At 35.7% G+C, this 71,269-nt stretch overlaps 7 protein-coding genes across 12 annotated transcripts; 2 read left to right on the top strand and 5 right to left on the bottom strand.

Annotated features, from left to right (window-relative positions):
* Positions 1-12,221: 12,221 nt before the first annotated feature.
* LOC113773199 (high affinity nitrate transporter 2.4-like) lies at positions 12,222-14,170 on the top strand. The gene is made up of 3 exons (XM_027317785.1): positions 12,222-13,034; positions 13,290-13,405; positions 13,501-14,170. The coding sequence occupies exons 1-3, from the start codon at positions 12,222-12,224 to the stop codon at positions 14,168-14,170; spliced, it is 1,599 nt and encodes a 532-aa protein (XP_027173586.1).
* A 4,329-nt stretch (positions 14,171-18,499) lies between these two features.
* On the bottom strand, positions 18,500-22,606 carry LOC113749603. Of its 6 annotated transcripts, none has more exons than XM_027293407.1 (5): positions 22,514-22,606; positions 22,045-22,186; positions 19,761-19,972; positions 19,025-19,173; positions 18,500-18,933 (listed from the first exon to the last, which is right to left on the bottom strand). In XM_027293407.1, exons 2-5 carry the CDS (start codon positions 22,100-22,102, stop codon positions 18,846-18,848), a joined length of 507 nt encoding a protein of 168 aa, XP_027149208.1. In that variant the 5' UTR covers positions 22,103-22,186; positions 22,514-22,606; the 3' UTR covers positions 18,500-18,845. The 6 variants fall into 6 exon arrangements, with proteins under 6 accessions (XP_027149208.1, XP_027149217.1, XP_027149199.1 ...); XM_027293416.1 differs by lacking the exon at positions 22,514-22,606 and adding an exon at positions 22,454-22,471; XM_027293398.1 differs by lacking the exon at positions 22,514-22,606 and having other exon boundaries at positions 22,045-22,442.
* A 4,845-nt stretch (positions 22,607-27,451) lies between these two features.
* On the bottom strand, positions 27,452-32,844 carry LOC113764606 (cell division cycle protein 48 homolog). The gene is made up of 9 exons (XM_027308560.1): positions 32,717-32,844; positions 32,403-32,568; positions 31,577-31,805; positions 30,598-31,364; positions 30,277-30,498; positions 30,089-30,160; positions 29,701-29,982; positions 28,893-29,252; positions 27,452-28,009 (listed from the first exon to the last, which is right to left on the bottom strand). Exons 1-9 carry the CDS (start codon positions 32,743-32,745, stop codon positions 27,719-27,721), a joined length of 2,418 nt encoding a protein of 805 aa, XP_027164361.1. The 5' UTR covers positions 32,746-32,844; the 3' UTR covers positions 27,452-27,718.
* Positions 32,845-39,680: 6,836 nt separating this feature from the next.
* LOC113760836 (ABC transporter G family member 3) lies at positions 39,681-47,688 on the top strand. The gene is made up of 12 exons (XM_027303573.1): positions 39,681-39,789; positions 40,434-41,042; positions 41,152-41,231; positions 41,832-42,118; positions 42,326-42,497; positions 43,247-43,360; positions 43,774-43,902; positions 44,620-44,811; positions 45,506-45,592; positions 46,426-46,698; positions 46,998-47,105; positions 47,335-47,688. The coding sequence occupies exons 2-12, from the start codon at positions 40,571-40,573 to the stop codon at positions 47,590-47,592; spliced, it is 2,172 nt and encodes a 723-aa protein (XP_027159374.1). The 5' UTR covers positions 39,681-39,789; positions 40,434-40,570; the 3' UTR covers positions 47,593-47,688.
* An 815-nt stretch (positions 47,689-48,503) lies between these two features.
* LOC113760847 (UDP-glycosyltransferase 86A1-like) lies at positions 48,504-50,545 on the bottom strand. Its single transcript, XM_027303583.1, has 2 exons — positions 49,912-50,545; positions 48,504-49,808 (listed from the first exon to the last, which is right to left on the bottom strand). Exons 1-2 carry the CDS (start codon positions 50,429-50,431, stop codon positions 48,880-48,882), a joined length of 1,449 nt encoding a protein of 482 aa, XP_027159384.1. The 5' UTR covers positions 50,432-50,545; the 3' UTR covers positions 48,504-48,879.
* A 991-nt stretch (positions 50,546-51,536) lies between these two features.
* On the bottom strand, positions 51,537-53,260 carry LOC113773192 (UDP-glycosyltransferase 86A2-like). The gene is made up of 2 exons (XM_027317773.1): positions 52,738-53,260; positions 51,537-52,465 (listed from the first exon to the last, which is right to left on the bottom strand). The coding sequence occupies exons 1-2, from the start codon at positions 53,258-53,260 to the stop codon at positions 51,537-51,539; spliced, it is 1,452 nt and encodes a 483-aa protein (XP_027173574.1).
* Positions 53,261-58,763: 5,503 nt separating this feature from the next.
* On the bottom strand, positions 58,764-61,547 carry LOC113773184 (disease resistance protein RPM1-like). Its single transcript, XM_027317761.1, has one exon. The coding sequence runs from the start codon at positions 61,545-61,547 to the stop codon at positions 58,764-58,766; it is 2,784 nt and encodes a 927-aa protein (XP_027173562.1).
* Between the last annotated feature and the right edge of the window lie 9,722 nt (positions 61,548-71,269).

The following is a 71,269-nucleotide window of genomic DNA, read 5'->3' as shown; positions in this document are numbered from 1 at the left end:
GTTCGTCTTCTCCAATTCGACAGAGGAACGTCACACGGATTAAGGTAATTCGTTTTTCCTCTCTTGTTGAACCATACGCAAAATCTAGGGTGATCCTTGAGTGGGTTTTTGGGAAATTTTTTTTATTTCCGCTGCCCTTTTGTCCCAAAAACCTAACAATATATTGTTTCAAGAAACATCTAAGTCAACCAACTACCACGCATATTCCCTAGTCAAAAAGAAATAGCAAAGAAGATAAATACCCTATTCCAAAAAAAAAAAAGAATAACAATTTGTAAACACCTATCATTGATGAATAAAGTTCACCAATAACAAATTCATTCAACAACTGTTTTCTCAAAAGAAAATCCAATTCCTCCAGGTGTATGATGGAACAGACATAGAATTCGTATAAGCAGGATAATATTCTAATGTGAAAGCATATATGTCAACAACCATGAAATAAACTTATTACCCCCCCCCCCCCCCCTTTTTTTTAACTTACCATCGTTGAACTAGCATAAACCTTAAAGTTGGCTAAGGCAGTCAAAATGGTACGCGGCAGAACTTCATTTTGATGATTCAATAGTTTGATGAGATGCTTTCGAAGGGTTAATTGATCCCGTGATCCCATCCTTTGAGGTAACTGATGAGACTATGAAATTGTTATGTGTTTTTCTTTCGCATTTGTTAATTTCAATACCAAAAAAATTTTACTGTGCTCAGTAGCTATCTATAGGCTATCTTTTCACAACATCAACTGCTTAATCAGTACAAATAGTAACGCTGCTTTCCCAAATATCAGCAAGAAGAAAGGCAGTAATTAACATATAGTACTTCTTAACATTTGCCACCATACTTCTAGCCTAGTATTCTCAGTAAGAATGGCAGATATTGAAGGTTCTCCAGGCAGCTCTATGCATGGAGTAACTGGCAAAGAACAAACTTTTGCCTTTTCTGTTGCTTCATCAGATGTCCCGACTGATACAACTGCAAAGTTTCATTTGCCAATTGATTCTGAACATAAGGCCAAAGTATTCAAGTTCTTTTCTTTTGCCAACCCCCACATGAGAACCTTTCACCTCTCTTGGATCTCTTTCTTCACTTGTTTCTTCTCAACCTTTGCAGCAGCTCTCTTGTTCCAATCATCCGGGATAACCTTGACAAAACAAGAAATCGGTAATGCCGGAGTTGCTTCAGGTTCTGGAAGCATCTTGTCCAGGCTTTGCATGGGTGCAGTTTGTGACTTGTTAGGGCCAAGATATGGACGTGCCTTTCTTATCATTCCCATTATTGTGGATCCGAATAGACTGAGGAAGAGAAAAAGAAAGGCATGCACCAAAACAGTCTCAAGTTTGCAGAGAATAGCAAATCTGAGCGTGGGAGACGTGTTGCACCCATGGTTCAAAGACTCGACCGAGTCGTCACCGTCTCGGCCATCGCCGATACAATACCGTGACGAAACGATACCGAGATACTTAACTCGCCGAGACGTCATCGTGAAGGGTTGAAACGGCCGAATCACTTCGAGTCATCCCGAATCAATTCGAATTTTTATTATTTTTACTAATTTTTTAATTATTTTTGTTTATCATATTTTTTAGAATTTTTAGAATATTAAATATTTCAAAAATTCACGTCTTACCGAAACCGCGACCGATATGCAGAGACCGATGTGGAACGGTCCAATCCGCGACCGAAACCGCGACCACGACTTTGAACCGTGGTTGCACCCTCACCAACTCCCCCGAATTCAACACCATCCAACACTTAGAACAGGATCAAATGTATCACTATCAGGAGTACTAGAATCTGTACTAGTAAAACCATAGAATTACCAGGGTTGTGTGACTGTTTCTGCATCTTCGCTTCATCTATGATCTATCTCATTGTGTTCACAATACAGTTCTTGTAACAGACAACCGAGTTAAATCCATTGCATATATGGTGGCAAAAAAAAGTTATATGTTTGACATAAAAGTTTACTGATTAGATTTTCTCAAAGACTGGGAAGAGCACTCGTCTAAACTCAAAAACAACAAGAACTCATGACTCATCATGAGTAAAAATTGTGTCCTTATCCATATACTCGCTCGAGCAAGCTAGAAATTACTACTGTTACTACTTGTTTGCAATGGCATGATGTGTCAATTGGAGATGTCTGCATGAAGGAATCTGGTTTGCTTCCGAAATTGTCAGAATCATGTGAATATTCAATCCTGGAATCTTTCAGATATTAAATCTCATGTTTACGCGGTTTGGTTTACCTCAATAAACTAAACTAATAATATGTGCTACTGAAATGGCAGTCGAATACAGGTGGAGAAAATAAAGTAGAATATTTCAAGGTTCTCAATTATATATCCGAAAGTAGGAGTTAACTTTTTGTGATTAATCAGAAATTATTAAAATAAGATGCATGACTAGTTTATTTGAAGTTATATCCAGAGTTCTTGGAGAGATGACATTATATACCTGAGTTATTGCTGCAAGTCTTGAGGGCATAACAACTGGCAAAGAAATGATTTTTCTTCATTAAAATAATCATTCAGGCAAGCCTGAGAGTTTATAGTTTATATCAAATGCAGGAGGTTTCAAGCCTACTCACCTCCTTGATACCTCGAGGCTGTTTGGGCTAATGTTACGCGGCAAGCAGCAACTTCTGAGGCTGGCATTCCAAAAGAACTATCAAGTTTCGACCCTTGGCAGTATGCATTGCACAAGAGTATAAAATAAGTATCCAAATGAATCACAGAAAATCCATTTTAAATTCATTTCTAGATGATTCTTGGTAGTTCTTGATGATAGTTGAAATTGGAATTGAATCAGCCCTGGCCCTCTGATCAGTCTACGGGGCAAAGGGCTCTGGTCAGTCTATGGTCCTCGACAAAGGGCACCATGCAGCTTCTGTTTTATTTGTAATGCTAGTAGAAAAAAGCTGATTATTCTATAACATGCAAACTGAGTGGAATTGAATTCAGAGGAAAAGAAGAAAAAAAAAGGGGGGGTTGAGAGTAGAAACGGGCGGCTACCAGAATATATACACAAGTCAATGGTAACATTTACATTATTCTTAGAGTTATGCCACAGGAAAGCCAAACTAGTATGTTAAGGAGATTAAAAGAGAAACTTACCAGTAGATTGGAGGAGTTACACCAATGTTTTGAAACTCGGACCGTTAATTGAATCGGTGAGGTGTTCGGGTCAAGGTTCAATCGATCGGACCGATTTAATCATGGTTCAATGAATTTTTTTAAAAATAATTTATATAAATGTATATGTACAAATAAGACTTTATATGATGAAAAGTTTAATATTTTCAAAGAACTTGGATTTTCACAAATAAAATTATAAATTATAAATTACAACAAATAAATTTTATCTCAGTCTCAATTGTATCTATCAAAAAATAATCTTAAATCCAACCCAAAAATACCACAATATTCTAAAATTATACAAAATTCACATCCATGGGAATTAGACATTGTGAATTTAAATTTTTAATTCACATTTTTGGAATTTAGAGATTGCAAATTTTTTTTTAAAAAAAGAAGTTTGGAGTTTAGAGGAATTTAGGAAAATAGAAAATAGAGATGCAAACTTAATAAGAGGCAAAAAATGAGAAGAACGTAAGTGAATGTGGCATTTAATAATTAGTTTTTAGGGTTAAGGAAAAACCTATTCTTTATATATATATATATATATATATATATATACATATATGTATTTCAATTTAATAGACAAAAACAAAAAAAATCACCGGTTCAATGGTTCAATCCGGTTCGCACGGTTCAAATGGTTCTTACTAGTTTTTAAGTCCAGTCAAGCCAAGGTATGTATCGGACTGGAGCTATGACCAGTTTGCAGTCCGTCCGGTTTTCAAAACAATGAGTTATACTATTGCATACATCCTTACTTGAATTGTAATTACCAAGGATACTAAGTAATACTAGAGTTAGGAGCTATGATAATGAGTAAACCTATGTTTTCAAACTCGGACCAATTGAACCGGAAAATCAGCTAGATGTCTGATCCAAGTGTTTCAAAAAACCGTTTGTTTAAAATTCGGTCAAATCTAGTCAAAAATCGGGTTGGACCAGAAACCAATGAAACTGGTGAGAACCGGAGTTTTTCATTTTCATTTTTCTGCTTACCTTTTTTTTTCCTTTTCACTCTAACATGCAAACCCATCTTCCTCCTTAGAACAAGATCCATCATATCTAATTTTAAATGCATTTATTGAACAAAATCTAATCACACTCGTATTAAAAAAGTGAAAAAGAAATAAAATAGTAAAAAAAAAGAGTTCAAGAAGAAAGAATTTTAAAAAAAAGATAAAAATTTTATATTTTGTGAGTTTGAGGAGAAAAGACTAGCACTATGAAATCTGGAACGGAAAATGGAAAAAAATAAAAGAAAGAAAGAGTAGGAAGAAAAAGAAGTTGCAAGGGAAGAAAAGATAGAAGCAGAACAAGAATGGCAACGTGAGTGCTTTAGGCTTAGAGTCAAAGAAGAAATACAAGAAATATTTTGAAACAATTTTATGTTTTAACAATTTTATGTTTTGACCTCTAAAGTATCTCAAAACTGTTGACATACTCAGAAATATTTTACAGTTTATACATAGTCCTAAATTTTAGTGCTGTATTTTCTTGTTAAATAATTTTGAAACATCAAATATGTACTAATACACCTTGCTTGATATTAACCTATGGGTAGACATTTTACATAATACTTTAATTTTAATTAAATTATATTAATGACATCATGCTAACGTCATCCGATTTTTTACACCGATCAAATTCGATTGGACCCATTGACCCCTGATCCTGAACTCTACCGAGTCTTTATTCGGTTTGAGTTTCAAAACACTGGAATAAACCACGTATTTTTCCTCTAGTTGCCCTTTCACTTTGGCAGTTGCCTAATCTTTGGGCTGCATCATCTTATTCGTGGAACAAAACCCTTTGGACGGGTACAAATACGTCCAAGCCTAATTTTTCATGTTATGGATAGTCCTAAAAGGCAATGGGCCTGAAACAAAAACCTGTAGACATCAAAAGATAAATTGTTTGTGGACTTTAAAAGTCACAAAGTACAGAAAAATTACAGTAAAAGGATAACGGATATTAACAGATAAACCCTTTTATGTAAACAGAAGCAAAAGTGTATATACATTATTATTCAGGAATTATGGGCAGTAATGTGCATCTAAATTGCCAGAAACTCTTAACTTTCAGGAGAAGTACTAGTTGTTTGTGGAGACTCTTCTCGTCTTTTGATAGCTCTGCACTTGTTCCACATATTTTCAAGATTACTAGCCCAAAAAAAAAAAGGAAACCCAAGCTAAATCAAGGTTTATTATTCCATTTTGAATAGTTTCCTTCTCTGTTTCCTCTTTCCTCTTTTATCTGTTTTTTTTTTTTTACTGACTTTTCCTGCCAAAAAACTACTGAACAAAGTTACACTTTTTGGCCAATGTTTGATTGGGGGATCAAATCCGATTGTTAACATTAAATGTTAGGAATTTCTAACTTCTCAAATTAGGGGTGTTTGGTGCACTGTCTCATCCAGAGGTGGTTTAGTCCTTTTAAATTTCTAATGACTCCATTGAACTTGTTCCCTTCCCCTATAAATAAATAAGAGTAAATATAAATATAGATATAGAATGTTAACGTTTGACCAAAAAAAAAATCCGTGTAACTATCTATAAATAAAAATAAAAAATGCCAAAGATGTGGAAAGCCATTTTCAAGTTTGCATAAACCAATATTGAGAAAAGAAAAAAGAAAACGGAAAAAAAAATATTTGCATAACCCCACATCAATAGACAAGTTGGCTCTCCCGTTGAATTATTTATTATCAGATTATATAAATTCTTACAATATTTAGTATAAAATGGTATAATTTTGATATAAACATGAATTTGTCAATTCATGCAATTAAATTAGAGTAAAAAATCATGATTACACCAAAATTATAACAAAAATTATTATAATTACATGAATCGGATCAAACTAGATAAAAATCAACCACGCAGACCCCCAGTCCCGCAAGCTGCCGATCCAAATCTGATCCAAAATCCAAATATGATGGAATACGAATTCAATCCATATCCATTAGCACTCAGATTAGATTAACTATCAATTCTCTGATACAATATGACGTGTTGATCATGACGTGCGCCATAATAAAAAGTCAATATTGTACCTGCAGAATTTCGTATAACTAAAAGAGTTTGAAAATTAGTTACTTTAAATTTTGCAACGATAATTTTAGTTCTTTTTTTTTCAATAGTGTACCCACTTACCTTTGACAAATTGACAAATCTTTAATTCATTTGAAATATGTTCAAGTCATACAATCATTTAATCATCGTGGCAATAGGTGAGATATGTACACATCCTGGATTGAAAATTTCACCACCAGATATAATTATATATTTTATCCTACCTCAAATTTGTGAGAATTTGCGCTAGGCATTTTTAAAGCTTTTAGGTTGTACATTACTTGTAAATATTTAGATTAATTATTTTGAAATATAAATCTATATAAAAAATTCGTCTTACTAATATCAAGATTCCCTAATACTTTTTTTGGGCAAATTACATTTTACCCCCTATGATTTATTTTTTTGTACATAACCCCCATATAGTTTCAAAAACCATACATAACCCCCTCATAGTTTGGACTAAAGTGACGAAAATTATCATTCGTAATGGAACCTTTAAAAATATCAAAATTACCCTTATTTAAAAATTAAAATGGTTAAAGTGACCAAAATATATAAACATAATATACATGACGCACTAATCCCGTATGGTTTTATATTTTACCATATAACCCCCTTACAGTTTAATGCTTTATCATATAACCCCTTATAGTTTTTAAAATATACACATAACCCCCCCTTTGGTTAATAAATAATTTTCAACTTTATATTCCGTTACTTTGGCATTTTAATCCAAACCATGAGGGAAATATGTATAGTTTTGAAATCATGAAGGGTTATGTACAAAAAATACTAAACTACAGGGGGATAAAGTGTAATTTGCCCTTTCTTTTTTTCAAATTGTAGGGACAAAACTGTCAAAAATCGAACTCCCATTTGGAAATTGGAAATCCTATGTTATTATATGTTGCATGTTAAGAGTGTGATATGTAAAATATTTTTTCGAGGAATAAACAGATTTTATTTAAATTAGTCAACTTTGTAATTTCAGTAGGTGGTGCTTTACCTAGAGAGAGAGAGAGAGGGAGGGGCAAAAACAAAACATTTTTTTATCAATTTCTTTGCACCAAGCCAAATGTACGGTACCGTAGCCACCGTACATTTGGTTGACTTGAGATATTAAATATGATAGTGACTTGAGGATAGTCTCCTAGTATAAACTTCTTCATGTTCATGCACCATGCCAACACGCTGCCAAAATTGCCAAAATTTCAATAACATAGAGCGTAGAAATTTCTCACACCTCAATATGTTAAAAAAGTTTTTGTTTTCCTCATGCTGAAAGGTCAACGTTGCAGTACAATTGGAGGTGATTTTAAAGTTGTATTCTTGAGAAACGCATTACTAACGTAATGACATTAGTCAAGCATCAATGACGATTATAAGGGTTATGAAAGGGTCCTTGCTTATCTATCATAACAGACCTACCGTGTTTAAAAATTTCTTTATATGAATCACAAGGGCGCAGACGTATAAAAGTAAGAAAAATGAAATAATAGTCAATGAAGTCGCCAAAAGCAAAAGGTTACAGATAAATGGTAGTATTCAATCCAGTCTGATGAAGAAATAATTTTTTATAGCTGATGAAGATAGATATGACTTGGATCTTCAATTAACTATCAAAAATTTGGGAGAACGAGGGCCTCCGAATTCATCTCTTCCAAAGCTGCCATCGTCCCCCTCTGCCATTTCCAAGTGCATGAAGCCGTCGGATATAAAGACTTGAATATTACAGCAATGATAAACGTTTTAGGTGTCAGTGGCAAGAGTGCAATTGATTATAGTTAACAAGTTCAAAAATGGCTGCGTCAGTTGAGTTGAGGATAACAGGCTGCTAATGGTGAGAGGAGAAACAGGCCAAATGCTGTCAGCTGAGTTGAAAATGTCATACGATCCAGTTTTACCCGTAAAAGTTTGTCCAACTTAATTGCCATTTGTTATTTGACATCCAATGAGAATCAATTTATTTCGCAAACTTTGATCTGAAGTTTTAACTTGTTGAGAAGAATTTCACTCCAAACCGTTAAACTTACTGATGAGTTTGGACCTAGTCGCAGTTTTGTCAGTCAAGAACTTCTTCCACATGAAATGGAACTCACACCCTTGGCTAGCTACTCTTGATTGCTCATGCAAAAGTCAATTCTCCCTATGCTTTGAGTGCTGTCGCGGATTGTAGGCAACCAACCGCACATCATGGACAAAAAAATTTCACCTACACGTAATTATTAATTCTCCTACATCAAATTTGTTATAATTGTGCCAGGCATTTTTCAGAGCTTCTAGGTTGTGTGTTATTTGTAAATTTTAGCTTAATAATTTTGAGAACACACACACATATTCTTTCAGGGGAGTTCTACAGCAGAGTTCTACCGCCCCTCCCCTTTAGGGTACTATACCAATGAGATTACATTTACCGTAAGATACAGAATAAGAATCATCAACTCTTAGATTATTTTAAGAATTTAAATCATTAAAAATGATATGGTAAGATATAAGTGGATTAGAATCATGAGTACCACGCCCAAAAGGAATGGTAACATGTTCCATTCTTGCAAATTGATACTACAAAACTATCAAAATTTGAAATTATATTTCAATATATATTTTTCCCGCTAAACTCCTATGTTGTATGTTATATGTTAAGAGCGGGATATAAAAGTATTTGTTCGAAGGAATAAAGGGAATTTATTTAAATTAGTGATATTTGTACATGCAATAGGTGATGGATCTGTATTTATTACTTTTCCAATAGAATAGGAAAATAAAAAGATAAGAAACATTTTTTGTCAATTCCTTCTGTCGTTGCACAAAAGGTCCCTTTCCAAAAGTACTAGGCGTTTTGAAATGTACGGTATTGCGCTGGCCGTACTTTTCGTTGACTTGAGATATTTAAACACGATCTGTTTTAAATGGTTGTTGGTTTTAAGTAATCCAAATCATAGGCAACGTAGAGGGGGGTAACCAGATTTGACTCTTCTACAATAAATTTTCTCTTTATACCCGATAATACACATCTAGATGCATGATATTGTATCTTCGTTCATTATAAAGATAAGTATTTTTATTCATAGTAAAATATATGATTATTTTAAATTTAATTAATCATAATTCTTATTAATAAATAAAAACACATATCATACATTCAAATATGAATTGTGAGAAACGAAGAGAAAATCCGAAGCCAGGTCCGGGGGCAGCTACCCACGAGGAAATCCGGTACTCCTCTGCTGCCTCGTTCAGTCTTCTTTCTGAGCTTTCACAAAACCCTATTTAAACATGACAGTGACCTTTGTGGAGTACACTACAGTTTTCTACGCGATCAAGCCAACATGCAGCAAAAAGATTCCAAAATTTCAGCAACGCTCGAGCCCAGAAATTTCTGAGAAATTACAAACACCTTGCAATCAAAAGGAAAAAAAAAAACAAAAATTGCTTTCGTCATAGGAAAAGGTCGACATTGCCATACTATTGGAGGTTACTTTGTGAGTTTAAAGTCCTATTTGTCAAAAACATATTACCAAGGAAATGATACTAGTCAAGCTTCACTGACGATTATGAGGATCATGACATGGTTCTCAATTACTTATCATAACATACCATATTTGAAGTTTCCTTAGATTAATGATTTCAATAGTCCTATCGTATTTAGTTACTCAGCTTGTAAAAGTATCTATTATGTTCCTTAACTAATAAGTTTGATTATACATGGTTCATCCAAAGCCAAATTTAAATATGATAACTTTTGCTCCCTACGTTTGAATTTATATCTGCTTTGCTCCCTGCGTTTAAAAATAAGGCATATTACACCCTTTTAATTGGTTTGATTAAGTATATACTAGTTAGCTAACTTGGCTAACCAAAAATAACAATTGTATCTTTCTAGCAATTTACATAAACTCAAAAAAAAAAAAAAAGTTACTCTTTAGCAAATATCAAGAGTAATATTATCTTATGTTAACGGAAGTTTGCTAACTTTATTTATTGAAAGGGTAAAATACTAAAAACCTCCTATGGTTTTCACTAAAGTTAGCATACCTTTATTGTTGAAAAAAAAAAAAATCTTAAGAATCTACCTATGCTTTAAAATGGTTTATGAACTTGGACCGGACCCATATGTTAGACAGAAGTGCATGAAATTCCAACAATTACCTCTCTCAAATGTTTATATTACCATTGCTCTTTTTCTTTTTCTTTTTTTTTTTTGCGTAGGTTTATATTGCCATTGGCTTTTGTTCTACATTTTCAAGTTTTCCCTTTTTCCTTTCCTTCTTCTTGTATTACCTCAGCCCAACTCTATTAGAATGTTCATTTAACCCGCAATACTCTTCACGTTCCCTCACCGCTGTCACTACTCCCTCCAAAACTCTTCCCCTGACCAGTGACCACCACCACGGCCGCTGCCATTACCACCCTTCTCCAGTAAAATCCTGATCAAGACAACACCCGATATTCCACTTTCCAGATCCTATATAAAAAAAAAAAGCCATGAATATTTTACGATATAGGAGAGCAACTCTTGAACGGAATATTACTAAGCAGTGGTAATCTCCTGGTTCATTTGGTAAGCAAGAGAAAGAAAGACGAACTGGAGATATACGAGGAATTAGAGCTCAATTTCCAAAATCCCTCTTGAAAAGATTCACGGCTCCACCAGCGGAACTACTTGTACCGCTTCCTTGTCAAAGAGTACCTTTTCCATTGTTTATTTGGTTTGGGTGTAGTTTCGTTTTCTTCCTGTTAGTGAAATTAGTCAACTATTATATTCGTAACCAACACTATGAAAAGGGGTTAACATGACTTATATCTGAATTTAGAGGGTGAAAATAGACATGAAATCAAACCTCATTGGGCAAAATGAAAATTATCATGCCTAGATTTGTCTTAGAGGGACCATTTAGAGCCCGAGTTCATAAGGAGATGTAGTAATTGACATTTTTAAAAGTTGAGAGACCAAATAGGATCATGTGTACAAGTTGAAGGACTACTGAATGTCACAGCAATGATAAACTTTTTAGTGGCCAGAATGCAATTGATTACTATAATTTACAAGTTCATAAATAGCTAACTGGCTAGTGATAGTGAAAAGAGAAATTGGCTACGTTGAAATGCCATAAAATCCAATTTTACCCGTCAAAGTTTGTCCACCTTACCATTTGTTATTTGTCCTTAAAAGTGCAATTCATATCAAATATAAAAAAAGGAAAATTTTATTTGCACTCCCATTTTTGTTATTCATACTCCCACTATCATTTTAATAATATAGTTTTCATTTATTAGATTATATGATAAAACAAATGGTAGGAGTGCAAATAATAAAAAATAGAGTGTAAATAACATTTCCTTCAAAAAAATGTTTTAGCTTATAGAAACACAAATTTCGCTCCACCCAATTAATTATCTAAATCAGACTGTGAAAATTATTGAGTTGGACGTGTATAAATTGGAGTATCACAAGCAAAGTTACAGTTTACATATGTACATCTAAATTTGTGAGATGCATATAGCTAGAAAAGAAAAAAACAAATTTTAATGAATAGTTTAAAAAACTTAACTTCGTGTATCTTTTCCAGAATCTGAGAATTTTCAGCTTGGAAGGTAATTAACACGATTGCACTTGCCACAACATTTTTCGGCGAAAGACTCCATATATCTTTAGTACTTCTTCCACATGAAAAGGGATTCACGTTGTTGAAACAGGAATCTTTCCATTATACTCGCACATATTCCACAAAAACAAAACTAATATGTAGTCCAAGATGTTAATTACACTACTATTACAGTGCAGTTATATGTACAGAGAAGTTATAGATCAGATCATGTGAGTCCTATGTCTTCCTTACGTAGGCTACCTCCAAAATGTCAACGCTTGAAACACTATAAATACCACAGTTTCTCACCTCCCATAAGCCATCAACAAGCCAAAGCAGCTAGCTAATAGCACTTGCTCCTTTACTTTCTTCTTCTTCCCATCCATATATTTCAGCCTCTCCCATACTAACTCCTCTAGTCAATGGCAGACATTGAAGCTCCTTTTGGAAGCTCCATGCATGGAGTAACTGGCAGAGAACAAAGCTTTGCCTTTTCTGTGGCTACGCCTGATACTGTCCCTGCTGAAACCTCAGCAAATTTTGCTTTGCCAGTGGATTCTGAGCACAAGGCAAAAGAAATCAAGATCTTCTCTTTTGCTCAGCCCCACATGAGATCTTTCCACCTTGCCTGGATCTCATTCTTCACCACTTTCATCTCAACTTTCGCCGCTGCTCCTCTGGTTCCCATCATCCGGGACAATCTTGACCTAACCAGAGCAGACATAGGCAATGCTGGAGTTGCTTCTGTCTCGGGAAGCATTTTCTCCAGGCTAGTAATGGGAGTAGTCTGTGATCTGATCGGGCCGCGATACGGCTGCGCTTTTGTTAACTTGTTAGTAGCTCCTGTTGTTTTCTCTGTTGCATTTGTGTCTTCAGCCGAAGGATACATAGCCGTGAGGTTCATGATTGGATTTTCATTGGCTACGTTTGTGTCTTGCCAATATTGGACTAGTATTATGTTTAATAGTAAGATTATAGGGCTTGTTAATGGTGTTGCAGCAGGATGGGGTGACATGGGAGGCGGTGTTACCCAACTTCTCATGCCTTTTCTTTTTCAACTGATTAAAATGGTGGGTGCCACCCCATTTACTGCCTGGAGGATTGCCTTTTTCATCCCTGGATGGCTTCATATTATCACAGGGATTATGGTCTTGACCCTTGGCCAAGATTTGCCTGATGGTAATCTCAGTACGCTCCAGAAGAGAGGTGATGTCCACAAAGACAAATTTGCCAAAGTGAGCACTATTTTTTTTTTCTAGTCAAAGTGACTATAATTTTAAATGTTTGTACTCTTCTCAAGTACAAATATTTTACACATATATACATTATATTTATGTAAAATTATGATCGACCTAGACTGGACCTTTACAAAACCCCATCTGATCAAACCCAAAGAATGAAACAATTAAAAAAGGATAAAGAAAATATAGGAGATTTTACTTTCTAAATAAAGTAATGAAAATTTTAATCTCTTTTCCACTTCCTTTTAGGTGTTTCGTCATGCAGTCACAAATTACAGAACGTGGATATTTTTTCTCATCTACGGCTTCTCCATGGGAGTTGAGCTATGCATAAACAATGTTATTGCAGAATACTTTTTTGACAGGTTTGCTCTATTCTTAATCCCTTGTCTTCAATATATCAGATATCCATTTGTTGCTTCATAAACTCAACCACTAAAATCTTATGCACTTTAACCAGGTTTAACCTGAAGCTACACACTGCGGGAATCATAGCAGCAAGCTTTGGCATGGCCAACTTCGCTACTCGTCCTTTCGGAGGATTTGCCTCAGACTTTGCGGCAAGAAAATTCGGCATGAGGGGTCGGCTATGGGTTCTTTGGATCGTCCAAACCCTGGGAGGAGTCTTCTGCATCTGGCTTGGTCGCGCCAATTCACTTCCGCTAGCAATTTTAGCCATGATCCTCTTCTCTATTGGAGCTCAAGCCGCATGCGGGGCAGCATATGGAATCATCCCCTTCATTTCTCGACGATCCCTCGGCCTAATCTCCGGCCTAACCGGTGCAGGTGGAAATTTTGGAGGTGGATTGACCCAACTAGTCTTTTTCTCAAGCTCGACATTTTCCACAGCCACAGGCCTAACTTGGATGGGTGTCATGGCGGTGGCGTGCACTCTTCCTGTGGCGCTTGTCCACTTTCCACAGTGGGGAAGCATGTTTTTTCCAGCTTCAAAAGATGCAAAGTATAGTGAAGAATATTACTATGAATCAGAGTGGAATGAGGATGAGAAACAAAGAGGGCTGCACCATGGGAGTCTCAAGTTTGCTGAGAATAGCAGATCAGAACGTGGGAAGAGGCAGGTGATTGCTTTAGCGGCAACACCTCCTCATTCCACACCTAACCATGCGTGACGTTTTGTTGCATGGAAATTAGTCAATGATAAAGTAAGCTAAGAAAACTAAGGATCTTCTGGATTCTATACGAATAAGTAAACAAACCTTGTAAAATTGCTGGTGTTGCTTATAGACGCTAATTAACCAGTCTGAAAGCATCGAAGTGATCGAGAGAGTGTATCTGCAGCTAGTTGTTTGCAGCATACGTCCATGATCGATCTGCCGGAGTATTTCAACTTACTCCTATGTGTTACTGCCTCGTTATGTAACTTCCAATAGTGATATGAATCGTTGACTGGTTTGTCTTATTCCTATTATGAGCTAAACTGAAGTACTACTACTATCTTTTTACTTATTTAGTAGGTATCTTGGTAAACCAATTTGAACAGAAGGAGGATGCTGAAAGAAATCCAGATACCATTTTACCCTTGGATGAGAAGAACCAATCTACCATTTTTTGTTTCCATTTTCTTTTACATTTTTTCCCTTTTTCTGGTTCTTCTAATCTAGAAAGTACTCTGCTCTGCACAATCGAGTTAATTTGAAATTAAATGGAAGAGTGTACGCATTGACGATTTAGTTTATAGAAAATATGAACGTTGCAGACACTTTGTGATTGAAATTTACAGAATCATGAATAGGGACGGACACAGAATTTTAAATTAGGGGCCCGCGAACAGTGAAGCAAAGAATAACCCAAAAAAAATTATAACAAATGAAGCACACTAAAAACAAAAATTAAATAAATGATAACTAACAAATAAATATTTTTACTAATAGAAGACATTGTTTAAAGCAAAACATGAAATTTAGACTTGTCAATTAGGAAGATTGAATGTTTGAAATGAGTTATATGATTTTTTTTTTTACTTCTATGGTTCTTTTTTAATTCAAGTTAATCTTGTACAAATAGAATTCTAGCTGTGATTGAATTTCCTTTAATTTGTCATTTGTTTTCTATTTGTATAATGTTTTCCTAATGGTAACTCGTAAACAGACGGTTTGGCTAATGACTGCCCATTAGGCACTCTAAGAGGGGGTTCAAGTGTTAGTTAATTCAGAAAAGTGTCACAATCCAAGGGTGCAATAAATATGAATGTGTGTATTTACATAGTTATTTAGGCGTGATTAATGGGCACCCATTAGAAAAAAAATCATAAGAAGAAACTAAGAGTTCATTTATTTTAGGAACTTACATAAAGAGAAGTTAGTGTTTCCTTAAGATAATATTTGAAACTTTTGCTGATATTAATATCATAGTTGCAATTATGTTAAACTACAAGAAAGTAGAAACTAGAGTAAATTTTTAATATAAGGACAGTGGAGTTAGCTTCCGAGTAAATTTTTTATACATTGTTAGTGTACAATTTTTTTTTACACTAGCAGGGTTAAATCATTGCCAAATTACATGAATTTAAATTTAATTTAAATTCATACATATGTGACATACATCCATAGCTGCTAGTATAAAAAAAACACTATAATGTCATTATATAAAAAATTAATCCTTAGTATATTATGGGATACTTTTGAAGGAGTAATAAAATAAATAACATAATTAACGATAAACATGTTGGGAGGCAAAGTGATAGAGTTCTAATTAAAAAATAATACTCTATGAAGAATTTTTGAAAAGTTTGGAGGACGGCTGCCCCTATCAATTAGAACCTATCTAGTTTGTAAAGTTTGGGAACCTACCATGAACCATTAATTCTCTCAAACCTATCATCATTTTATCTTCTTATATATTCCTAAATTTTATATGTCTCTATTTCTTATATTTATTTGGGTATTTCTATTCCTGTGCCCTTAGCACGCATGATAAAAGGTGGTTTTCTAGGTTTTAGTTATGTACAAAAAATTTTTGGATAAAGTTTGCTAAATTCAAGTGATGGATGATAATATTTAAAATTTGAAGTGAGTCCATGCTCTATATTTTGTATGCTTATCCTGTGCTCTAAAGGCACAAAATTTTTTTTAAAAAAAAAACTTATTTGGTAAAAAGACATTCATGTAAAATTTGAAATTATAGGTGATAAAAAGTACGATTGAGAGAGTGTTATATATTATCCTTTAGGCACTTGCAATTTTTTAAAAATTTTAGGCGATAAATGGTATGCATCTATATTCTATAACTATCAAAGTTCCATAGTTTATTATACTAATAGAATCCTAAGTTTATTACATAATTAATAAGTATTGTACGAAGGTAAATTCTACTAACAGTTAATGCGATGCGTTATCTGAAATGTTGTGCATACTTCTAGATGTGAACTAATATCATCTATAATATGTTATTATGGATACTTCTATCACCAAAAAAAACTGAAAAATTTTCAGCACTAGAAAGTACCCACAAAGTAAAATGACACGGATGCCAATTAAGATCTCAGAAACTGACAGTGTATCATCCATCCAATCATAATAATATATTCACTGACAATATATATAAAATTTACCCTCGAGATAAAAGACGTATCAAAAGTCCACCCTCTCGTTGGCAACAAGTGCGGCAACTTATTATATGCAAAAATTGATAAGTTGACCTAGCCATATAAATTATAAAGCGGTTGGATCGGGCCACCAGACCAAGATACTATAAAGATCCATTAATGGGGCAAATAAAAGTCAAAGGAACTTCAAGGAACGTGCATGCTTAGCTGCGTTCGTCGTCCACCGTTCATTATACTCGCACATTTCTTCCTCGGACAGTCAATAAAGAAACCGCCGTTTACCAAAAAAATAGATAAAGAAATTAAGGTACAATGTGATTCTCCTCTGTGTAAAGCCATCCTCTGACTTTTCGAATCAAATATTTGTTTGGTTGAACGTGAATTCTCTGTGATGAAAAAAGAATTTCCCAAATTCCATGGCAAGTTGTACGGTGTGGTAGGAGGAAATTTTTTTTTTGTTGAAAAAAAATATAAATTTCAGTAATATCTCATGCCTGTCATTTTTAAGGATTAGAAATTGGAACCCTTTTTCGAAAAGCAGCTACAATTACAATAGAGGGTAGAAGTCTTGAGAGGATGTCATTCCTTAATCTACACTGGATCTAGTAAGCAAATTTGATCTGAACTAACAGATGCAGGTGGATTTGGAGTCTTTCAACCATTAAAAAAAAAAACTGCAAATTGGTGATTCAAGCATCATAGTTGCATTGAAGAAAGTGAAGCTAAAGCACATCTTATCATGCCTTGGGACTAATTGAAGTATTAGACCCTGTATTTTGTTAAGAATACAACTCCATGAAAGCAGACGAGCTTTACAGTCAGCAATGAATTTATTAAAGTTGTGGGAGGAATCCTTCAGCATATATTCAGCCGAAAATGATGCTGATGCATGGTGGGAAATTAAATTCTACACCAAGTGGAGTTTAAAAGCTAAATACCATGTAAAGTTCCGCCTCAGACAAAACTCAAGAGATTCAGAAGAAGAAGAAAAGAATTGTTACAAATCTGATAGGTTGCTCCACATGTAGAGTTTCCCAAACAGGTGTACGGTCATACCCTGATAGCATTTCAGCACATTCATCCGTACTTATATTTACGTCCTCACTACGATTCCTGCCAACTAATTAACATTAAAGTTTAGCATGATTCAAGGGCCCTTGTCAGCTTGATTTGATTATTGCAATTGCAAGCCTGTTTCTTTGACTAGCATTCTTAAATCACATACATGAACTGGCTTATACCCCGTTCAAAAAACTGAAAAAGCATATTCTTGATCCTTTGGCACCCTTGGAGACATGAAGATAATGTCATTATGTCGACATAGTTTAAACCATTTCTTCATTATAAGAAGCACCAGGACAGCTGATAGTTCAGTTGCTTTGTTTTCCTTCCTCATATAGCCAATGGGCTAATCAGGCTGATGATATTTTATGCTAGTCCTAGTTCAGTAGTCATTCACATTTTAGGAAGCACCGTCAGAAGTTGAGGCATGAAAAACTTGCAGGAAATGGTACCTTCAACAGGAAAGATTAGCTAGTTATAGTTCCTAATGTAGTTGCACCGATTTATATACACACATGTACTACTAGCTTTAAGATAGATCACCTGAAGTCATTTATGAATGGCTATAGAGGGTTGCCTAGGTCTGCATTGGGCAACTTCAGTAACAAAGCTACAAAAGGGTTTGATTCTCATTCGTACTGAACAAAAAGCAAAGGTAGAAGCATATTATATCTCAATACAATTCGCATTAGGTTAAAAAACTACGACAGCCACGGCCAAGTCGATCTCAGTCTGAGATTGTATGATATTCTTATCACTAAGTTTTGACCTGAACAGGACTCAATTCTCAATCTGTCTGAGCACTGATGCCATGTCTCAAGAACCCCGGATATATACACCAAATCATTTCAAGCTTCAAAAAATGTAATGAATGCACAGCAAATCGTTTCTTGTAAACATGAAACAACTAAAGTAGCGTTGTGAAAAGGAAAAAGGTAAAAGCAACTCAAGCTCCTACAAATTTGTCTATACATAGAAATTGCACGCAATTACATACAAAAAGACTTGTCCTTTTTGTTTTTTAGGCGCGTAAAAAGACTGGCTTTTCCAGGGACTTCAAATAAAGAAAAAGACTGGCATCGATTTGCTTGAATCACTTTCTCGAGTCTTGATGGCGTTTAGCTGATCGATGCAATGAGAAACAGAGCTCAATTAGAACCACCGAAACTTCAGTTAATCTAGAAGCTAAGCTTCCCTGTGCCACCACAATTACTACAAGATCGAGAAGAAGAGCATTTTGTGCAATAGCTCCACTTTTTTGGAAGCCTGTTGAATTGAAGCACAAGACTCTTGTTACTATTTTCCAAAATACAGAAATTTGTAGAGAAAGAGAAGGGAGGAGGTACATCAATTTTACCCAGCTGTGTATCTGGTAGCTGCGTTCTTTGCCATCAATCTTGCTCTCTCAGCACTTTCCTCTGAGAGTTTCTTTAGCACAAAGCCTTCTCCTTTGCATTCTGGACAAACACCAGAACCGCCACAGTCATCACAAATTTTTGTGGATGCCTGTACCAATAACAAGGATCACACTTCAAAGAAATGCCTGCCTACAGCATGAGTAAAGGCAGGATTTAACTGCAAAGCTAATGGTCTTCTGTTTTTCCTTAACTGTTGGGTTAGGTTTTTTTTGACGGTCTCTGTAGTTCCACAGAGGAAATAGATCAAGGCAGAATATATACCCATTAAACCAAATAGGAGATATTCTAAATTTCGAATCATAGACTACTGAGATGCATAGAGGTCATCTATCCCATATGATAAATTCTTCACTTTGATATAGATGGGAATAAGTCTCACAACAAACAGTTTTTTAGCTTAAGCTTTCAACAGACATAATGGAAAAATCACATCTATAAGAACGACTTACATTTGATTTAGCAATGCACAAGAACTTGAAAAGCTCTTGATAGATATTCTACTTCTCTGGTTGCATTAGTGTTATGTGCAACATTACCTCTTAAGTCTCATAAGAACTGTGATTAGTTGTTATTCAAGTTCTTAATAGATATTCTACTTCTCAGGTTATATTAGTGCTATGCACAACATGGCCTCTTAAAAGTCTCATAAGAACTGCGATTAGTTGTCATACACACCTCAGTTGTTTCAGAAGCTTCCGTTCTTCTTTTAAGAAGAGTAGCTGCCGCACCTACAATGGTAGCAGCAACTGCAATAGAAGCAGCTGTTTCTGGTAGAGCACAGAATATTCTGCATGTTCTGCACTCTGGTTGGTTTAACTTCAACACTGAAGGAGAATAAATACTTCTCTGGAGCACTTTACAGCTATTGCGTTTGATTTGTCTCGCTGCTTATAATATCAAAAGTCAGGTCAGCAACAGCCACTGATGATTTTGAGCAGTTGACAAGATATAGTGCAAAATCTTGTAAAACAGGGATCCATAAAGTTAAAAATGAAAAGAAAAAAAATGCAGGAAATCTGTCACGAGAGGGACATCTTAGCAACTCTAACCAAACCTCAAAGACATCAATTTTCACAATATAGCAGTAGAGGTATTATCCACAGTCAAGCGGAGTTCATTGCACCAGCAAGATCAGAAGCGCAGAGATCAATCCAGTTTTTCTAGCCAACTATAAATGAGCTGTGAGCTGACAGACACATCAGAATGAGCAAGTTCATGTTGTGAATATTGCATAGAATTAACAAAGATATAGAACTTTCAAATGCATGTTTGTGACACCAACTGGCAATACATCATCAAAGCACATTTTGAATAGCATGTATCAAATTGTCTTATGTGTCCAAGTTCACATTTATGGTCTAGCAATTGAGGGTAGTTGAACATGCATCTGTTTACCTGGTCTCATCAGCAAGGACGTAGCACCAAGTATCAGACATTCTCTGAGTTAAAAAGAAGAAAACAAGGTTTGCACTAAAGATAGAATGATCGTCTTGAAGTTATCGTCATCTCTGTGTATTTCACAACACCAAAGTCAAAGATTCATACTCAGTCAGCACTCTGTCATTTTGGTGGCGTTTAAAGGAATCATAGAAAAAGCAATTTTGAGGACACTAGCAAAGCTTTATCTCTCGCATAAAGCACAGAGCTCCATCCCAGTTTTCATTTTATTCTTAAATTTGATTGTCTTCGGTTCAACCTATAGAAATTGGGATTTCGTAGATCTAGGTACCGTCTTTTTATCAGAGAATGGTGAGCATGCATAGAACTAGAAATCTTTAACCATTAGAGAGACTTGTTTAACTGTGACCATTCAGTAATCCTAGACAAGTTAGATATTATTAGCTCAAAACAGCACAAGAAAAGGTTTTCTGATTAAATCAAGACATGGCATTACATCATTGTCAGTTATTTTTTAATCCTCCCTTTCATTGCAAACCAAATTATGATAAGGAAATGGACATCCAAACTGTTTCATTATTCATTACAGACACTTCAGTCTCCAACTATCAATTGAAACTTTATGCCTCACCATTAAATATGACCATATCCTTCTACCACGCTTCAATTTTCATCTTACTAATCAAGAGTATTAAACAGGGGACAGTTTCCTCCAACAAACTACACCTCATTAAGTATCGATCTTTATTGACAGCATTTTCACATTTCTTCTTCAGCTCTGCTCCCCAGCAACTTTCAAGGATCAACAAACATATACAGTCATTAAAAGGTATATAAGAGAAAACCTACCACAATGTGCATCTAACTATATCTTGAATTCATAATATATCAGCAACCCTCTTGAAGTGTTGTTCACCACCCAACAACAACAAACTGCAAACCTCTTGCCCCATTTTAATGCTGTGAAATTAACTAGCCATCTAATCTGTTTATTTTTTAGAACTGTGCACAATAGATATCCCTTCTTGGTTAAGTCCTTCTATCCTTAAATAAGTTGCAACTACTTGACGCTGGTGATTCAACCAATTAGAAACCAGAAACCAAACCTCAAATTGCGCTCAAATTCAACACTTGCTTGAAAAAACCTAACAAAAGGCACCATATCTAACTTCCTTATCTACCCATAAATGACTTATCCTAAAAGTTTAAATCAATCCCAGTTATTACCCAATAAATAAATAAATCCCACTAATTATAAGTTCGGGTGAAGTTTTTACTGCAATCTATAATGAACTCAAGAATCCCATTTACAGCACATGCATCAAAGATTCCATTTTTAACTAGACAGTACGCTCATATTATACAACAACTCACTCAACTACCGCCGCCAGCAGCAATGGGTAACAATGGATAAGTTCAACAGATGGCAGTAGTAGGCAGAAGGTAAGTAGAAAGTCACAATTAAAAAACAAACTAGTATCTCCCAGCATATGCTACAAAATTCTCAACTTATCCAGATGGGATTTTAAAGAAAAGAAAGGACATTAAGGAGAAAATTTACTCTCTTTACTGTCGAAGGAAGCAACTGATACAACCGTACTATGCAACCTGAGCTCCATTTTGGAATGGTTCCTTTTCTCCCCGGTGTGTCAATCAAGTGCCTTATCTTGGAATGGTTTAGGAATTCTGCCTTCAGCCTTCGGCTGTTGATATCAGGATTTGGAGTATCAAGAAAGACTAGCAGTATATGATTTGCATAATGCCCTCAGTTTTACCAAAAATTTTAATTTGCCTTTTTAGCACTTTCCAAGACAAAATTACAAATCCCTGTATTATTATCAAAATCTCCAAGTGTGCTTTTGTTTTCCTTAACCACTGGTATTCCTTTTCTACAATGTTTAATTTTCTAATTTCCAAAATTCACCCCCTTTTCTATCAGATACAACACACACTTGAGAATGAAATTTTACCCTTGCTCACTTTGATATGAGAAGTAAATACTCAAGCTCTGCTTCCGAATTTATGCTTACCTGTATCTCTTTGTTGCTAGGCGCATATGGTAAATTATGCATTAAAAATTTTTGGTGGATAGCTTAAAATTCTATCCGGATAGAACTCTGGCGGACCAGTAAATTTTTTTACTAGTTTAGCCAAGACTACAACTTCCAAAACATAATGCATAAAAGTAAAACTGAGAAGGGTGGAAAGGGGAAAGGGTTAGTTAAGAGGAAGTCTGTACACTTATTGATTTGCCGCCCAAATCATTACCAAAATCCTATCTATTGTTATACCAAAACCTGTTCCTTTTCACCTTCCCAACTACTGTACACTAATATTACAAAGTTGCAAACTTGCAATACACTTGTATTGTACCAGTTAAGGTGGTTGTGGCAAACCTTATTATGATCATTCAAAAATTTCAGCTTGGCATTGTTGGGTTTTTGCCACGTGGCATAATTGTTTGATCTCCTGTCCAAGTTGTATTGAAGAGGAACACGTGTGATCTTTAAAGAAGAGAAAAAGCCTTGCATGTCAGGTCTTGTTCATGGGCTTCCACCCTTCCACAAGTTGGGGTTGTTGTGCTTGTGGGGTTGACTTAGGAAAGTCGACTATGGTTACATTTTATTTTGGTTAATGACCTTTAGGTTCTGTTTGATAAAATTAAATCTGAATTCTTCTAGAGTCTGAATTTTGAAATTTAAATATTAAAATAATTAATTTACTGAATTTTAAACACTAAAAAAAAATATATGAATGTCTGAATTTTAATGCTAAACCTATTTATACTTTTTGATAAATATTTATAACTGAATGCTTAATAAGTTAAATTTGATAATTTTGCCGTTATATCTTTTCATCCAAAAAAAAAATAGAACCTGTGATTCAATTAGCTTAAAATTTTTAGGTATGAAAATGATAATATTTATTTTTAAATCAAATTAATATAAAAGATGAAATATGTTATATGAGAAGTATGGAAAAGATGTGAAAGTCTTTAAAAAGGAAGACAAGAAAAAAAGAAAATCATTAGATAGAGAATATTAGGTTGTTTAATTAGATAAGAATTTTGAACATAATTAATAAACAAGGGTAGATTTGGTAGATAAGATCAGGTAGTTGAAGTAATTCTATTGATTCTTATCAGAATTAAGCATTCAATTAGGATTCTTGTGCTGAAAAAAATACATACAAGTTCAGCACTACTTAACAAATTCAGCAAATAGATTTTCGTTTATCAAACAGTCAAACATCTGAATGTCTGAAAAAGTTCAGATTCAGCACTTTTTTATGTTATCAAACAGACCATTACTTGAGAGATTTCATTTTTTTTTCGTCAAACGGCAATGTAACTTGGGAGATTTTTGTTGTTTAGGAAGGGAAGTGAGAGAAAGAGGAAGGTTTCTGCTATTTGGAAGATTTTTGAGGATCCAAAAGAAGAGAAACCAACTGATTTGGAAGGAGAGTTTTGTAGCTACAGTTAAATAAAGTTTCCATCGGTCTGTCCAAATATGGGGGGAAAATGAAGGAAAGCTGGCAGAAGCTTGATAAATCTTATGAAAATATCAATTCTGTCCTTAGATAGTTATTGAATAAAATTATTGTAATTGCATACATGTCTAGAATCATTTCAAATCTCTTCCCTTATTTTCTCTTCTCTTCTTTTCTGTCGTAGCTTAATATTTCTCATCTTTTCTTTTCTATCCTAAACTCCCAGACTAAGCATTATCATTAGAAACTTACGTTGGCTCTTCCAAGGTCTTCAAAAAGGTTAAAAAGATGTTAATAGACAATAATTAATGCTAGTGGCCAGGGCAGTGTTTGATCTTTATAAGAGTAAACCAATTCAGTTTCTCCTATTGAAGCTCCATAAATGCTCTTTTAAACCTTGCCCGCCAGGACGGCCCCAACACTAGCTGCACTTAAAAACGCTTTCGTGGTAGCTAATAGGTTTTAAATACAAACTTTCCGAAGAGTTAAAAATATTTCTAACCAAATATGCTCATTAAAGATGAGTAACAATACGTGGAGTTGTAGGAAAATCATTGAAGCATCAATTTTGTGTTCGTCGGTCAGACATTTAGCAATTTCTGTTTCCTCTTGGGAACGAATCATTTATTATACTGTAGATACATCTATCTAAATGATAGCAGATGAACGAACGAATTTTACAAGATGAGAAAAGAAACCCCAGAATCTTGAACAGGGTCCGATGTATTGTTTTCATAAAGTATAGTAGCTCAAATTCACACGACTCAATTTGCTAACTTATAAACGAGGAAATATCATGTACTAAGAGGTATCTGACTTGGGTGCATTGACGGGAAATCACGGGCATCCTGGCCTTCAACAGAGGGACTTTCACAGTTCAAAAAGAGCACCCACCACACCAACTGATCATCATGACCACACTTTGTGTCCTGAAGACTGAATCCCCCCGCCTGCATGAATGCTGAATAGTGATAACTCCACGTACTCTTCTTACTTCAGCTGAGCTGTGCATCTCAGCATCTGCCTTCCTCATGTCTTACTCACCAGCCTATTTAAGGACCTCTTCACTTCTTTTCTGCAGCACAAAATTTACCAATTCATTGCAAAACTTCTATCCAACCTTAGAGATGGCTGGTACTAATGCATTCTGCATTGCGATCATATTTCTGCTGTTATTGTTGCCTACTCCTAATGATGCAACAGCAAGAAACTTTCCGTATAGTGGTCCGAGCACGATGATATATGGAGAAACAAGAAGGCCGGAAGGAGGCTATGTCAATATGAAGCCGCCCCCGTTGCATCACAGAAAAGGGCTCCCCTATGGAAGGGTAGTAAAACACTGCATGCCAAAGGGACTTAGGCATTCATCAGCGCCAAGTCGGTACGCAAACAGTTACCCTTTTGGATTGCCGTGCTTCACCAGGAACCCTTTTCAGCCTTGAACGAGTTGCAATGGAGGTGGGATTCAGGAATGGTTGTTTTGAAGTCGGGGAATTTATGAACTGGGAAATATAGATTATATATGCGCAGTTTTGCTTCTGCCTACAGGGATTCAAACTATGTATTGTATATGATTCGAATCTGTATCTGAGTTTGTGGTGTGTGCATGTAAGCTATGTGCTCTGAGATATGCAAACTCAAACTAGATTATATCACTGAAGAGCTTCAATGCTTAATCAAATTATCAAACCTTTATAAACAGGACTGCTAAATTTTGCTCTAGATTTCTCATTGTTTATTTAGAGTCTGCAGAATATATCCTCTGGACAGTTATAATTTGCAAACATCAAGCATACGGCTTATTCCATTCCAGGCTTCCAGCCAGGCAAAGCAAAGATGAAGATTTATTCTTTGTGTACAAAACAAACCTACTGAACTTTTAGTTCCGGCAGGAAACGTGTGCCTTTGAATGGAAGTGGAAAAGAACACTGAGTTCAGACTTCTGTTTCAGTTTTGTTTATATCAAACAATTTGAAATGACCCTTGACCTAAAATATCTGTTAATGATCATAACTCAGATTTATGGTGATTTGATTATCTGATTAAAGGCCACATATACAGCTGCGCCAGGATGGTAGGACCACAATATTACCCCCGTATATCTGCCATGTTACGCGAAGGGGCAAGGCAAACCGTGAATGCATTAAGTAGAATCCAGATGAAGCCAGTCCTAGCATCTGAAATGCCGGCAAGATGACACCAACACAGTAAAATACATGGTGCAGTGCTAAAGAAGGAAGACAGATTAGCTCCGCTTGGCTACTCCACAACACCATTTACAAAGTTTTCATCATCACCCCGGCAATGGGAAGACTTCCTAATGAAAAATCGCTGATAAAGCAATATCCTTTATACGATGGCAGCATAGAGTCCACTTTTAAAGGGTACAAAGAACGGGGCTACTAAGGATCATGCCCTGCAACCATGCAATTCTGAGTGCAGCCGCACCCAGTGCAGATCACATAAATCAACTTTTTGAAGAAAGGTTCAAACCATCTTTGCCGTCTTTGCTTCACATAAACCAGAAAGTAGCCGATTTCCAACCAGTACGCCAATTGTTTCCAAGTAAAATCCGGGTCATAAGTGTAACACCTATATTGCACACACTAACATTCAGTTGTAAGACTCCTAATTAAGTTTTAACTTCTATTAATCTAAGCAACATCGATCACCAATAGAGAGGCCAAAAAAACAAGAACAGGATGGGGTTCTCTCTCCGTCACTCTCTCCCAAGTTGGCTAATCTTTCTCATCAAAAGCCTCATAACAATTGTTCTCAAATAATTTCTAGTTAGATATTTTTACTTTTCTTTTTGGGACCACGTATATAACAAACATGGAGGTTGACTTTGGAGATTTGAGGATTACTACATATTTATCAAGCACTCGGGTTGAATTTGGAGATCTGGTGATTTGGGAGAGCAGAGGGAGAAGAAGCTATACCATGAAAAGAAGGGAGCCATGAAGAAAGGATGAAGAAGATGGGGTAAAAATGCAGCAGTTCACCCAAATATTGTAGCCAATTTCCAATGGATTGTCGCCTTTCTCTGGGGAAAAACCATCCTAAATAGACACGTACATATTCTTTAACCTAACCTACACGACGACTCTCTCCACTTGGAATCCTGCTCCACCGAAACGGCACAAAGCTCCATCACAAAATAACAACTTCGTGGCACGGATTCACATCCTGAAAAGTCAGTCAAGAAGGCCACCAAAAAAGTATCGGTTTCCAACTCGAAAACAGATTAAAATCCCACCAGAGTAGAACCCTCTCCTACTCGCACTCGAGGGAAAAGAATGACGACGCACAGACAAATGCGTCCTCCATAAAACAAAATGGGAGAGCATAATATTTTTCACACCAGTCACGCTCCCGATTTCCATTTGGGGTGTTAGTCCCCTCAGAGCCACTACTGACTCTTATTCGATATTAGGTCAACTAAAGTACTCAAGTCTAGGAAGATAAATCCTTCAAAAAAAAAAAAAAGTCTAGGAAGATAAAGATTTTAATTCTAGAATCTCCCAAACAAAATAAGTTAAGCTTGAAGGAACAGTAATCCTCGGAGGGGTTGAGACCCCAACTGTCAATGTCAACCCAGAATCCCACAAACTCCTCAAGTTCTACCTTTAAAATACATTAAAACACAATGTATAAGCGAGGATCACCTCCTCTTGTGTAACCAGAATTGCATGAAGAGAGGGGATAGCATCACTTGCAAAAGCAAGTGCAGGATATCTATATGGCTAACTATACAAGTCATCTTCGTCAGCACCACCAGCAGAGGTTGCAAATGGGTCAGATCCGGTATTCTCAGTTCCAGACGCTGCAAATCGGAATTCACTTCCAAATCCTCGAGACTGCTGTAGGGTCTGAGCAAATGCTTGGTATTTCCGTATGTCAGCATCACTCACACTTCTGCGAGCAAACTTCATGGACTCCTCAAAGTGTGCAGCCTTAATTTCTGCAACCTCTTCCTCAACATCCTCGTCCATTGAATCAGGATTCTCCCTTCTCCTCTTCTCTCTCTCAATGTCCTGCAATAGAAAATATGCAACATCAAATCATCATCAATAAGCAAAAACAAATTTAGAGATGCTAAGAAAGGCCAAAATAGATTATGACAAGGTTGGAAACCACCAAAAACAAACCTGACTTCTAAGATTAACATTTCAAGCAGTGTCCACAAAACATTACAAATTGATTCATCAAGACTCAGGCAAAACCTTGGGTTTACAATGATTTAAGATCAAAGAAATGAAATCTAGTAAAAGGGTAAAAATCCCAAAGGACAAACTACAATACCATCACCCGGGGAACCATAAGGCTTGGTGCTTAAAATCCTCCTTGATAAAGTAGGACGCAAGAGAACCAAAGAAAAGGCAATCACACAACATGACCATCAAGAGAGCAAATTGTGAACATTATTAATTCTAATTGAAATCTCTAAAAGACTAGCTACATAAAAAGAAAGACACAAAAACACACACATGCACACATTCAGCTTTATATGGTTCTATCCTTCACAAGTTCCACAAATAAATCTTCATATGAGATTAATAACCCTCGTGCCTTAGGTTGGAAGTAACGTCCTGCTCACAAGGATTTGAATTATTATCTTCATTTAGTTGAATCCTAGAGATTCTCGTAAAGTCCTAAATAAGAACGGAAAAAAATTCTTCTTTGGAAAGTATTCCTCAACAGCAGTTTTAGCATTTGATGGTCCATTTACAGCAGAGCATCTGTATTATACAGAGAACAGAGAGCATTTACCTTACTTGTTACACGTCTAACACACATTGACCAATAAAAAATAACAAAAATAACAAATCTTAGGGTATTCAAAAGAAGAAGATAAATGCAAGCAGGTCATTAGCTCATAAGTTAAAACTGCAAATAGAAGAGGGTAAAAACACATACTTTCTCAATATTCTCTCGTATGGCATACTTGCAAGCCCGCTGGCATATTTCTGTAATATCAGCCCCACTAAATCCTTGAGTATATTTGGCAAGAGCTCTCAAATCAACATCTTTGGAGACTGGTGATTTCCTGAGGCAGGCCTTAAAAATTTGGAGACGAGAATCTTCATCTGGTAGAGGGATATAAATTAGCTGATCAAGACGGCCAGGCCGGAGAAGTGCAGGGTCTATTATGTCAGGCCTGTTAGTGGCACCGATGATAAAAACAGTTTTCTTAGCTGACATGCCATCCATTTCAGTCAAAAGCTGGTTAAGAACTCGGTCAGCTGCACCACCAGCATCTCCCACACTGCTTCCTCTCTGTTAACATGATCAGGAAGGTGCTTTGTAAGGTATTCATTTCAAAATATGTAAACAAGGCAAAATTGCAGGATCTAGGCTATCTTCTTCCATTCATTGCTTTTACATAATCTTTTTGCGTTATAGCAACATAGGTAAAGCTTCACAAAGATGACCATCATTTAAACAAATTAAAAAATAAAAGATCCTATTTTGAAGTTATCCCAAAATTTCATTATAGTTCACTCCAATGAAAAATAAATGACACCTTTCAATATCTCACAAGCACCTTTATAGCAACAAAATTTCATAATTTAATCAATGGCAAATTGGAAATTAAACTCTGGATATAATTACAAATATAATTGGACAAAGTTCATCGCAATTCACACACACTCTAATTTTGAAATATATTAATAGCAATGGGTAGGTTTACTTCACTCTACACGTGAGAGAGAGAGAGGGGTACCTGGGTAGCAATGGAGTCAAGCTCATCAAAGAAGAGAACACATGGCGCAGACTGTCTAGCCTTGTCAAAGATTTCACGTACATTGGCTTCACTTTCTCCAAACCACATTGTAAGCAATTCAGGGCCTTTGACACTAATGAAATTGGCTTGGCATTCATTTGCAATTGCCTTGGCCAAAAGAGTTTTCCCACATCCAGGAGGGCCATAGAAAAGGACACCTTTTGAAGGGGACATGCCAAACTTCTCGAACTTCTCCGGATGTTCCACTGGATATTGGACAGTCTAAAAGATGAAGAGAGAAGTTAGGCGTGTACAACCTTGACAAAGATTACCAGATGCAGTTGACAATCCAATAAAAAATTAAGGCAGTTTCTAGTAACTCCCATACCTCTTGAAGTTCACGCTTGACATTTTCAAGGCCACCAATGTCTTCCCAAGAAACATTAGGAACTTCAACCACCTGCTCATCAACACAACAAATTTGAAGTTTTCAGCAAAAAGACACACCAAGAGGAATGCATATCAGAACCGATTAACATGTTACAAACAAAAAGTTTACAACTAAAAATCACTTACTGTCTCACGCAAAGCAGATGGATTGCTGGTACCAAGTGCTGTCTGGAAGTGTTCATTTGTTACAGCCATGGAGTTCAATATTTCAGCATCAATGGTGTCATCTTCCAAGTCAATGACATCCATCTTTTCCCTGATGCATTGAAGGGCAGCTTCAGTGCAAAGGGCAGCAAGGTCAGCACCAACATAACCATGGGTGTCTTTAGCAATTCTTTCCAAATCAACCTGCACAGAAGAAATATTTTTGTCAACCCTATTAGTTTCTCTTTTGCTCATTTCTTTCATTAATTAGCAAGACCATCTTAAATAATAAGTCGGCCTTACATCCTCAGCAAGTTTCATGTTCTTGGTATGTATGCGAAGAACTTCAAGGCGTCCAACCTCATCAGGAACACCAATGTCTATTTCCCTGTCAAACCTACCAAATCTTCTAAGGGCAGGATCAATGCTGTTGGGGCGATTTGTTGCCCCAATAACAATAACATGTGATCGGGATTTCAGGCCATCCATCAAAGTCAATAATTGTGACACAATCCTCCTTTCAACTTCACCATGTGTTTTCTCTCGCTTAGGAGCAATGGAGTCAATTTCATCAATGAAAATGATAGATGGAGCATTCTTCTCAGCCTCCTCAAATGCCTTCCTAAGATTGCTTTCACTCTCTCCAGCTAATTTGGACATAATTTCAGGTCCATTAATACAGAAGAAGAAAGCCCCCGTTTCATTAGCAACAGCCCTTGCTATTAGGGTCTTTCCAGAACCTGGGGGGCCATAAAGTAAGATTCCTTTTGGCGGCTTCACCCCAATGGATTTGAAAAGTTGAGGGTGCCTTAGTGGCAGCTCAACCAATTCACGGATCTGAGCCATCTGTTTTCTGACACCACCTACATCATCATAACCAACCTCATCTAGTCTGTCCTCATCCTCCCTCCTCACGGGTTCACCCTCACAAAATATCTCAGTGTCAGGGGCAACAACACAGTATTCCCCTGGATCAGTCTCAATAACCTTGAATTCCACACTCCTCATCCCTCCTCTAACAAGAAAATGATCTCCTTTCCTGACTGGACGATATGCCTCCAGAAAGTAAGCTGCAGACAGAATATGTTCACAATTTAGTCACAAAAGGCAAAGTTTCTCGTGAGATAAACAAAAGACTGCATGACTAATGGAATCAAACCAATTACTTAAATTTGGATGGTAAAATAAAATCAAACCGATTACTTTAATCTTCATTTTCCAGATGCAAGAGATTACCATGAGTAGCATGAGACAAGCAAATTAATGAGCAATAAGAACTTACGTTTTAGAAATGCATCAAACAGATCTCCAGTAACACCTTCTATGGTATCATCCAAGGGCAAAATGTGAACACGCTTCCCATACTTGACATCCGGGCACTGGTGCACGGATACAACATCTGCAAGTCTAACTCTCAAATTTGCCCTGACAACCTTGTTCATCCTAATCTTAGGCTCCTCACATGTCTCATCAGCAAGAGCAATGCAGACGGTATCTTTCCTTTTCTTACCCTGGAGACCAAAGAGGAGCAGAAAAATATCAATTTTAAGCTCTCATGAAACAATCAAACATGTAAAGCTCGACCAATACTTCAACCTCATACAAGATAGTAGAAGGCAACATAGATTGTTATTCATCAACACGGTTGAAGATGGACTTTAGTGTAAAAAGAAAAAAGGAGAATGACAAACAATTGTACAGACCTTCCAAATTCTAGCCACGATCATACCAAACAGTATAATCATGGCCATTTGGAGCTAAGCAGCTTTAGTAAACAAGCACAGATATACTTCAAAAGATGACCATAAACACTAGGAATAATGTTATACACCCAGCAGAAAATTTGCAGACTTTCCCTTTTTGTTTAAAAGGCAATGATCAACGTCATTCTTGGTTTACATAATCAAATATGATTTATCAATCAACACGCAGAGCTATATAATCCAGTTTTTACGCACGTAACTACAAATATATACCAAAATTCTGACAAAATTTGGCTGCTTACAATTTCTACAAGCTAAAATAAGCCAAAAAAAAAAAGAAAAGAAAACTCAAAACCCCTAGAAACGTAAACCACGAAGAGAAAAAGGGGAAAAATTGAAGAAGACCTTAATCAAAATAGTGTCGCCACGGAAAAGCTGGAGCTTTTCCATGGTATTAGGGTGGAGGGCGACGACGGAGTTATCATCGTTGACCGCTTCGTCAACGATGAGCCGATTAGGGGCCTTCTTCCGCTCCAAAATCGCCGTGGAGAAGTCCTTCTTCCCGCCTTTCCTGAGAGAAAATTAAACACAAAACCCATCAAAATCCGAGCGCAAAATAAAAATAAAAATACAAAACCCCTCCAGGGTTTCCAGAATTAAGGAACATGAGGAACAATTTTAATAGCGTTAAGAAGAGGAAGAAGAACAAGCGGACTCACGAGTCAGATGACTCAGCTTGATGACTCATCGTCTTCGGATTTCCCTCTTTGTGTTATCGGTTTTTGATCGGAGGCGGCAGCAACGAGATAGAGAGCCTTCGAGTTCAAGATAACAAGCGAGAAGTGGACAGAGTAATTTCGTTCGCTAAATATATACTGTAGTAGATTTCATCCTTACTAGTATACTTCCGGATTTACCCACCCCTTTTGGACCATCGATTATTGATTCAACGAAAAAAGTTCGAATGGCCCTCAAATAATTTGTCGAGTGAACTTTTGCCCCTAACAATTAAAAGTAAATTTTTGACCTCGAATCTATCTAAAGTGCAAAATATTGGGCCTTTGTCAAGTTCAACAGCGCAAACTGAAATACTAAGGACATTTTTGTCCACCACAAACTATGTTCCAATCGATAAAATGGAGTAGAAATGACTTTGACCTAATTATTTGCTTTTACAACTATATATCTCTCTCTACCATTATTTTGAGTTCAAGAAATTCATTCACCCTTTTAGCAATCTATTATTTCACATAGCCCACATTTTTCTTTCTTTCAACATGGAACTCAAACTCTTCCAACACATAGTTCTAACAGTAATTGCCTGGAGATCTGATAGCCTAAGGACCAAATGCAACACATTCCCATCAGTGACCCCATAGTCCTGAACATAGGAATTATTTTGCGCTAATTCTTTCCCATCAAAAACAAGTTTTTAATTCTTCACAAAAAATCCCTTATGGTTCTTTGTCCTGAGCTTAGCTTCATTTGGGAGTGAATGATTTGGATAGAAAAGAAGGGAAAAGAAGAGAAAGACTGATTTTCCTTTGTTTGATAGTTTTAAGTAGGAAAGAAAAGAAAGGAAATGGGAGGATGAATAGTGACAAAAATGTTTCCTCGCAAATTGGAAAGAAATGGAGAGAAAGTTTGGAGAAAGCTTGTTAATTTTTCTAAAATGCCTATTTTGTCCTTAAAAATGCCTTGAACAAATATTTAATGACTTTCATATCCAAAATCATTCCATTAATTCTCAAAACTCCCAAACAACATAACAATCTCTTCTCTTCTCTTCTCTCATAACTTAAGCTTTCCCTTCTTTTCTTTTCTATCCTAAACTCCCAAACTAAGCCTATATAAGCAATAAAATCAGACCCTATTACCTGCATAAGAATCACAGAACCTCCAATTGTAAGGAAAATTACGATGGAATCATTTTGAAAATGCTCTATTTCTACCTAAGACATGACCAGGGAAGTTCCAATAATCTTCATAAACAAGAGTAAGAGCCACACTGGTAATCGACATTGCAGCTCCAATAGATAATCCTCCCCTATATATCAAGCAGTAAAGTTCTCAATTTTTTAAGAGCCCATCACAACAATCACGAAATTTAGTTCTTCAACAGCCTAATTAGTCAACCACTTGACAAAACTATATATTCACTGTCAGCCCGTGAGATACACCATCCACTTGGAGCTACCATCCATGCACATTCTCAACACCATAGATCCACTTGACAATACATTCTCAACCTGCGAGATACACCATCTCCTTGTCGCATCTCCTCATCGATCCACTGTCAAAATCTGCAGGCACCATCTGTGCACACCGCAAATCTGTGCCCAAAATTCCTTGAGGTCCATAAAGCTATGATCCTCGTCACTTTCTCATACCTACACAAAGAGGAAAAGGAGATTGATGATCCCTCACATTTTTTGTTCAGCAAGCTCTTTGGCTGCAATGGAGTTTTTCTTCATACATTTCTTTGTTCAGGAATAACTCCTATATTTATCCAGTGGAACACAACTCATCGCAGACAAAAACGCCCTTCATATTTTGGCGTGTGTCTCATGTGGTTCTGGTTTCGTCAGTATTAACTACTAAACTTGACAGAAGATCCAACATTTTGCACTTTGAATAGATCGGGGCCAAAAATTTACTTTTAATTGTTGGGAGCCAAAAGTTCACCCGACTAATAGTTTGAGAGCCATTGGGACTTTTTTCCCTTGATTTAATAGTAGTACCTTAATAAAGTAATTAGTTAATAATCCTAATCTTATTTTGAATTTGTTTTCTTTGCCCTAGTATTTGTTACTCCTTCTTGGAGAGAAAATCTAATTTTGTTTTCATTTGGATTTAATCTCTCTTTTGTTTATCTGGGGAATTACAATCTATTACACTAAAGTCCTGTTTGATAATTCAATTCAGTATTTAAATTTAATGAATTTAAATCTTAACGTGTTCAGACGTGTTTAATAAGTAAAAATTGAACATCTGAATTAATTAAATGACATTGAATTTTCTAGACAAAATTTGCTCTAAAAAATAAGTGTTAAATTATTCGCTTATCATTTAATGTGATATGCACTCAAATGCATCAAATTTGATATTTAACAATTCTATAACTTAATAAATTTAGATTTCAAATTTCAAATTTCAAATTTCAGTTTTATTAAACCCACCTAGATAGGGCATAATGAATTTTTTTTTTCTAAAATGGGATCCTCAAAAAAACCTTTATTTCTATTAACTTGTGGTTATTCATCTTTTGTACATATCTTATATAAGTGGTGTAATTTTACATGTTGGAATAATTTTCACAATGACCAAATATCCGGAATCCATGTGGTTTGGTCCGTCCAAACATATGAACAACTTTAACATAACAAGCAAAGCATCATTAACAAAATCAAAGATGATAAAACAGGATTCAGGATTTAAATACACTAGTTGAGAGGGATTAAATGAGAAAGTATCATAATGAAAAGAGATTGGCTGCCAGTTGTTAAGAATGAGACAGCCTAATCATGTACTAATAGCTAAGTGTGTAAAAGATTAATTACAAAGAAAAAAGAAAGAAAGAAAGAAAAAAAAGAGAAAAAACTTAATTAACAGCTTGATCTTCCAATCTTTTGATAGTAAGTTTTTGCCTAGGGTGAGATAAAATGTGCATGCAAAGCATGCGTTCCCTGTGGAACCAATTTATTTTTAGCTGTACAATTTCTATATGATGCTATCTTTTGGTGCCTTCTTTGGATAGGGATACAATTATATCAATTACTCTTTTGGAGATTTTTCGAGCGTTGCATAAACCTGAACCATAGTCACTATTAATATGTGCATTGATTAATTATTATACGACCATTGCCAATATGAACTTTATCATCTAATCTAATTAAAAGATATAAACTCAAAAGAAGAACTAAATGTCCTCTTCGTGTCGCTAGATTTGGTGGCTAAAGTTTGAGATCTCAAAACTTAGAGGTTTTGACCCTTCTCTTTGTTAAAAACAAAAAAAAAAAAGTCCTCTTCCTTTTTAAATTTCTTACGAATAGAAAGTATTTCTCTACAAAATTATAATTTTCAATGTTTTTGTTGAATGCAAGTTTAGTTTATTAACTTGTTTATGTTCATTCCACTAATTATGAGTTATTATTCGTAATTTTCCTACAACATGTATAATAATGTATGTCTTATTCCACTATCATGAGTTACTTGTTGTAATATCAAAAAATTATAAATAAAATTTTGCCGAAAATATTTAGTCTATTCATATTGTAGTATCATAAATGCCCTTGGTGGTGAACAGGAAAGTACAAGGCTGTGAAAGAATTGGGAGAGGACCGAGAGGTTACCCTCCCTCTTTGGAGCAAAGATAGACCTCGTGAGATATTCCGGGTACTCTACTAAGTGGGCCGACAAAGTGCTAATTTTCGTAGGCCCAGCTAATGAATACTAAGACGGACAATCTCTGTGGGCCATGGATTACAGACTCGTGGATCATAAACACAAATCTCTGGACCACGGAGCTGGTAGTAGCTCGTTACTTGAACAAGACCTCCTCCATGGAGAAATGATTTCTCCGGTGATAGGGAAACAATTTTTGTGGAGAAGAAGGGAATGTGATCTTCAAATCCATTTTCACCAAAAAAAAAAAGTGTGATAATTGGGACATGATTTTTGTTGGAAAAGTACGAAACATTCCGTGAAATATGAGATAAAAATACTAGATTTAAATCTCACGACTTGTGAATTTAGTTTAACTATGTGTTTGCGTTTATCCCACCAAGTGTAGGTTAGATATAGTTTTGATGAATTGTAAATTGTCATATTGACTCCATAATTACAAGTCAAATGTAACCTAGAGAAAAAAAATACACACCCTAAATGGAACAAAAATTAGATTACCGCTGTACTAATTTTTCTATGACAGTAGTATTAAATATGTGTGTATATACTATCATTGTTATTGATGTATATACCGTCAGTCAGTATATATCTTTTACTTTCATATTCTATTACTAATACACGCAGATGGTTAAGAAGACATGATTGTGGCTTAAAGGTCAAGAAAGACAGTGTATTGCTGTCGGCCCGAGTACTTAGTCGATCACAGACAATCAGAACAGCTTCAAATTGAAGCCTGAAGGTAGGAAATGCACGTCAAAAGTAGTAAAGCACACTAGTAATGATGGATGTTTGCTGTGGCCATTTTGATGTTATCATGATTAGCCAAGTCATGACACAATATTCACTTGTATTAAGCACTAAATAAATACGTACCCCATCTATCATGTCAAATTCATTTCAATCTTAAAAGGCAAAATTAAATGAGTCCTGAGAATTATTATTATTTTTTTCCACAAACAAAAGGACCTAGCCCCACTTCAGGCCTCAACCCTTATTCGGATTGTTGGATTATTTTCCATTTTGATTACAAGCCTCGAACACTGGATCTCGGGTGTACTAACCCTTAGTAAGACCAGCTCGGCTGCCTTGGAAGGACAAATGAGTCCTGAGAATTAGTAGTATTTAAAATGATGCCCAACACCTACCTAAAAGGAAGAAAAAGTTAACACACAAGAAAAGTAATCACAGGGATAGATTTACCATCAATGTGATATTATGCTATTCTATGAAACTTTGTGAATTGCACAAGACTTTCTAATCTTCATGCCATGGTATGCATGCCTCATATTTTCGTGAAAATTTTCTTGGTGACCGAAACCCAATTTCTGTAATTTGCTTCAATGCCTATTTTAGGTTGAAAAACAGAAAAGATTTCTCTGCCATGATGGGATATGTATGGTGTGAGATATGATGATCACAAACTGAGTCTGGGTCTTTTTGGGAATGATTGAGAATCAGACTGCTCTCTCTCAAAAAAGATTGGTATAAACTGAAAATTTCCAAAGCTAAGTAATGAATTATCTAAGGGTGCAAACGAGTCGAGCCGAGTCGAATCGAGATTTGGCCTAATCGAGCCGAGCCTGTAGTTAATTTTGTGAAACTCAAACTCGAGCTCGAGCTCGACGAGCTCAAAGTGTCAAGCTCGGGCTCGAGCTTAAAAAATAAAAAAATAATAATAATAAATTTATTTCTAAAAAATAAAAAATAATTATTTATTTTTAACAATGAATAAAATAATAATTTTTTAATAAATAATAAAATATTAGGGATATATGTGTAATTTTACTATTAAAATAAAATATATATATAATTGAGCTCGGGAGCCGCTCGCGAGCCAACGAGCTTAATTTTTGAGCTCGAGCTCGAGCTCGAGTTCGACTTAATTAGCTCGAGCTTGACTCGAGCTCGTACTCGAGCAGCTCGCAATCGGGTCGATTCGTGAACACCCCTAGAATTATCTCAGCTGGTCGCACTTGTCCAGGTAGGACCATTTCTTGAAGTGGTATATAACAAAATAAAGGCATAAATTACAAAATTCCTAATCAGGGTTGTAAACGTTTGTTAGCTAAGCAGATTTCCAAAATTGATCCAAATCATGAATTGGCATTGATATTCTAGTGATTAGGCGATCTTTAATAAACAAGCTCCAATTCAGAAGGATAACCTTTTTATGGTTTTCACTTCTTTCACATAAAAACCCACATTTGTGTCATTGTTCAAGTCCCAGAAAGACAATTTCACATTCCTGTGGCCAAAAAAAAAAAAAAAGTAGGTGCTACAAAACTGGAAGAGTAAATCTTCATGACATGTGTGTAAAAGTTGATTTTCAAATTCAAATTTTACATAGTTATCATTCATTCAATTCTGACAGTGTAAGAAAGATTAATCCAACCGTGTAATAATTGCTTAGAAAGAGCAAGAACAAGTCATAAGCTGTAGAAGCAAGCAGCAAGTGGTTCAAATTTAAGTAATACGAGCATTAAGAAAGCTTTTGGCTGGATTAATTTTTATGTGAAAGATTCTCATTAACCATTAAAATTATTATATATCTCCAATAGACAATTTCTGTACATACAAATTCCAAACAAAAGTAGACTGATGTAAGAGAAATATAAAGACAAAAGGGATAAAGTTAAGTTCTTTTGACCATATTTTACACTCCTGTATTTTCAATTTTGATGAGTTGTCATTTGGCTATATGCCTGATACCACCAATCATGCAAGCACAATAACTAGTAAGAGCAAATTACGCGAAGAGACTTTGTAAAAAAGTTTTCGTAGTTAAAATAGTTCTCATTGTCCGCACCCCCAAGACAAAAAAAAAAAACCCAAAAAAAACACAAACAAACAAAAAATTTTCTAAAAGGAGAAAAAAAAAGAACAAAAATGGAAAAATGAAGGGCTTGGTTGGAAAACTGACCTGTGGATTATGAAATTCTTAATTTTGTTTCTTCAATAGAAAAAGAAAAGAAAACTATCTCTACAATTTGGTTCCTTTGTTACATAGGTACGGATATAAAGACTAAGGGAATTAAAGCTTACCAAAAATGGAAAGAAAATTTCAGTGGAGTTAATTTGCATAAAGATAAACAAGACATTTGAAAGTAAAGCACCTAGCAAAAGGCTAAAAAGGCAAACCATTGATTTAATTAATTGTTTGAACTTCGGAAGCGAATAAAACAATCAATTCTCAGTGAATGCGACGGTAAGTATAAATTAATATACTTTTAACACTTGAGTAGTACTGTCCTCATCACTCTTCGCTCCAGACTTGAGGCATCCTTTTTCCGCAGTCTTCGCAGTGCCTCCTCACTCTTCCCTCTTCAGCGGTCTTCACTTCAGTTCTTGAATTCTTTGCCCTTTACTTTATCTAACTCAGATCCAGGTTTGTTTTCTCCTTCTGTCTCATCCCTTAAGCCTTTTAATTTTATTCTTTTTCATCCTCTTTTATGTCTATCTCTATCACTGCTTGTGGGGTGTTCTTGAACTACTGTTTTTGATAAAAGATCATTGCTTCTAGCTTCCAGCTTCAGGGCCTCTGTTGTATTTATCAATAGGCTTGTCCTTTTCATTTGTATTGCTATTCTGTTGAGTCGTTTTTCTAGTTATCGCATTTGAACCTTTGGGTTGATGGGGTTATGAGTTCAATGAGTTTAGTTGCTTAGTTGAATAGAAAAGAGGATAAAAGTTCTCAGCTTTATGATTCTGGGGCCTCAGATGAGCTAAAATTTGCTTAACTTGCTGCTTGTTTGGTAAAGGATTCTTTCCTTACAGATTAACAGTTACTACTGCCTTCAACCCCGCGGCGCGGGGGGGGGGGGGGGGGGCAATAGCCTGCTTATCTTTCCATTAATAGGAAGAAACTAGTGCTCTAATTGCTTACTATAGTTTATTTCTTTCTCGGTGTATTAGTTTTATAGTTTTTATGAGTGACTACAGACTTTGAAAATGAGATCTTTTCGTAATTTCTCTTGCTACTTAAGTTTCTTTCCCTTTTGTTCCTAAGTTTATGATGGTATATTATTGCAGTTTTGGTTGCTTATTGCTCGTGAAGCACTTGTCAGGGATTCAAGGCAGTTGCAGGAGAATGTAATGATTTTTTGAAATATGTTTTATGTGCTGATGATGCAATTTAGTCCAGTTAAACTGATATAGAGAATCTTAAGATGGAAGAAATACAGTCTCAATCAGATCATTATAGGTCTTCATCATCTTCAGCTAGTAGTCCAGCTAGTAGAGTTCCCTCGAGCAATTTCTTCTACCTGCGAAAACCTGGTTCTCTTAGACAACCAATATCTTTTGAGGATTCACCAGATTGGGATGATACTGATATTGAGGTTCGGGTGGATGAAGGAGGTGATTCCATTAATGCTGCGACTACTCCAGCCTCCCCATCCCTCTCAAAGCTTAATAGTGGATCTTTGCCATCCCCACCACTACCAGAGCGTGCAGTAGTTGCTAGAAAGATCTCAGGGGCTTCACTTGCATGGAAGGACTTGACTGTTACCATAAAGGGAAAGAGGAAGTATTCTGATAAGGTCATAAAGAGCTCAAATGGTTATGCATTACCAGGAACAATGACCGTTATCATGGGTCCAGCAAAGTCAGGAAAATCAACTCTCTTGAGAGCCCTTGCAGGTTGATTGCTTTGGATTCAAAGAGCTTTTACTTTTAACATGTAATGTTACATGTTGTCACATTATATTTTCTGAGCAAATATGATCTCAAGAGTTTGTTTCTTCTTCAGGACGACTTCCTGATTCAGCTAGAATGTATGGTGAGGTGTTTGTGAATGGGTCAAAATGGCACTTGCCATATGCATCCTATGTAAGTTTTCAATTATGCTATGTGGCATTTTCCATTATTTGGTTTTCATCATATAAGTAGTCTATCTCCATGTTTCTTAGCAAAATCTGTGACAAATCACAGGCTGGGTTGCTTTTCTTTCAGCTTGTTTTAGAGTAATATTGGGTGTCTCCTTCCTCTGGCAGTGACACAATATGCATTTAGTGTGATATCTGTACTTTTGCACTTATGTATCTATCGAACATGGGTAAACCATCCCAACTTGTATCTCTCTCTTAGTTATCTTTTACATTAATCTGGTTAATTTTAAAGTAAGCTGTCATCCTCACATGACATGTATGCTAAAAGGAAGTATGAAAGGAAAGAACAAAAAAATACCCTTGCAATTTTCTCTGAAAAATATACTGATACAATCTGCTAACTCTCTGGGGAATTGGATTATGTGTTAGGTCAAGTCATTACAGGTAACCAACTTGTTTTTCATCAGAACTAGTTAAAAATAGATTAATTACGTTTCGGTGCAAGTTAAAAGTCAAATTGGTATAATATGGATATACATCTTTCACTAGTTCTATATGTGTGGTTTGACTAGATACAGTTTTGACTTTTGCCTATTCACAGGGATATGTTGAGAGAGAAACCACCTTAATTGGATCCTTGACAGTGCGTGAGTTCCTCTACTACTCAGCATTGCTCCAGCTTCCTGGTTTTTTTTGTCAGAAAAAGAGTGTGGTGGAGGATGCCATCCTTGCTATGTCATTGGGAGATTATGCAAACAAACTGATAGGTGGTCACTGCTATATGAAGGGTCTTCCTCGTGGCGAGAGAAGGCGTGTTAGCATTGCAAGGGAGCTTGTAATGAGACCTCATGTCTTATTTATTGATGAGCCTCTTTATCATCTTGACAGGTACCTCACAATTATCTCAATTTGAATGAAGTTTTAATGAAAATCATAAGCAGCTCAATTTTGAATTGAGTTGCACTAGCAATAAATTCCCCCACCCCACCGCACCCCCCAGTAGTATCCTACTCATCAAAAGCTCATTCATTTAATTGCTCTGTTGGACTCCACCATGCATTGTTCCTAACTGCTGGTTAATTTTTCTATTGTCAGTGTCTCTGCACTCCTGATGATGGTTACACTGAAGAAACTAGCTAGCACTGGATGCACCCTGATATTTACCATTTATCAAAGCAGCACAGAAGTGTTTGGCCTTTTTGACAGAATTTGTCTCCTTTCAAATGGAAACACATTGTTCTTTGGGGAAACTTTGGCTTGTCTGCAGGTGATTCATCTTGATACATGATCCTTCTCCTCTTTTGTCTCATATATTACGTGTAAAGAATTATATCATAATAGGAGTTTTTCGATACAGAACTCTTGAAATGATCTTAACTGTCACAAGCAAATTTCATATCAGCAAAGAACTCATTTGACTTTGAATTGTCAACAACCTGAGACAATTTATGAAATTTAAATCAGAAAGCCTCTGATAGTAACAACAAATGCTTTTCCAACTTAGTGGATTGAGACTATGCACTGGCAAATCTAGGATTTGGAGGTTGGGGATGCTGGATTTGTGTGAAGATACATTTTGGGAGCTAGGGAATTTTTTTAGGAAGTTTTAGAGGGAGGAGAGTGGGGAAAATTCTTGTTTCATATCCTATAGTTCAGGATTCTTCTGGGGCAAAAAGTAGTATTGTAAACTTGTAAACTAGTTACCTTTTTTGCCTCATATAACATCTACTAGTGAGTATCTGAATCACATGTTACAGTGGATGTTCACTAATAATCAAGTTTAGATGATATTATACTGTAAAAATATCTTTATGATAAGTTCAGAGTATTAAGTTTACTAAAATGTCCCAATGGAATAAATGAAATATTAATCTCCTTTGTTTACTGGTCTGGGATTTGGTGTTGGGAAGGGAAAATTATTACTTTTGTTTATGTTTTCATCTGTAAATCTTATTTCTTTTAAATCTGCCATGGCTATATATTTTTCCATGACTAATTTATAATTTGTTGGTGAAGCATTTTTCAAATGCTGGATTTCCTTGCCCAATTATGCAAAGTCCTTCTGATCATTTTCTTCGAGCAATAAATACTGACTTTGACAGAATCATTGCAATGTGCAAAAATTGGCAGGTACATCCTTTTGACCTTGCAAAATTCTAAGTCTACTGCTTGGATTACTTTTCATGAAATTTATGCTAATGCATTAAGGAAAGATATCCATGGATAGGAACTTCTTCATGGATAAGTGATGCATACAAAATCGAGGGACAAAATAATTTCATGGTATTTGATTCTCGTTTGTTCTGAAATTTGATGTGATACTGTTTCATCTGTTTTGTGACTTTTAACTATTAGACTATGATGTATCCAGTATGGAAGTAGGCCTACATTTCTACAATATATACATTATTTAGATATGGTTATATTAAACAAATACATGCATTTTCATCATGTATCAAGTTATCACAGTTCAGATACATATCGGAGCATTTCTTTACTTTTTTGGTATTAATTGGAATAAATGGCTTAGATAATTTGTACAGGACGACCATGGAGATCTTTCGTCTGTGAATATGGACACTGCTGTTGCAATACGTACTCTTGAAACAACTTATAAATCATCCGCTGATGCTGCTGCTGCGGAGACTATGATAGTAAAGCTTACTGAGAAGGTCTGATGAATGAATGTCAAATTTTTCCTAAGCAATTTAAACCTTAGTTTTAGCTTCTACTTCTGCCAGTATGTTCCTTCCACTATCCTTTTGGAAAAGAAAAACTGAAAGAAAAAGAGAAGAAGAGGAAAACAGAGTACTTCAGAAATAATGCATCAATATTATTCCTTTTTTATTTTTGGTTTCTCAATCAGCAACATGAGGTAACTGTGATGTAGAAAAGTGCTTTGCTAATAGTCTTGGTAGTAAATTTCTTAGTGCATGCAACCCTTAATTTCTGCTTCCAGCAAAGGCTAAAGATCTTTAATTTAAGAACTTATTTTGGTTGTTGAAGGCTGGAACTTCTTGAGCGCTTCCACAAAATCGTTTATTAAAAGAGTGATGAAGATGTGTCTTGGCAAAAGTACATTTCTTTGTTTCACATACGATAAATTTAGTGTCACATGTACTTAGTCTGCCTATATGATCAACACATTGCAAATTGTGACCCAAAGTCAGGATAAATTGCAGATTTTTCTGTTGAGGGCATAATCCTACAATCTACAGAAACAAGTAGTAGGTTATTATAAAAACTCATCACTTCACTGCTTCCTAACGTGCTACTGTTTTTTCATTTCACTAGATTTTGCTTGAGCTATAATTTTTCATCAGGTGCATTATATGTAATACTTCCACCAAGCAAATTTCTAGAGTGGGTTTTTCATGCTTATGTTACAGGAAGGCCCATCTCTCAAAAGCAAGGGAAAGGCAAGCAATCCCACACGAATTGCAGTATTGACATGGAGATCATTGTTAATTATGTCAAGAGAGTGGAAATACTATTGGTTCCGACTGATACTTTATATGCTTCTTACACTCTGTATTGGTACTGTGTTTTCTGGATTGGGTCATTCCTTGTCGTCTGTTGTGGTAAGTTTGAGAATTTCTGCATAGCCTCCTTCTTTTGTTCAATCTTTCTTAATTGGCGAATGGCTTGACATGCATAAGACGCATTCTCTGAGGATTAATCTTATTTTATCAAGTTAACCTGTTATTCCTTTTCTCTTTCTTGGTTTTTCTTGTATTTACTGATACAATCAAGTTTTATGCTTGTAATATTTATTTAGAATTGGTCTGTTTAGTATACAACTCAGTTCTTATATTCAAACAAGTGACCTGTTGTTAGTTTTTGTTTCATGAGTACGTTACAAACTGTATGATTTGTGATGCAGAAGCTTCAATTACTGATGTTTTTGGCTTTTCAAGGATGTGGGATCTCTTGCTACTTTTGCTTCCCTAGCCATGTTCTTTCAGTTCATCAAGAATAGACAATTCTACCTGCATGCATCTAAGGACAAACATCTGTGAAACTTATTTCCAAAAATTAATGTTGTGACATTTCACCTAACAAAAGAGGGAATGGCTATTGCATGGCGTTGACTTGTGGCTGGACTAAAGCAAATAATAAAAATTATTTTTGGTCCTCCTTTTTCTCCTCCATTTGTTATTCTCTCTTTATATGTAGGAAAACATTTGTATCACAAAATGCTTTTTACTAGTGCTATTTTTATTCCACATGTGAGAAGGATTGTTTAGCTTTTTTTTTTTTTTTCTGAAATTGCAGACAAGAGTTGCAGCGATATTTGTGTTTGTGTCGTTTAATTCACTTCTAAGTGTTGCTGGAGTACCTGCACACCTGAAAGAAATTAAGGTAATGGGGTTGCTCCTCTTAATGCTAGTGTGGGTGCAAAGCCAATGCACTTGTTCTGTGAAGTTGTCTGCTTGATTATCTTAACTATGTTCAGTACTCTTCACTCGGATAAGTTTTTAAGTGTTGTTGCTGGTGGTGAGATTGATCACCTTTCAGCAAGAGGGATTCACCATGACAGTCTACTTGCTCCCAAAAATTCCGTTCCATTCTTGTCCTCATGAAAGCAAGATGCTCCCAACCATTCTCATGCATCATCTCCCCCCAGACACCCCACACCCCATCCCAATCAACGCCTATTTCTGCCATTACCACCCATATATATGTCATCATCCACCCCCGTGAATTCACTGCTGGATATTGATGTTTAATAGCACTGACTGCATTATACCTTCAGGGAAATAGATTTTGAGTAAGATACTTACGCTCTTTAAGGCAATCGATAGGATGCATAGACAGCCATGATAATAAGACATTGAAATAGAAACCAAATGCACTAGACTTCAATAGAAGTGGAGAAAAATGACTTGTGTTATATTTACAGAATCAAGCTGCATGACATCATTATCAGTCAGAAGGTGAGCATGATCAGCATTTACTGTGTCCCCTGATTCAAGGGGCCAAATCCAAGAGCCAATACATTTGGTAACATTTATATGCATGCAATACAGTTGGTGCAGCTGTTGATAATATGGTGATCAATGTTATAGTTCTGGACGACATTGGCATGTAGAATTCTTCGGTTCATCATCTCTTATGCCTGAGCATTGCATATCTTTTACCTGTAATTTTTTGGCTCATCACTCATCTGCACTATTTCTTTGTATGTTATGCAGATATATGCCTGTGAAGAATCGAATTTACATTCTGGGACATTTGTCTTCTTACTTGGGCAGCTCTTTTCCGGCATCCCATTCTTGTTCCTCATCTCCATTTCCTCAAGTCTCGTCTTCTACTTCCTTGTAGGCCTACGGGATGAATTCAGTTTCTTGATGTATTTTGTGCTAAACTTCTTCATGTGCCTGTTAGTAAATGAAGGAATGGTACTGCTGATTGTTTCCATTTGCCAAGAGGTCTACTGGAGCATCTTAACATTGGTGTCAGTACATGTGAGTTCTGCTCTACCCTTTTTTCTGGAAGTTATTTTTCCACTAGTTCCTTTAACACCTTAAACCATTTCTGAGTATCAGTTAAACACAAATGAGCACCATTGTGCACATTACTAAATTGCAGCTGTTCAAAATACCCAATAGACCCAGTTATCGAGAACATTTCTAGGGCATGGTTGCTTGTATCTTGTCATTCTTAGACCCGTACATGAGCCTTTGAACTGATTTGCGCTTATATTCGCCCAAGTTGATTCTCTGGCTTTTTTCCCATATGATAAATGCTACTGATTCTGCTGCAGGTGATAATGATGCTCTCAGCGGGCTATTTCAGAATTCGCAGTGCTTTGCCCAGGCCAATATGGATGTATCCCATATCCTATGTGTCGTTCCATACTTATTCTATCCAGGCAAGTTGATATCATTCTGATATGCCCAAAGTTGTATCATCAATTACGATTGATAAACCTTAGGTGCACTTCCAAGTCCTCCTTTCTAGGTGAAAGAATGTTCAACTTTACTTCCTCCCCCAGTCCTCCTGTCTGATTATAAGAATTGAAAAAAATTTGTAGTCGGAAACAAATTGATGTTAATCCAATTCTTTATTTGACTTCAAAAGTTCTGTTTCTTTGGCTTCAGGGGCTCTTGGAGAATGAGTATATTGGAAGTTCCTATGCAGTTGGGCAGGTGCGGACTATCTCTGGTTACCAAGCACTTCGAAACGTATATGACATATCTACCAGCAGTAGCTCAAAGTGGGAAAATTTACTCGTTCTGTTTCTGATGTGTGCTGGATATCGTATTCTTGTATTCGCGTTGCTACAATTTTGTGTTAGAAAGAAGTTCCCTGGTCGTAGATTTTTCCGGTGTAATCGAGAAACGAACAATCCGAGATAAATCGTATGCCCTATCTGGGCATACTTCCGTCTTTAGACAATTTTGCATGAGGTAAAAATGAAGATATATAGAATTCAGAATGCGAAGTATCCATCATTGTTTTTGGCGATTTCGTCTTCTGAAATTCCATGGCTGAAATATAGTAATTCATTTTAGGCCGCTTGCCTGAATTATTAAATCATTGCGCCATGGCTTCAGCAAATGGTGAGACTTAATTCTTAGGAATGCGGTACACAGGAGATGGCATGTCAAGTTTGAGATTCCTCTCTCAAATTTTAGTTGAAACCTTGAAAACTGGGAGTTTGGAACTTTTTGGAACTCTTTTTTCATTTCTGGTAAACTTTTGGAACTTCTTTATCGCTTGACTTCCTTTGGCATCAATGGCATGTGTCTTGGACTGCATTGGGTTGGCTTCCATGAATGGTGACTATTCTTGGCTCCCCCCATCTATACCCGCCCAGAAGAGTGTTCCTGCTGTCCGCACGAGCCCCCTTTTCCTCCATGATCATGTCCACAATCGCTTTGCAATCTGATTGGAATTCCACTTCCTTCCATTGTGCTTCTGAGGCCATCATCATTCCCATTTTGAGTGCTGCAGCTTCCTCCACCAGTGGTTCGCTTGATTATGCCTCAGATCTTACGCATGCTTTCAGTAGTCTTCCTTTCCAATCTCTAGCAACAATTCCCGTTCCATTTCTGTCCAGACCTGTTGAGAAGGCAGCATCTGCATTGATCTTTACGACTCCTCTGCTTGGTGGTTTCCAGCTTTCTACAGTAGTTGATTGATAGGTTTGCTCAATGTACTCCCCACTTCCACTGTTCTGAGCTTCTATAAATTCTGTCCACTCCAGTTGTGCTTTTTGTACAGCGAGACCTACATCTACATTCATCTTCAGAGAAAATCATTGACATGGTAACTCCATAATTTTATACACATGTTACTCAAAATGCGGGTTGTCAATTGGCAATTGGCAATTGGCATGATAAGTGTGATGAATCATCTTTTTGGATCAATCTGTAACGAACACGAGCTACACATAACCCAAAGAAAAGGATCTAATGCAGCCTTAATATCACAGCATAATCCAAGTCAAACCTTAAGTTATGGTTGCATTCGAGGTGTCCAGCTAAATTGTTGGATGCTATCTATCAACTGAAATAAAACAGTGACCCAAGCTAACAAAGCGATACCATTTTTGAATATGCTTCTACTTGAACACTGGCAGCAACTGCCACCAACCAATCATCCTTTTTTCTTGTATACATATCACATTGGTGATTAGACAGTCAAGAAATGCAGTTGGATGATTGAATCTGAGTTTTCTTCTGAATAGCTTGATGAAAATCATTGATGAACTGATCCATGTTTCTTTCCGATGATCCTTCTCTTGACAGTGCGTGTTCCATTGTCCTTCTTAGTTCCTTGATTATGTTTTTGAGCTCATGGTTGCCTGATTTCATAAGAATGTTAATCTTCTCTGATACTTCAAGCTTAGTGATCTGGCTTTTGTCGCAAAGATTGATTCCAATCTTCCAATCAACCACTAGTTTGCGATTAGTGGGTTGATCAGCGATGAGTGGAAAACACATTAAAGGTACTGCATACCAAATGCTTTCCAAAATTGAGCTCCAACCACACTGAGTGAAGAATCCCCCAATTGCAGGGTGACTCAAAACTTGGTTCTGGAAGCACCAGGGTATGATCATCCCACGGTCGCCAGTTTCTTCCCTGAACCCTTTAGGCAATGGATCAGAATCATTAGAGCTTACAATATCAGGACGAAGCACCCAAACAAAAGTTACTTGGCTTAGTTTAACACCGTCAGCTATCTCCTGTAGTTCATTCTTTGTAACATGAGCATAGCTTCCAAAGGAAATGTACAAAACTGAGCCAGTAGGCTTGGTATCGAGCCACTGAGTGCAGTCAGACTTGGACCAAAGGCTTGTGGCCACTGCCACACGGCATTTGGTGAATTCCAATAGGGGTCCTATAGCGTAAAAAGGCACTTTTTTCCGGAGATCTGTCATGGCTTGGAGTTCTAGTTCGTGTACATTGTTGCTTAACACAAAATCTGCTTTCTTTGCATCGTGGATTGCCTTGAAAGTGATCTGATGACAGATTGTGTTTGTCTCTTCTTCTTGAAGATATGACGTCAAATCCTTAGGCTCAATGGATTGAACCCCTGGTATGTAGTCTATTGCATCCTCGCGCCTATCTGATCACAAGAAAGCTTAAGTCTTGGCGGAATATACTTTTTGATGCGATTGAATTTTGCACAAGTAATAATACGCTTATAGGGAGAGGGGGAGAGAGACTACCAATGCAATCGAAGTGACCATTTAATCTCAAAAGATCCAGATGATAGTAAATGGTGAAAACTGTAGCTGGTTGTGTCCAGAAAGAAGCATACAGAAGTCCATGTTTCTTTGCAACACGCCCAAGCTGCACAAGGAATGAATCAGCAATCAGGCAACTCACTGGAGGTCCTGATTCCATAAGTCTTTGAACAGCTTCGTCTATGTGAGCAGAGAAGACATGGAACATTGCAGCCATGAACTGATCATGGTTGAGTGACCTATCAAACTCTAGAGGAAGACCATCGGACACGGTGGTGTAATGAATATCAAGTCCTGATTTCCTTGCATCAGAAAAGATGTCTTCATCGTTGTCCTTTTGAGTGTTGGATGTGATTTGGTGATGTATGGATTGAGTGTTGATGAAGGTTATGGTGAAACCTTTTGATGCTAGCTTGATCGCTAACTGGACTGCTGGATTAAGATGGCCTTGTAGTGGAAAGCATACTAAGATGGCATGAGGCTTCTGTTGTATACAATCCATTTTTAAATCTTTTCTTAACAATGAACCTTTTTTTTGTGAATGAGCTAGATTGAGTAGTAGAGTTGCAAACGGAGGTTGAAGGGAGGCCAAAGATGAGACAAAATGTGTTCAGTAACGTAAAGAGATGTCTAATTTATCAAATTGCAGGAGAAGCTTATCGCGTAAATTAAATTAAGTGGTGGGGAATCCAGATGACACAACAGATTTCTCTTTCAGACTGGAGATATTCTTATCCATACTGTATATTCCAAACTCCAATACATGGTTCATCTTTCGAGACACTTATTCTTTTTCTTTTTTTTTTTTGGGTAAGTTTCGGGGCATAGAGTCAAGCAACTTGCATCGTCAAAAGCTTGGCTGACCGAGTTCAAGATACTCCCTTCTGTATAACGAGTCGAGTTCGAGCATCAGTAGTAACTACTTAAGCACTTGACGAGTTTTATCGAGTATTTATATTATTTATATATTATATATTATAATTATTGAATGACTATTATGGATTCGTATTTTAATAAATTTACATGAAGTAATGTTCAATTAAAAAAGTGATGGATGACAAAATAGTTCTCACAAATCTAAAATGTAAAAAATTAAAAAAAGAAAAGAAAAACTCGAGCTCGAGCTTGATAAGGTTTGCAGTTTACTCGAACTCAAACGAGTCGAGTTTATGCTTAATTTTCATTGTGTCGAGTCGAGTTCAAACTCAAATTTATATACTCGTTCGAACTCGAGCTCAAGTAGCACTGATAGTGATCGAGTTCGATCTCAAGCATGGTGCTACTCGAGCTCGATTCAGCTTGATAACATCCCTAGATCTATTTGATTACAAACAATGAAGTATACAACATATTTTCTATTTTTGGAATGTCCGAGATGAACTTTTTGGCTAATAACTATGTTGATTGAGCTTTCATTTTCATTGAATATTGATTGAGCATTAATTTGTTACAGGTATATAGATACACGGACAACATAATCCCACGCAATAGAATGTATGCGTTATCGTTTTCATGAATTGATAAATATCATACAACCTGCAGTATAGAAGTACGAACTATCAAGAAACCTAGTTTATATTTTTAAACTACTTAAAAAGACTCGGGAACTAATTAACAACCTTCTGCGTTTGGTTTTTCTTCTCAAGAGTGATCTTCAAATCTCTGATAAATCGGTCCATATTTTTCTCTGACGATCCATCTTCTTTTAATGCCTTTTCTAATGTCTTTTTCACTACCTTGATTGCATTTCTGAACTCATCCCCTGATTTCTTACTCATCAAACGGTTGATCTTCTGCGAAACTTCAACCTGAGTAACAGATACTCTATCATAAAGATTAGCTCCAATCTTCCAATCATCCACCACTAGTTTCCGATTAGTAAACTGGTCAGTATACAAAGGAAAACATAATAATGGAACTTCACACCAAATGCTTTCCAAAATTGAATTCCAACCACAATGAGTCAAGAACCCTCCAATTGCAGGGTGCCTTAACACATTTATTTGACAACACCAAGGTATGACCATCGCTCGGTCACTGGTCGCAGCTCTGAATCCATCAGGCAACGGATTACGATCCTCCGAGCTAACAATATCAGGTCGAAGCACCCAAACAAAACTAATATTGCTTTCTTGTATACCATTTGCTATTTCCAACAAATCCCTTTTTTGGACGTGAGCATAGCTACCGAATGAAACATACAAAACTGAGCCAGGAGGTTTGGTGTCTAGCCAATGGGAGCAGTCTGACTCGGACCACAGGCTCGTGGCCACACAACTCTTGGTGAACCCTGATGGAAACATGGGTCCGACTGGAAAAATTGGAAGTTTCTCCTGTAGAGCAGATATGGTCTCGGGCTCGAGTTCTTCAACTGTGTTACATAGTACAAAATCTGCATCTTGTGCATCCTTGAATGCCTTATAGATAATTTTGTGACATACTGATGTTGGGTACATTTCTTGGAGATATGATGGCATATCCAGGGGTTCTAATGGTTTTACACCAGGAATGTAGTCAATGGGGTCTTCACGCATGTCTAGTAGGAAAAAAAAAGACAAAACAAATATTCAACCATCAACAAGTAGCTATAAATAAATTGAATTTCCGCTATATTCTTATAAGTCAGTCACTGGAGGAGTATCAAAGTGTGATCAGGCCAAAAAGAAAAAGTTTGACTTGGTTCAGAATATTATTTTGTTTTCATTTTATCTGACATAGTGAAGTTGGTAATTTTTTTCTTTCTTTCTTTTTAAATCTTGGTAGTTTGTAGATCCCAAAAAGATCCAGATGACAGGAAAATTTACGTACCTATGCAACCAAAGTGGCCATTGAGCCTCAAAAGATCCAAATGATAATACAATGAAAAAACTAAAGCCGCCTCTGTCCAAAGAGAAATGTATACAAGTCCATATTTCTTAGCCAACATGCCAGGCCATACAAAGAACGTATCAGCGATCAAATAACTAACAGGAGGTCCAGACTTGACAATCTTTTGAACTTCCTCTTCAACATGAGCTGAGAAGACATGCAACAAAGCAGCCATGAACTGGTCATGATTGAGTGACCTATCGAACCCTAGAGGAAGGCCGTCGGGCACGGTGGTGTAACGAATATCGAGTCCCGATTTTCGTACTTCAGCAAAGATATCTCCTTGGCCATTAATGTTTTTATCTCCTGATGTAATGTTGTTATGTATGGATTGAGTGTTGATGAAGGTGATGGTGAAACCTCTTGAAGCAAGCTTGATGGCCAAATGGACCGATGGGATTACATGGCCTTGTAGAGGATAACTAACCAAGATTGCATGAGGCTTTTGGGGAGAAATTGCCATTTTTTTGAGCTTGATCAATTGTCTGTGAGGAAGAAGAAAGGAAGAAGAAAGAGCATGGAAGAGAGTTAGCGAGGATGTTTAGGGTGTACTTGGCTTTCTTACGTAGAAGTTATAGGGTTAGAAAATCTCATACTAAATATACTAAATCGAGTCTATGGACATAATCAAGATTGGTATGACCGAAGAAGCCTTCTTTCCGGAGGAGGGACTCAATATATATTGCCAACTATAGAAAAAGTTGCTTCATGTGTGGAAGTTCTCTTTGTGGAATAATGCAATGTACCATATATGAAAGTTGATCGAAACTTCAGCCATGGCAGACCATTGAGGATTTGAGACGAAAATGCTTTTTTATTCAACGTGAACGGACATCATAGGCCCCCTGATATTTTTATTCAGAAACAATTCTAAGCAGTTGAGCCAAGTCAAAATCATTTGAGCATGTTAATTTGGTACTTACGCCATTGTTAATTTTTAAAAATTTTTAAAATTATTTTAGTAGAGGAATGATGGAATTTAAAGAACAGAAAGGGAGAAGGGGACGTACATTTGAAACCAAACTGTAAATCCTCAATTCTCAAGTTTAGCCACTAATCCAATACATTCTCAATCATTGTAAAAATTTATTCCACACAATTGGTGTTGACAAAGAATGGTGTCCTATGCGTGAATAGGCAAATACTCAAGTAAATCAAGATTCTTGACTTAGTTTAGTGAAAGCACATACCATATTGCTGCAAAGTCGGGTTTAATTAGCTCAATTTATATAAAAGCAAAAATTCCCAACTGTTTGATTACTCTTCTTTTCGTTCAAAACCACCAGAAAATTATATACGTGAAGGAATGAGAGTTAATTAGTGTTTCAAAAAGATTTTGGAACCTAATTTGGTTTGACATTAACATTATGGAATGGAACAAATTGAATATTTTACAAGCAATTGAAGGGGCGAAAATGGAGTGCGTGAATATTTTACAAGCATTCAGGTTGCCAGGGGAGGCTGGTTAATTAAACAAGTAGCCAATGTAATACATTTGATCTTGAGAAATTCTCTTCCCTTTGCATCTTATTCATAGAATTCCACTTGGCATGGTCTGTGGATCTCTTGAATTCATTGACACCATTCCCTCTTTCATATTTTCTTGAATACTCGAAATTGTACGCAGAATAAGAACCCCGATTGGGGCGCCAATCAAGATGCTAATCCGCTCAATTTTGGTAAGGCACATTGAAGAGAACAGGCCTAACTACACAGCGAAGATTGGCATTTCATGGGTAACAATAATATCTTTTCTTTGCCTTCCCTTTGCTAATAATAATCACATCGTTGATTGATATATAGGTTGCAAAGTCATAGACATTAGTCTTCCTAAAGTACAAGTTATTTCTCATTAGCCACTTCTAATTCCATTTTTTTTTTTATCAATAGTCACTTGTTTATCTTACACTTACTCATATTCCTACTCTAACCTGTTCTAAGGAGGAGGGTCCAACTAGGTCTATTAAAAAATCGATGGGAACTGAATTACCATCGAACTAAACTGAACCACCATCGAATTACCCACTTTTAATTTGTATATAGTAATTGCAACATATCTTCCTCCAAAGATAATAGTGCTCTAGACAGAATATAATTTGGAAATGAGCAAATTCAACTATTCGAGCAAATTATACATACAGAAGTTGACCTTGACAAAAACAAAAAAAAATCTATTCGAGCAAATCTAGAAACAGGAGACGAAACCAATGGCTGTTGGGTCGTTGGACACCGCAAAAAAGGTTTTAAAGCCCTTTATAGGGTGGGATGTCAAGATTGAAACTTTGTCTTCTATTAATTGTTACTTAATATATCCTTATATACTATATAAGAACGAGTTTAGGACTAGATTTCAACCGCAGGGGTGAGGCTATTTTGGGAATGTGAGAGTGTTTAAAGAGTAATTGGAACATTGAGTACAAGTCATTATAGCTTTAATTTCACTATAATTACTTATATAACCTTTCAGACATTTAAGGTTAGGGGCAGGTTTGGTATGTTACAATGTTTGGTACCAAGTTGAGTATCAAGTACAACTGAATAAAGCTTGTGTTTTGATAGAATTACATAAAAGTCCTTTTAATCATTTATTATACTAACATCCAAGCCTTCCAATTTCCTGAAACCTTTCTCATCCGTTAAGAAATTAATTGGATGTTTACATAATTGGATTTTAATTACAATTAATTAACTTAATTATTATCTAAACAATCATTATCATATTTATGTCCCCATGTTTAGCCGATACCCTTTCTTCTTTTTCGGTTTCACCTCTTTGGTTTTATTATGGCTATTAAATATTTGGTGGAATGCATAGCTTTTCCTTTAAATTGAGGTGAGTTCTTTAGATTTGTCTTCTTCGATTGTAGTTTTTTTTTTTCTGATGATTGGTTTATTCAACAACTCCATATAGTTTGCCTTTTGATACTTCTAATTCCAAAAACTGACTAATTGTATTGTTTTCCTTAGTAGATCTTAGAGATTCTGTCTCTGATCAAAGTACAATTTGAGATAATGTTGTCATTTTTTAAAATAATCAGAAAAGCAATTTTATCATCTTCTCCTCCTCGGCCAAGGTATTATCTCCTTATTTAAGTCAAATAACCTTATTTCTCATGAACTTTCTCATATTGTTCTTGACTCCAGGGATCTGTTGACTACATTCCAGCAGTTATGGTTCAAGTAGTTATTTTTTCATGTAATATGATTTGGAATTCAGCTTGTGTTTATTTTAATTGGGAATTTTATGATTGTAAAATTTATTAACTTAGAATTTTGTACTTCATTGAAACTAAAAAAGAAAATTAATCATGCTACATAGTACTAAGATGTCATTTGCACTCTATTTGCTTTCCATGTTATGATCTCGTTCTTGTATTATACTGTTTATATAGTTTCAAATACAAAAAATTTGCTTTTTTATGCTATCTAAAAGAATTTGTAGTGGAACTTGATGAGTTTAAATGCTTTAGCTACAGCACCATTTTGATTGCATTGTATTAATTCATTTACTCATAATTGTATGTTGTACAATGATAAATAATGTTTCTTGATTTGATTGAAGCAACTATTATCCATAGTTCAAACGAGTCAATTAAGTAGAGATGCTATATTGGATACTTATACAAGTAAACATTAGAAAATATCATTAAGCAGTTTCTACCTATAGTTTGCAATTCGAATTCATATGAGGAATTTCTTTTGATTTTAGTTACCATTTTCTACAATTTCAAATTTAGAAAATATTATTTGCACCAATTTTTTATAATCAAGATAGTTTCAATTCAGATCTTTAACAATTATGCAGATTTGAACTTATTTATGAGATTATAAAGAAATGCCCCTAGCAAAAAACACCAAATCTGAATAGTTTCTACAAAACTTTGAAAAAGATCACTTAAGTTTCTTATCTATCTATCATTTTTGGGCATTATTATCTTTGTAAGAAACATGTGATTAAGTCGTATTATGCCCACCAAATTATATAAATAGTTAGTCAAAAATAAAATTATTTTAGATTAGATTGGACGCAAAGTGATTGATGGATAAACTTGACTTGATAATTCAGGTTGAGCTTAAGTCGAGGGAGAAATAGAAGCATTGCTTGAGGGATCTTTCACGAACATATATAGATTCGAGAGATGAAGGGTCCAATTGATACTTTAAAATGTTTTATCATCTTGGATAAGTTTTAGAAGAGACCTTTGGATACTTTTCAATTGCACTTCAAACATTCTTACATTTTCAAACTACCCTTATCTTTGCAGTTGAAATTCAAACATAACCTTTGATCACAACGGATTCTTATATAGTATAACGATAAGGATGTCTCATTGCACATTATTTTTATTGACTCACTATGTAACTTATGATTTTTCTATTAAAATCACATGATAAAATCATCATACTTCAGTTCCTATACTACAAAATATTAAACAATAATTATTAATTATCTTAAATCACAAGCACCAAATTCCCGCGCGTCGCGCGGGCTGTCCCTCCCTAGTATATATATATATATATATATATATATAATATATATATATATATGTATTTAATTATGTGTTTAGATTGAGTTTGATTTGAGCCCTAAGCTCATATAAAATATGGGCTCAAAACGGAAAAGCCCTATTAATTTTTGAGCAATGTTCGAACTTGCCACAATCTAGCTCACAAAACCCATCTAATTACTGATGTGATATGTTAAGAAACTTTCTGAGATCTAAGATTAGGACTGCATTATAATACAAACACAAATCTTCAATTCTCTTTTCTTCTCTATGCTGCAATTGCTAATCGTATCCACTATGAAATTGAGAAAACTTCTACTCAAAATTCTATAGGGTGATAATTGCAATAATAACATTATGTTAGGCACTTTCTCCTAGTTTCCATTTTGAAATTGGAAAGCACTTCTATATATATATATATATATATATATATATATATATATATTGGAAGAGAACCATTTCTACATGTTATTGATAATAACAATAGCCTTGTACTTTAGAAAATTAAGTTAAAATGGAAACTTTGGCTTGAACTATAGTCTGCAACAGTGAAAATGAGCTTAAAGATAGTTATTTATGGTTAAATTATCATAAATAATAATAAATTACAAGTGATTATACAGACAAAAAATGCTATAATTTAGGTAACTCAAGAATAATAATATTTCTCCAATACAAAGAGCAGTTTAAACACAAATACTCTTGGCAAACGCATATCTACATACAAAACTATTAGACAATCATATGTTTGATCAATCACATACATATTGAGGATATTATTAAATGGTACCATTTTTTTTAGCATTTTTTAGACTATCTTCATGATGCTCTTTGAACACAGTAATGAATATAGTTATTTTAACTACATCAATACTTCCTACTTGTTGGCTTTAGCTGTACAGAGGGATAATATTCATTACTGTGTTCTAGAATATCGGATGAAAGTGACTTAGAGATATATAGGATGATGCATTAACATCGATTTACATCACAGAATTTGGACTTAGGAAGAAAGCAAAGACTCAGTCTTGATCATTGAAGCAATTTGAAAATCTCAATATTCTCCACCCCCTTTTTGGACTTTAACATCCTTAATAATCTATTATTAGCGAAAATGATAAATATAGTTACTCACATTTTCCAAAAATAATTTTTTTTCTGGTTAGTCCATCAAGTATAAATTCGGATTCCTAATCCAAAGAATGATGCTAGAACACTATTTCGAATCAAGATAATTGTACAAATCAAATCTTCATACACGCAGACACACACACATATATATATGTAAGGAACTAATTGTGCTTGAATAGCAATCCAAACTCATGATTTTATTACAAGGATAATAAGTAGGAAAAAGTAAGAAGGCTGCAACTAGACTTTTTGGAAAATCTAATTGACAACAAACACCATAATTCAAACGTTGACGACCACAAGAGATTGTCCATTGCCCATCTTCTCTTAGAGGAACTCTACTTTCCATTCACCATTTATCCAGTGTCCAGTGCAAACTTGAGGGATATGAGAAATTGTTTGATAATCCTCACTTTGTTTATCCAAATTCTGCACTTTGTGGGTTAGCTCATCACACATGTCAAACAATTGAAGAATTTTAAGCCCGGTCAAGTTTTGGAGGCCTAAAGGAAGGCCCTCCATAAGTTTGCAACCAACAATAACAAACTCTTGGAGATTGGGCATTGATTCCTCTTCCACTCTTAGCCATTTCAGTCTTTTTAATTGCCCAAGTTCTAATCTCTGGAGTTTTGGGAATCTTCCAGCCTTAAAGCACAATGTCTCCCCTTCATAAGCACGAAAGAGATAAAGGTGTACTAGATTGGGCAAGTGTCTAAGGCAGTCTATTGGATTCTCATCTTCGCTCAACTCACTATTGTGCAAGACTAAAATGCCCAAGGATTGAAGTGATATCACCCATTCTGGTACTCTCTCTAAACGCCCAGTCAACGACAGCCTCATAAGAAATCCAAGTCTTGGAGAGACGGAATGTTGGAGATCAAGGGTCTCCTCTTCTTTAATGGAGTAGATATACAACTCTCGAAGATTGGTCAGCCTCAAGAGGGAGGAGACCAACTCCTTTCCATCTTCTCTTCTCAGCTTTGTGATGGATAATTGCCGCAACTGAATGAGCTTCCCAACCTCCCTTACTATTTTACCACTGTCTGCTTCTATATTTCCCAGAATCTCCAAGGAAGTAAGCTTTCCAATTCCATCCGGAGATTTAAAGCCTCTTTGTGCAAAGTTATTTGAATAATCACCCGCTCTGCCTACGAGAAGGGAACGGAGTTTTCTCAGCTTTAGAATTTCCACAGGCAACTCCGTTATAGTGGTTCTGACCAGATTTAAAGATTCTAGGTTTTGAAGCTGCCCCATAGATTTTGGAATGATTTTAACTCTGGTGCCACTTAGATCCAGATGCTCGAGATGAAATAATTTGAAAACTTCCTTTGGGATGCTGTCCAGTTCCGCACTTGCTAAGTTTAAAACCTTTAGGAACTTGGGACCACCACATAAAAACTTGGACAACAATGAAGTTGTGAGAGAATCTTTATTCCCGAATGTTTCCACGGACCGAAGACACTTTAAGCTGCTGAAGCCTTGTGGAGGATTATCAGTGAAGCTATGGATTGCCAGGTGTCGAACTTTGTCAGGCCATCTTGTGCAATATCCAGTGATTATGGCTGTGAAGCTCTGCTCTTTAGATTTTGAAACAATGATTTCACGCAAAATATCATGAAGACCACATTTCCCCAATTTGCCATCAGCCCACATTTTTTTAACTTGGATTAAGCTTCTGTTGATGAGTTCTTTTAGATATCTCATAGCTATATCAGTGGCCATCATTCCTTCTTTCTCTTCTATAAATCCTAGTGCTATCCATTTACCAAGTAAAATTTCGACATTAATTGGATGATCTTCAGGATAGATACTTAGATATAATAGGCAGTTTTTGAGATGATGAGGCAAATCACTGTAACTAAGCAAGAGTATCCTTCTAATTCTATCAAGCTTACCGCTACCATCTACCTCACTGCCAAAGCCACGAAAAATCATCTCCCATTCATCTATCTTATCCTTGTCCTTCAAAGCCAAAACACCACCCATTGTTACAATTCCAAGTGGTAGGCCCTCACATTTTTTTAGTATTTTTCTACAAACTTCTTCTAGATTCGAAGGGCAACCATTACTTTGAAATGTTCTATTGCAAAAAAGAGTCCAAGAATCTTCATAAGAGAGAGGACTCATCTTATGGACAAAGTCATGGGATGCTAAACAGGATGCAGAAGCTACATCGGTAATTCGTGTTGTCAATACAACACGACTAGCGATGTTGTAGTCAGGCAACACGTATTTGATAGCTTCCCAGGCATCTAGACTCCACAGATCATCAAGGACAAGGATGTACCTTCTTTCTTTGAGGAAGTCCTTGACAAATTCGCTGAGCCTAATACCATCCATGGATTCCACTTGCGGAGGCACCGGCTGTCTGATTTCCTCGTACAATTGTTGAATCAAGTTCTTGATGATGACTTTGAATTGAAAATTTTGAGAAACAGTTATCCAAGCATGGCTCTGAAATTGTTTCTTCACTGCAGCATCATCGTAGACCTTTTTCACCAGGGTGGTTTTACCGAGTCCCCCCATTCCCACCACTGAAACTAGTTTCAAGTGGGAATGGTCATCAAGGATTTTGGAGATGAGCTCTTTTTTGGGCTGATCGATGCCAACAAGCTTAGCTTCTTCAATTAGGAGTGCTTGATCACGAATATCACAATCCGCGTTTGGCAGGTGGGATGTGCTGGTTCCTATTTCTTGAGTACCATACAAGGACTGGTACCTCTGATGCCTTGCAGAAATCTCTACAACTCTGGCCTTGATGTCCTTTATCTCCAAAGAAATCTGATGGCGGGCTTTTAGATTTTTAATCGAGTTGTAGATCTTGCCAAAACGGCCAAAGAATCCATCTGCATCACCACGAGCAAAGCGGAAGGCAAAATCATCGAGAACATCCTCTGTATCATAAGCAACTTCTCGAACCTGCTTTACCCATTCTTGGAGTTGAGAGTCATCGTCCTCCTTTGCTTCAGCTTGTCTGAGGAAAGCTTTCATGCTGCCGAGTTCATCTTTGATGAACTGAACATCTGGTCGAAGTCCACCCAAAAGCGTGCTCTCTTGGGAAAGTAAGGTGGAGAGCTGCTTAATTAGAAAGCCTACAACACTCTCGGCCATATTCCTCAGCTAAATTTCACAGGAGTTGGTTTTCTTACCCAAACAATCACAAGAAACTAAAATGTGGCAAACTCGGGAAAGTATGCTGTTTTCTCCTGTGAAGGGGAGGGTTAACTGGCTCGTTGGAAATATCAAGCTCAGTTCAGGAAGGTCGTCCTTTCCTTTCTGTAATTTGTGGGGCCTGAATTCAGTAATAATATGACCCGTACAATTCAACGCGTCAAACTTTCTTTTTCGTTACTGGGCTCCATGGATGGAAAGTGGAGCTGAATGCCTGGAATCTGGACTTGACTTACCCAGTCGTGGTGTCCTTTATAATTATATCCCGGACCGAACTGCTATTTCTGATGTTGTTCCTTTTATCATGAAATCAAGATGAGTAAATCAAAATTTGGGAAAAAAAAAAGAGACCGAATATGTAGACGTAGATGTCAAAATTCATAATAAACGTCAATCCTTTTTTTTTTCTTTCGGCATCGAAGGACAGTCTAGACTTTCTGTATCCAATGCATAGTCAGTAAATACTTGTATTATATCCATATAACACACGTTCGTACGTTTCATTCAAAAAAATTTTCATATTTCATATATTTTAAAAATATTCTAAAAAATATTTATACTTTTCAATTAACCATATATAATGCATAATAAATTTTTAACGTATTATACTTCATGAATTATACTTCAATTTTTTCAAAAAATTTTAAGATTTGAGTAAAGATAATGACATACTTTTTGAATTATATATAAAATAACAACAACATATATCATAACAACTGTAGATTTATACATATTTAAGTGATAAAGCGATAAAATTTTAATAAATTTAACGTCTCATACATAAAAATAAGTTTAAAATTGTTATAAATGTAGTATAGTCTTCGAAAATTATAATAAATTTATCCCTTTTTTTTAGTTTGGTAACATTCAAATATGTTCATACTATTCATGTATGAATTTATATGCGTAATTTTTTTGAACACATATTTTCATGTTGAACTTTTACTCATATTTTTCAAAAAAATTCAGTATATTATGCATATATATAATATCTCATATTATACCCATCACGTATTTTATTAACTATGGTCCAATGTAAACTTGGGGCTGAAGTCGTAGTCATTCCCCCTTTTTTTTCGGTCCTTGTTAGGTATGAAGTCATCATTATCCTTTCAACAGCCCAAAGAAACACACGCACACAGAATTTAAGGTAACTCCACAAGTTTACTCAAAAGGTAATTTCTAATTTCTGAGTAAATCCAAAGACCTTAAATCCAACACACACACCTCTCAGAACGACGACTTTATGCCCAACAACAACTACTGGATAATGACATCATTATCCAGTAGTTGTTGTTGGGCATAAAGTCGTCGTTCTTTAGCATTTATTTGTCTATTTGCTTTTGTTAGGTAAGAAGTCGTTGTTCTTTTGTGTGTGTCAATATCGTCATTATCCAGTAGTTGTTGTTGGGCATAAAGTCGTCGTTCTTTAGCATTTATTTGTCTATTTGCTTTTGTTAGGTAAGAAGTCGTCGTTCTTTAGCATTTATTTGTCTATTTGCTTTTGTTAGGTAAGAAGTCGTTGTTCTTTTGTGTGTGTCAATATCGTCATTATCCAGTAGTTGTTGTTGGGCATAAAGTCGTCCTTCTTTAGCATTTATTTGTCTATTTGCTTTTGTTAGGTAAGAAGTCGTTGTTCTTTTGTGTGTGTCAATACCTTTTCCTTTTAGAAATAAAACGCGTATAATCGGTATATAAAACAAAAACGCGTGCACTTGCGCGTGATTTCGTGCTTTTTATGTTGGGATAATTTCAGAAACCTCCCTTTAGGTTTCTGACAATTTCACTGAGCTCCCTAGAATTTAAAAAATTATACATACCTCCTTTATCATTTAAAATAATAATTTTATCCTTAAATATTTTAATAAAATCCTCTTACTTGATATGCTTATACTTAGAATGAGTTTTAAAATTATTTTTTCAATCTTTTTCCTTCTTATTCCTTTTTTAAAATTTTTCGCTAATAAAACTGTAGAACTACCACTATTGTCTCTAGGTTTCTATTATAATCAAATGTCAAACTAGTGATTTTTTTGACGAGTTAATTTTATATATAATCCAATATTTTTGCTGATCTTTGTTTTCTATTTTTTGATATTAAAATTAACAATAAATCAAAAGGAAATGGGCCAAAGGTACTACTAAATTATGATAATCCCACTACTTAAAAAATTTATAAATTCTAAATGAATTATTTCAACATTTTCTTTTCTATATTATAAATCTAAATCCATAATAAAATACCATTAAAAATATCATATCATAGTAATAAAATTATTATTATTATTATTATAGTTGTTTATCAAATGGTAGATATGGACATGAAAAATTTGGCACATTTTCCTTATAATTATACTAAATAATCTTATAATTGTATAGGAAAATAAATTTAAACTCATTCCACAAGGGCATTTTTGAGTATTCGTTTAAAAATTGTTCAACTCGATATTATTTTAAGGTTTTATTACTAAAATTATCAAATCAAAGAAGGTAAGTGTAATTTTTTAAACCTTAAGAGAACTCAATGAAATTGTCAGAAAGCTCAGGAGAAGTTTCTGAAATTATCCCTTTTACGTTTGCTTCTTTTTTATATGTATAATTGGTATGGTTGCATCTAGCGTGCAAAGTGGGAATTTCCTCCCACCTTGGTTAGAACCACTACAATCATAGCAACTCTGCCTGGGACCATTGTCAAACGCTTATGGGTCCACATGGGCTTAGCCAACCCGCAGGCAATCGTAGGTGAATTACATAGCAGAGGAATGTGGGACTTTCTATAAGACTAAATTGGATTTATGCACGTACATTAGATTGGGTTGATAAATTAATCATCATCGAGCTAAATGCTCAATTGGGAGAACATAAAGAGCCGAGAGACAATAAGACATAAATGCCAAATTCCTTTTCTCAAGACATGAATCCGATGGCATCATTTTCCAATTTTACTAATATTCAATTTCTGTGCATATGATTGTAAAAAATTCCTCCAATTTCTCTTATGGTGGCCAACTCTATTACTAAACCAAGTAACTAAAACTAACTGTTTACTAAAAGTTCTCTATTCACTATCACTAACATTAGTTAATGATAGTGGATTTTTGTTGAACCCATGAAATGTTTGGTAACTAAGGGGCGCTTGGTTCTTGCTTTGGAATTGAAAAGGGAAATGGAATGATGGATAGAGGGTCCACTAATGAGAGTTTTGATCAATTCCTCCTAATTTGGTCGGGAATCATGAACGGCTAAATTTTAAGGTATGATTCCAATATTTCAATTCCCATTACACTAGACCAAGCGCGCAGTATTGAAATTATTGTAATTCTAAATACCGAAACCCCTAAACCAAACGGTCCCTAAAAATATATAGGTATACCTTTTACATTTTTTTCCCATTTTCCTACTTCATTTTCTTCTAAATTTTCTTCACTCTCTCAATTTGTTCTAGTATTTTTGTTAAGTTATATTATACTAGTGTACAAGACACATTATAAGCGTATGCAAGTGATTAAAATTATTGTAAAACCTCTACAAATTAATAAATTTGAGACTATACAATTTTTATTAATTTAAAGAGTTACTAGTTAATTGATAAGTTAATAATATATTAAGTTCTCGAGTGTACTTATGACAGGTCGTCAGCCTGTGCAATAATAGTAATAAATATAGAACCTAACTACCACTAAAAGCAGTCAATAATTAATCCTAGGTACTGGAGCAGGGACTCTAGGTGTGCAATGGGTTACTTGATTCACCCTGTTCCCGAAGAGTTTGCTTAATCCGATATACCAGTATTAATTAATTGACAAAAATCACTGAATAGTAGACAGTGGCAAGTAGGGTCGTCTCCTCAGGGACTGGAGATATTTGTCTCTTTTTAAAGTCCAATTGATAAGGGGGGGATTTTACCGGAATGAAACTAAAAATAATTAGACAATTTAATTAAAAATGAATAAATCACTAGCACAAATATAGCAGGAATTTAATCAGGAATAAATAAATTCTAGCCACGCCGCATAATTAAATCATCACACGAGTTAATAAATTGCGAAGGCATTGTTTTGTACTAAAAAAAGTAAGGAATGAAGGATGTTTTCCCCGTTGAGGAATATTGTCAAACACCTGGCGTGTGTCAGAGGCCAGTCCTAGGAAAAGAAAGGAAAACTAAAAACTGAACTAAAGCAAAAGAACTAAAAGCTGGCCGTCCGTCTTCTGTACGTTAGCTATCTATTTAAAGCCAAAGGAAAGAGATCCAGTGGTCCCCACCAATTGGCCAAAAGCTGCCCCATTTCTTCTTAGTTCCCTTAGGCTTTGTACGTTGCTTTTCTTGTTTCCTTTTAGAACCAAAGGACCAAAGCCCTTTTCCTTTCCTCCGTGGTCCCCACTGAAGTCAAAGGCCCAAGCCTTCAAGTTCTCTAAGTCTCCGGTTGTAAACCTCTTGGTCAACAAGAATAAAGGGATGGGAGTCCAGTTCTTTTCAGCACTGTGGCCCTGGCCTGTGACTCGCTTGAAGACTCAATTTCTCCAGACAATCCCTCATGTTTGGTAGTTTTCTGTTCTATCCCTGAAATAAAGGCCACAAACCAAATATAAGTAGATATGTGCAATTAACACAATATTTATCAGGGATGAAAGGGGAAATTAATAATAAAATTACTAACAAATTATACCCTATCAACTTATAATTCAAAAAAACATCCATTTAATCAACTAAAGTTTTATTTTATTTTATGTAAATTTTGATTTTTATTATAATTTGGTTATCCTTATCATTAGATAATGTTAATATTTAAAAAAGCCAAAAAATTTTGACACTACTTTACTAGTCAAATTTGTGATTCATAACCTATCATGTCCAGTACAACTAGCTGCGGAGCTATGAATTAAGTTGATAACTATCTAGTTATTTCAATAGTTGAAATGTTCAATCTTTGAAACCTTTATATTATGCGATTTATGTTTATGATTATTTTATCTACAATCTCAATTCTAGTTTCTAGGAGTACTATGTTAGCTATGTTTATGATTACAAATCTACAAATTCGATTTCAATTTAAAAGTCACAATGTTACATATAAGATTACTTATCCAATTTCTAAATTTAAATTACAATCTACTAGGTCAATTATGTCACGATTCTGGTTTCTTGAAGCACTATGTTAATTATGTTTCTAATAATTCATCTATAATTTTGATTCCAGTTAAAATGCCACTATCTATGCGACATATAAAGTTAGAGGGATTGCAGTTAGTGTAAACTTTTTTATGTCATTTTTTAAACTTTCTATTTTATCCTTAAAGAAAAACTAATTTTTGCTCTGACTATTTAATCACATTTTGTCAATATAACAACTCTAAATATTGTAACTATTAAATTACAATAACCTTATAAACCAAAATTCTTTGATAAATTTATAATAAATGAAATTACATAAAAATAAATTTTATATAAAATTAATGCAATTTTTGAGTGCATACAAATGCCCATAAGTTGTTGAGGGGCATACATGTCATTTCTCCTAAAAGCACAATGGACCGTGTGTGAAACTTCTTCTACTTTCCGGTCACTACTTTTAATAGCTCTTTTCTGCCCTGCTCCACAGCGATGTGTTGTTACTTTGCTCTTCCCACATGCATAGGTGAGTCAGCTTCCACCATAGATAAAACCTCTATAATTGAAACTCATGAAAATTGTCTGACAGCTTTGGAATGGGGATTGTCTGTTAAATTTTCTTAACTGATTATGTCTATTTGTATCTCTTGTATATAGCATAGGTTTTCTTATGTACTTGAGAGCTTTTTCTCTTGTAAAAGAACGTTATTGCTCATATTAATATAAACTTTTACAGTTTTACGTAAACAAGAAAAAACTTGTAATAGCAAATTTAGTATTTGTAAATTGAAAATTATCATATTTTCCTTTTCCATTTGTATCCAATTTTTTTTTCTTTTTATTTCTTCTAGCTGTTGATTTCTTATTCTGATGGCTGGCGATTCTTTTATTTGTTCTGCGAGTGCGATTTTTCTTAAAATGCCCAAGTTAGCCTTCACTAATCAAATCCCTTTTAACATTTCATCTAACTTTCTGTTCTGACAGAGTCAAACTTGCAAGGCTGTTTCTGCTAACCAAAGTCAGACAATCGAGTGGTCACATAGAAATTCAGAATGTTAAATTTTAATGAACAAGAATATCTGTAGAACCTTTTAGATGTAAGTTTGAAACAAAATTGACAGGGTGTCGAACCTGTGCAATAATAAATACCTGCTTAAATAAAATATAATTTCTGTAGATAGTGATAAGCAGGGTCGAATCCACAGGGACTGGGGATAATTTATTTCTTTTAAAATCCGAAGTATGGGGGGTTTTTGAAAATGAGAGTAACTAAATTGCTTGGAATAAATTAAAATAAAATAAAACAACTACAACTCAAATAACTAATTATCACAATAAAAATAATAACAGACGAACTCTAGCCAAGAGACAACTTCGGAGATGGTTCACTTAATTCGATCACAGATGCAAGGATTATTCCAGTTACTATCTGATAAATTAGTTATAGTTGTCATACACGCGATAAACAACCAACTCTTCCTCAATTTGTCGATAGCCAAGGTACGACCGTTGACTATTTCTCTAATCAGGAAATAACCCTAGGTACGACCATAGAAGTTCAATTCCCTAATTGCATGAATAATTAGAAAAGCCTAATTCTAACCAATCAACACGCTACGAGGGTCTCTTTAAGTTAGCCTGTCTATCTCCCTGACACAAACCCAATCATGCCAGTTGCCACCAGTTTAGAATAATTAAACAATTACAGATTTAACTACCCTAATTGGCTTCAGGTTATTGAATTAATCTAGAATCCGGGCCCTGGATAATCGAATAATAAAACAACCATATGAACATAAAGTAGAAGATAGACGAATACCAGTGAATAATGGAAATAAATAAAAACTAATTCGATCTCACAAATTTAGTAGAACCAAGTCCTCCGTTGTTCCTCGACTAGACGAGAAACTTAGCCACTCCTCATGAGAAAATCTCCAAGTAATTTAACTGAGGTCCAAGCCATCAAAGGAACCAAGAAAAAATAAAACTAAACTATGCTAAAAGGTCCCCCGTAGCCTTTCTTACGATTGTCCTTATATAGCCAAAGGGAAATGACTAAAGCTATCTATCCAGTGGTCCCCACGAATAAGGAACAAAAACAACTCTTTGCACGTTTGTTTCCTTTCAATTCAAATGACTAATGCCTTTCTTCTCTCCGTGGTCCCCGCACAAATTGAGAAAGGAGTGTACATAAAGTGAAGTTCTCTGAAGTCCTTCTTTCTTTAGTTTCCTCTTGATAGTCAAACACTTCAACACTCCAAGATACTCCTAATCCGCAAAAAAGAAATGCAGTCCGCGTATATCACCATGTGGGCCAGGTCTGTGGCTTATTTGAAGTCTCAATTATTTTCAGAAAGTCCCTCCTTTTTTGTAGTTTTCTGCTTCACTCTCTGAAATTGGGTCCAATACCAAATATAAGTAAATATTAATAATTAAAACAATATTTGGCAAGGATAAAAGGAAAAATTAACAATAAAATTGCTAACAATTAACACTCTATCAATTCCCCCCACACCTAAATCGTGCTTGCCCTCAAGCATGGAACAACAATTGAACACCAAAATTTGACAATAGCTACTGCTCTAACTACCGTATTGCCAAGATAACCCAAGAAAAACAAATATCAAGCATCACAGATCAAGATCCAAGAAAAACCACTCCGGTTAGCTTCCCAACCACCAACTCCTCCAATTTAAAGCAAACTAATCTAAGAAAAAGGAATGGTTGCTCACATTTATCAGTAAATGGTCCAGCTATTAACCAAAATCTCGACATTAAGATCACAAACCGGCGAGCTGACTTATTCACATACTAACACAATCTTTATTTTATTTTTTTCCCCTTTTTTTTTGTTTTTTTTTTGTTTTTTTTGTTTTTTTTAGTAACAAAAGACTTAGTCTATAGCCCTTAGAGCCTTTTGACGCGAACTCCAACATTTGATAGATGGAGGAGCCCGGTTACTCAGCTCCAATCGCTACAGGACCACGCACTCATAGCAACTACTACCTTTTGACGCGAAAATCGACACTTTAGGTGAAGATCCCCGGTTACTCAGTAGTAACTACTAGCAGAGTACAGTCAGCTCTTATTTACAATCATACAGCACAATAACTAAAAATAACACAAAAATAACAGCAGCCAGCCTCAAATTTCCAAATATGGAGAACTAAAATTAATAACTGGACCAATTCACATAAAAAAATGCCAACTATCATTCCCTATGCCTAGAAAAGTTAACCAAAAACTGAAAAAGTCAAGCAATTACCGATATTCACTAGAGAGATGTTCATGAACTCAACCACATTAATTTAATACCCTTTTGTTAATAAAACTTAGCAATAGCATAATTAGAGGCAACAATCCAGCATCAAAACTTGGTATTCATTTAAGGACTGACCACTAGGAAAAGAAAATAAATGAAAAGGGAGATAAATATCAAACTAAAAATAAAGGAAAAACCTTTAGAAACTAAAAATAAAAATACTAGCACCCAAAACTGACCCCCCCACACCTAAATCACACATTGCCCTCAATGTGATAAACTAACAGCAAAAGGAAGGAGAAGGGCAACGGTACTTCCCTGAAGTTGTTAAAACAGGGGTGGGTCGGGCGGGGTACTGCCAAATTCCGCACCATGTTATGCAAGTCGACGTCAATGTGGGTCACTCGAGTCTCCAGTCTCTCAACTTGCATTCGGAGTTGGACCCAGTCGTTAGCCCCTGGTTGGTCCCCTCAACAAGCAAATGCAAACTGTCTCCAATTGGACAGTCAAGTATCCAATTCCACCTACTAAAATTAGCAAATGGCTCAAGAAAATGGTACTCCAGTAACAGTAGTTCAAAAGTCGGACAATAACCAAATCACAAGGGTATTAGTTGGCTATCAGACAGGCAACCATATAGAATCCATGGATGTATTCAAAACACCCCAACCAGTACCACTGGTGCAGGCATAGGGAAAAATTAAAGCAAATGACCAACCCAAAGTATTGATAATTCCAAGCAACGCCAAGCAGTACCAGAAATCGAAAAGACCAAAATGGTAGTCAATTGGGGCAAATAACTCCCAAGGCAAATAGAGGCAACCTACTTCAATAAGCAACGGAAATGGCACAGGAGCCGTCCAATGCACCAATTAAATGCAATAAACCCCAACCAAAGGCAGCTCAATAGACTCCAGGCAGAAAGTACCAAATGATACTCAATTGACACCAAAAACGATCCCAACAAAGCAGCAAGATCGAAGGATACTCAGTCACAGATGCTCAATCATATCGAAATAAGAAATTGTAAGCAAATTAGCACAACCAGTACCACTGGTGTATACACAGGAAAGGAGGGAACCACATGGCCAACCCAATTAATAAAAAGCACAACTGAGGCACCCCAAAGGCTAGAAAAGTACCCGAAAAACACAGCAAATTGAATGAATATGCATTGGTTCTCCAATTCAGTCAAAATAAGATCAAGGGGCACGATACAGAAACTAACAAAGCAGAACTCAAGTGATACCAGTAGGAACCCCAACAGAGCAATGAATTCAACCAATTGGA

This window comes from Coffea eugenioides, chromosome 1, assembly GCF_003713205.1.
Source record: "Coffea eugenioides isolate CCC68of chromosome 1, Ceug_1.0, whole genome shotgun sequence".
Lineage (NCBI taxonomy): Eukaryota > Viridiplantae > Streptophyta > Magnoliopsida > Gentianales > Rubiaceae > Coffea > Coffea eugenioides.
Note: the sequence above shows the minus strand (reverse complement) of the source record. Positions and strands in the feature narration are given on the sequence as shown.

Bases quoted from the DNA above. Each gene is read 5' to 3' on its own strand.
- LOC113773199 (XM_027317785.1), top strand. From the start codon at position 12,222: ATGGCAGACATTGAAGCTCCTTTTGGAAGCTCCATGCATGGAGTAACT. The intron at 13,035-13,289 runs GTGAGCACTATT...ACTTCCTTTTAG, and splicing joins ACAAAGACAAATTTGCCAAA to GTGTTTCGTCATGCAGTCAC. The intron at 13,406-13,500 runs GTTTGCTCTATT...CACTTTAACCAG, and splicing joins GCAGAATACTTTTTTGACAG to GTTTAACCTGAAGCTACACA.
- LOC113749603 (XM_027293407.1), bottom strand. From the start codon at position 22,102: ATGGAGCTCAGGTTGCATAGTACGGTTGTATCAGTTGCTTCCTTCGAC. The intron at 19,973-22,044 runs GTAAATTTTCTC...TGATATTATAAG, and splicing joins TTCCTTCGACAGTAAAGAGA to CAGCGAGACAAATCAAACGC. The intron at 18,934-19,024 runs GTAAAATTGATG...TCAATTCAACAG, and splicing joins GCTACCAGATACACAGCTGG to GCTTCCAAAAAAGTGGAGCT.
- LOC113764606 (XM_027308560.1), bottom strand. From the start codon at position 32,745: ATGAGTCATCAAGCTGAGTCATCTGACTC. The intron at 31,365-31,576 runs GTAAGTTCTTAT...TTCTGTCTGCAG, and splicing joins GTTTGATGCATTTCTAAAAC to CTTACTTTCTGGAGGCATAT. The intron at 29,253-29,700 runs GTACCCCTCTCT...TCATGTTAACAG, and splicing joins TTGACTCCATTGCTACCCAG to AGAGGAAGCAGTGTGGGAGA.
- LOC113760836 (XM_027303573.1), top strand. From the start codon at position 40,571: ATGGAAGAAATACAGTCTCAATCAGATCATTATAGGTCTTCATCATCT. The intron at 42,119-42,325 runs GTACCTCACAAT...TTCTATTGTCAG, and splicing joins CCTCTTTATCATCTTGACAG to TGTCTCTGCACTCCTGATGA. The intron at 46,699-46,997 runs GTGAGTTCTGCT...ATTCTGCTGCAG, and splicing joins TAACATTGGTGTCAGTACAT to GTGATAATGATGCTCTCAGC.
- LOC113760847 (XM_027303583.1), bottom strand. From the start codon at position 50,431: ATGGATTGTATACAACAGAAGCCTCATGCCATCTTAGTATGCTTTCCA. The intron at 49,809-49,911 runs GTAGTCTCTCTC...TCTTGTGATCAG, and splicing joins TGGTCACTTCGATTGCATTG to ATAGGCGCGAGGATGCAATA.
- LOC113773192 (XM_027317773.1), bottom strand. From the start codon at position 53,260: ATGGCAATTTCTCCCCAAAAGCCTCATGCAATCTTGGTTAGTTATCCT. The intron at 52,466-52,737 runs GTACGTAAATTT...TTTTCCTACTAG, and splicing joins TGGCCACTTTGGTTGCATAG to ACATGCGTGAAGACCCCATT.
- LOC113773184 (XM_027317761.1), bottom strand. From the start codon at position 61,547: ATGGCCGAGAGTGTTGTAGGCTTTCTAATTAAGCAGCTCTCCACCTTA.